This window comes from Opisthocomus hoazin, chromosome 3 (assembly GCF_030867145.1).
Source record: "Opisthocomus hoazin isolate bOpiHoa1 chromosome 3, bOpiHoa1.hap1, whole genome shotgun sequence".
Taxonomy (NCBI): Eukaryota; Metazoa; Chordata; class Aves; order Opisthocomiformes; family Opisthocomidae; genus Opisthocomus; species Opisthocomus hoazin.
The window spans coordinates 105550566-105620996 of record NC_134416.1 but is presented as its reverse complement, the minus strand read 5'-3'; the positions used below and the strand labels follow the sequence as shown (position 1 = coordinate 105620996).

The 70431-nt window shown below is 48.2% G+C and overlaps 1 protein-coding gene across 4 annotated transcripts; it reads left to right on the top strand.

Moving 5' to 3' along the window:
- Positions 1-21047: 21047 nt before the first annotated feature.
- RNF152 (ring finger protein 152) lies at positions 21048-63789 on the top strand. 4 transcript variants are annotated; one of them, XM_075415319.1, is made up of 3 exons: positions 21048-21191; positions 33192-33272; positions 62447-63789. In XM_075415319.1, exon 3 carries the CDS (start codon positions 62726-62728, stop codon positions 63335-63337), a length of 612 nt encoding a protein of 203 aa, XP_075271434.1. In that variant the 5' UTR covers positions 21048-21191; positions 33192-33272; positions 62447-62725; the 3' UTR covers positions 63338-63789. The 4 variants fall into 4 exon arrangements, with proteins under 4 accessions (XP_075271434.1, XP_075271435.1, XP_075271436.1 ...); XM_075415320.1 differs by lacking the exon at positions 33192-33272; XM_075415321.1 differs by lacking the exons at positions 21048-21191; positions 33192-33272 and adding an exon at positions 53700-53812.
- The last annotated feature ends 6642 nt before the right edge of the window (positions 63790-70431 follow it).

Sequence of the window (70431 nt, the reverse complement as noted above, 5' to 3'; positions counted from 1 at the left end):
GTGATGACATGACTTACTGCGAATGAAAAAAATGTAAGAGAGTTGAATTTGACCCGCACATATTTGCCGATCTTTGTGCAGGTTTGCTTTTAATTCTTTCAGAGGCCATACAATGAAATCTGGCTTCCTTTTCTACCAACTAGTTTTACTTTCAAGCCCTAGGACAAAAAGGCAAATATGAAAACATTTTCCTTTATAGTGTTTCTTGGGTTTGAGAAAATAACCACAAGCATTAGGGGTATTTTTGCTTTTGTGTATATTTGTGTACACATCTGTTGTTTGTATAGAATTTGTATTTTTAAGCAAGTCTGCCCCTGTAGTGTCTCTTTCATCCTATTCAGTTAAACCTGTTTTTTTATGGATTCTTCTTGTGGTTGTACAAGTGTGTGGGGTCTGATATTTGGAAAAATGAGCCCTTTAGCTGGACACATATACTACAATTTCACGTGGCTGTGGGTAGTTCTGCCTTGACATCCTCAGTTTAAGACACTGTAAAGGAGGCTTGAATGATTTTAGGAAATGCTGAGGATTCTTCGTTTTAAAAGCAGGTCTTTTATTTAAAGAGGGGTCTGATCACACACTCGGGAACTAATAAATCCCTCACCCTGTATATCTCAAAAGCCCTGGATTTCCATCCGTGACATATGGTCGTCCATAACAACAGGCAGATAGAACCTGAGTTAATGATGTAAGAGCCAATTTAGCCTACAGATTTGTGCATTTTATTTAGATAATTGTAGGAGATGCAATATGTTCAGTAAGAAATGTGAAGACAGCTTAGATTTACAGGCATGCCTTCTGTTTGTGTAAAGGAAAATTTGGGGTATGGTGTCTAGTTTCCTGAGAACGAGCACATATTAGTCAGAAGCTGAACATCACAGTAGCCCATGAAAGATCTCAAATGCAAAAACAAATGCCCCAAGGAACAAATATCTTGTATATGTTGTCTTTTTCTTTCTTTTAAATGGAGCTTTTATTTAAACCTCTGTTTGGATCCTAGCTTGTTCTCTCAACAACTTTGAAGTGGATTTTAAATTGATACTCTTTAATGAAAATGTCTAACTTAATTTTACTCAGAGCAATCTAGGAAAAAAAATCCCTGGCATCCTTTGATGTATAAAGTGCCAGACTTTCAGGTAACGTTTTTCCCTTAGGGCAACAGAAGAACGCGAGAGCCTTTAACCAAATCCACTGTGGGAACCCCTGCACCACCAAGGCGTTTTCCTAGCATACAGTGGCTCCTGAGAGCACCTTACCCCAGCCTCTCTGAAGGGGAAGACTTTTTCAGGACCAGTAGAAAAAGGAAAGCTTGTCCCACTGCCCCCAACTCAGGGGATTTTCCCCCCGTGTGCCGGCTTCCTGGAGGGCAGTGGAATTGGGATGCTGGCTCTCCCTGGAGCGGCACCGGTGCTGGCAGCCCGCTGGCTCGCTGCGCGGAGCGTGGCTGAGCGCTGCCTTGGATGGACACCTCCCTGCGACCGCTCCTCTCCCCAGCCATCGCTCCCTGCTCTTCTCCATGTGACCCCACCGCCGCTTCGCTCCCCTCCTCCGAGGCACTGCAGGGCACCTTGGGCGATGATGATGCTCCTTCGCTCTGAGGAAGAACTTCTTCCCTCTGAGGGTGACGGAGCCCTGGAACAGGCTGCCCAGGGAGGTTGAGGAGTCTCCTTCTCTGGAGATATTCCAGACCCGCCTGGACGCGGTCCTGTGCAGCCTGCTCTGGGTGACCCTGCTTGGGCAGGGGGTTGGGCTGGGTGACCCACAGAGGTCCCTTCCAACCCTGAACGTTCTGTGATTCTGTGTGATTCCTCATGAGCTTTATGCTCTTGCATTTCAGGCTAGAGGTGAATTACTGCTATCGTCCTGATCGCCAGCGTGCGGAGGGCTGGTGGGAGGGAAGGGGCACTGGGGCCAGCCTTGCTGGCACAGCCAAGCAGGTTCCCTGCCCAGAGGACTGACCCTGCCCCAGCAGAAAGGCACATTTATTCTCGATTGACGCAGGTTACGCGTGGAAAGCCATAATATTGGTATCAGAGATACCATTTATCACCACAAAACCCGAGATGGCTACTATTACGTACTTCACCTGCCATAAAAAGCTGTTCATCTCCGTTTATCAAGGCTTATGAGTTAATGATGCTGTTGTTGGTTGCTGCTGGCACTTTGCTCCTTGTCTGCTGCGTGACTTGCAATACGTTGGCTGCACGGCCCGGGAGGTGCGTGCCAAGGACGGGGCCCCTGGTTCCCAAAAGTCACGTGTGTGTGACGTGACTGGGGAAGATGCCTGAGCCTGGACGTGTTTCAGTGTGATACGGACCATGCCTTTGCTTCTATGTGTGTATTGTAATTTGGGGCTCCGGGGCATCATGCCAGTTTTGGGGGAGCTGGTAAACCCCATGGTTCCATCGAGTCTGGGAACGTGTTTATTGCCAGCAGGAGGCAGGGACCAGACAGACAGGGACTGCGGGGTTGGGAGAGAGGGGGGGAAACAGTCCTTTACCCCACTAGTAAATTCACAGTCGGGTATCTGGCAAGCTTACATTGCTTAGTGGGGTCTCCTTTGATTTCCTGAGGTATGAGCAAGCCAGGCCAAACAGTAATAAGTATCAATAATTATTTTTGTTTTGTTTTTTTTTTTCCCAAAGAACAAAGGGGGAGGACATTCCTGTCTTGCTAAACAGGCAGAAGGGACAGTAAGTTGTACCTTTTTGTAGTACAGTCTAGACTAGACAAAACTGCTGCATATATTTTTCTGATTGTCTTATCAAGGCCCTGAGGTAATGCTGTCTCTTCTGGCAGGAATAATAATAAATAGTTTTACTGTTGCTGGGCATCTTGGCAATCTCTTCAGCAAGCTCTGACTTCTGAAGACACAATAGCAGGTTTTTGGCTTTTCTTAAAGCTTTCTCCTACCAGTTATTTAAACCCAGAGCCCTGGGTTCAGAGCATTCCAGAAGGAATCATGCGCAGAAAACGGTGCCAAATAACAGTGGAAATGCTGTCTCTTCACGCGGAATTTGTGGGTGAAGACACTATGAGAATGAGCTGAGACCCTGCCATTGGGACAAAGCGTTACGAGCCCAGGACTCATAAATACTCAGGCCTCAACAGTCTTTGGCCTTGGGCAAGGCATTTAGCCTTCTTGGCTCCTCTAAAGAGATAGCACGATAACACCTCACTTCCTCGGTGTGAGCTCATTACTTAGTGTCCATAAAACACCTTGTAGATGAAAAATGCAATTGGTAGGAAAGCCAAATTCTCTTCTCATTGATACCAGCCCAGCTGCTATTAAAGTGAATTGAGGCTGGGCCAGGGAAACCTGGAGGAAGATTTGGCTGGGGGTGTAAAGTACCGTGATGGATCTGTCTGTGCGGAGCTCCTTGAGGCAGCTCCTCCGGCAAGTTCTCCGGCGTCTGCTGGCACAGAAGCCCCACGCTTATTTTATTTCGTTGCTGCTTCTTTTTGAAATTGGCTACCGAGGAGCCAGTATTGCTCTTGCTGAAGCTGGTGGGGTTGGGCTGGAGTCAGCTGGGTGATCTGCAGGCAGAGGCAGCTCCTCGGGTTCTGTGGTGCAGCAGGCATCACTTGGGGGCAGGTGATGCAAAAGTGGCTGGGAGCTGCCTGCCTCTAGCCCAAACTCCATGGATGAACCAGCACCAGCGCGTGGAAACAAGCCCAGGAGAAGCCCTGTGAGGCTGGGGTGACCTGTGCTGGCTGCTCTAGCAGTCACCTGGTAGTGGGCCACTGTATGGGCTGAGGCATGGGTATGCTGGGTGCAATGACCAGGGCCATCCCTGTAAGGCAGCTAAGAAAGTGTGAGACCCTCTGTCAGCAGGATGAGGGGGCTTGACTTCTGAGGCTGTCCTCTCTCTGGTTTTGGGAGGGCGGCACTGGGTCAGGCAGGGTGAAGGGAAGGAGCCCCCCACCCCAGCCAGCCAGGTGGCTCTTCAGGGACCCATCAGCCAGGCCCCACCGCCACTTCTGGGGTGTTTTGGTTGTAGTGAAAGGCTGCAAGAGCTAGAGAGAGGAAAAGCTTGCTCTATGCTAAAATGACATTTGAATTGTGAAATGCTTCTAATAAATTGCTTCTCAGGGAGGGACTTCATCTGACCAGCGTGCGGCTGAGTCTGATACTGAGTGTGGTTGTGTCCTGCAACGCACCGCGTCTGAGTGTAGGCTAAACTGAACAAGCATTATTTCGTGGCTGTGCATATCCACAGTTTATTGAAGTTGGAAGGGTGGAGCCCAGGTCTTTTCGCTGCTAGAGCACCTGTGTTCTTTGACTTCCTTTACTCCCACTCCAAGTGCAGCCTGATGCTTCCTGTAACATCTTCCTTAATTGCAAGCAAGGGCTTGAAACTCGCCCGTGATCAAAGGCTGCATTTTGACAGTTCAGGTGCAATTAAATGTGAGTATCAAGTAGGGTGCTTGCAGTTTAATATTAAATCTATGCTCAAGTGTGGGCATAAAATGAGAGCCACAGCACCTTCTTGCAGATCGCATAGTTAGATATCTAAATGGGTGCACTTGCAGACAGAAAAATGTGCTCAAGTCATTGGAAGCTTGGGCAAAGCCCAGCTAACTCTGAATAGCCAGCCACTCCTATAACAATGTTTTTCGTTGGACAAAAGTCTCTTAACTTTCTAAATTGGAGCCAGGGGCAAGCATTCAACAAAAAAATGTCTTTAATTGTGGACCACATACAAGGGAGCCAGACAGCTGCTGGCTTTAAAGTGGTTTTGAATCAAGAACATTTGCAGTATCCTTGGTATTCGCACTCTAGGGCTTCTCTCAGAGCAAATATCTGCCTGAGCGTGGAAAAGCAAGATCACATTTGCCTTTGAAATCTATGTTCTGGTGGATTAGAAACAGAAATGTTTAATCCACTCAGAAAAAAAAAAAAGTAAAGAAAGAAAAAAAAGTAGAGGAACATGCCTAGTGGGATCCAGACAGGATGAATACCAGAAACCTCCTCAAACATTTGTTAAGGTAGAGGAGAAAAGTAGCTGTTCTCTAATTTCCCCAACTCCTGCAAAAAGCACTCTCAGCTTCTGTTCTTCTTTTATAAGGGATCTTTAAACACGCTCAACTACAAGAGAGAATTGATGAAAACTCCACGAACCCAGGTCATTATTTCTATGGGGTTTATAGGACATGCTTGGACACTGGAGTAACAGGTAAGGTTCCTCTGGAAGAAATATGCCATCTGCTCCATGGCTGTCCTGTCCACTGCAGTTCCTTCTTATTTCCCATCAGAAAATAATAATCTGTACTCTCTTATGAAAGTAATGGAAATCTTTCCTCTTTTGCTGCCACCTCTTTTCCTGCTGGATCGATGGGTCTTACGGATACTACTCATTTATTGTCTGAGGCTAAAACTCAATAACAAGCTCAGATTAGATTTAAGGAAATGAGTCAATAAGCAGAACAGGAAGAAAACACACCAATTTAAGCCTACAAAGCCACACAGCATAGTGTAGTGCAGGGGTTTAATAACTTTCTTTTTACTGTGAAACTGGGGGCATGAACTTTCAGGTGGAATGTCTGTGAGGGGCTGCTTCCTACTCTGTCTCAAGTGAAAACATATTAATTACGAAAAAATCAAATTGGCACAAGGCAGTTGCACTTGATGAGGAAAGCTGTTAAAACACTGCAGAAAGAAAGCCTGGTGAAAGCCAGGGAAGACAGGCGAAGGGAAGATGAAATCAGGACCGAAAGAGTGAAATGCCAGCTCCACGCAGAGACCACGTGGCTGGAGAAACACGGGAAGGGTGGAAGGGGTTTAGCCCTGCGCTGGAAGTTTCCACTTGAAGTTATAGAAAAGGGGATAGTGTGTCCTGGAAGGTTTTAAGCACGAATTCCAGCTCAGCCCATTGCCCAAGTGCTGCCTGTAAATACTGAAACATAAATTGCCCAAATGAGCTGGCTGAAGTGCTGCTGCCCGAGTACCGTGAGCGATGTGTCTGTCGACGTTACTGCAGGGGAAAGCGACCCAAACTAACGACAACTGCCAAAAAAGTAGAGCAGAAAAGGCATAATTCCCGCTACGTGTCAGAGGCTGACTCTGTGGCAGGCTCTGTCGGGATGTGAAGGGAAACGTGCCCAGAGGCAGCAGAGTCCCCCAACAGGCCTTCATTTACTGCCCCTACTATTTTACCACATTTATATTTGGCCAAGCGTAGGGGGGCGTTGATAAGGATAGGTCCACTCTTCCATGGAGCAAGGAGAAAGACAGGACTGCTAGAAACATCTGTTAATTTGGATTTTGGTGTCTTCTCATGGTCCCAGAACCAGCCAGGGAAGCTGAGGGAAGCCTCACTGGGCTTCACGCCCCAGTGGTATCTTCCACGCAGGGGCAGAAGAAAGCTTAGAAGAGTATAAACAAGTTTTCAAGCGCACCAGGAGGTAGCTTTTATTCTCTCTGGTTTGCATATTGCGAAACTGGAGCACTGAAAAGTTGATTTTCACAGTTCCCTCCTGCTCGACACCTGCATGGAAGGTCAGCGTTTCAGCAGCACTTTGAGTGCTCGGGAGGAACCAAGGGCAACTGCTCTTTCTCGTAACTTTGAGTAGCAGCCACTTCTTTGCTAAATTTGCTAGCATGCAAATGCTGGTGAAAGTCAGTGCTGAAGTTGACTGCAGCAGAGTTTCGAATCTGTTCTCCCAGCATCTGATAATGCCTCTCGTTATCGCTGTGGTTTTACCCTCCCTAATGACTACTGCACGAGGAGTAGGTCAGCGACATGCAAACTGGCACGTTTCTTGGCAAGCACAATCATCCGTGAAATTTGTGTCACTTCTCTCCTCCTGCCCAGCCTGCCGACTTAGCAGCGTTCCTCTTTCCCTGGGAAACAGATCCTTAATTGGCACGGTCGTTTACAGTACTGGCAAATGACTTGAAAGCAGCATTATGGACAGAGATGTCTCAGAAGGCCAGTTTCATCCCCTGGTCTGTGAATCACAGAATCACAGAATGGTAGGGGTTGGAAGGGACCTCTGTGGGTCATCTAGTCCAACCCTCCTGGCGAAGCAGGGTCACCTACAGTAGGTTGTAGAGGACCTTGTCCAGGCGGGGCTTGAATGTCTCCAGAGAAGGAGACTCCACAACCTCCCTGGGCAGCCTGGGCCAGGGCTCCGTCACCCTCAGAGTGAAGAAGTTCTTCCTTGTGTTCAGCTGGAACTTCCTCTGCTTCAGTTTGTGCCCATTGCCCCTTGTCCTGTTGCTGGGCACCACCGAAAAGAGCTTGGCCCCATCCTCCTGACACCCACCCTGCAGATATTTGTAAGCATTTATAAGGTCTCCTCTCAGCCTTCTCTTCTCCAGGCTGAACAAGTTGCTCAGACCGATGTTTTGTCTCATGATGGCTCTGGGCTGGGACAAAGCAGTGCTGCTTTGATCCGTGACCATGCTATCATCATCCCAGGTAGAAGTGATGAGCTGGAGCCACAGTCCCTGAAAAGGAGCCTGTGATAGGGAATGTCACCTGACGTACCTGGTAACGTTTTAGAACCGGTGGCCCGACTTCAAGCACGCAAACTGCTGTCTACTAATTGCATAAACGTACGTAGGGCTCTCCAAATTCTGGACAGCAGCAATATGGTGTGTGCTGCTGTAGTTTCAACAGTGTTAGCTCGGTGACATTACTAATTGCACTTGAAGTGCTGAAAATGATACAGACATATACGTAGCTGCTGTGTGTACTTCATAAACGAGATGGTGTCACCATCAACTGTGAGAATATTGCAGCTGTATAAAATTAGCAATGAACGCACATCGGCCTGCAGTTCCACTAGGGCAAGCCAATGCTAGTACCAAACTATTCCCTCAAAAATGTGGGCGATTAAACCCGCGTGACAGGGAGGCAACCGCTTAGTGTGCCCTTTGTTTATGTGCAGACTACAGCACTGTTTTGTTGTGTTGGTTGGTTTTTTTCTTCCATTTAGATTCTTGGATTCTGCTAGGAATGGGAGTTTTAGCTACTGCTGTTTCTGTTATGCTGGTTGCCCGCCAAGTTAGGTGCAGGGCTTGGCTTCAGTTTTGGAGAAAATCACCCATTCTGGCCCACCACCAGATGCTGTGGTCGGGAAGCTCCTAATTGCAGGGCTGGTGAGAAACGGGGCAAAGCAGAGTGTGGCAGTGGGGAGCGTTTGTCTTCACTGAGCTGCTCCCCACTTCTGTGGCCAAAGAAAACCCTCAGCGTAGCAGCTCCTCACCATCACCATCTGGATGGGGCCAGACTCTTTTCGGTGGTGCCCAGCGACAGGACAAGGGGCAACGGGCACAAACTGAAGCAGAGGAAGCTCCAGCTGAACATGAGGAAGAACTTCTTCCCTCTGAGGGTGATGGAGCCCTGGAACAGGCTGCCCAGGGAGGTTGTGGAGTCTCCTTCTCTGGAGATATTCAAGACCTGCCTGGACAAGGTCCTGTGCAGCCTGCTCTGGGTGACCCTCCTTCGGCAGGGGGTTGGACTGGGTGACCCCCAGAGGTCCCTTCCAACCCCCACCATGCTGGGATTCTGTGATTCTGTGATCACAGGGCATCTACATGCAGCTCCTTGGGGACACAGTCTGGGCAAACCAAGGACAAGCTAGAACAAGGTGCCAAAGACCTAGGCCATGAAGAGTTGAGAGCGGAAAGACAAGGGACAGGATTACAGTCAAATGACACCCAGATAAGGAGACAAAGGACCGGGAGTGAATCCCAGTGACTCACGGAGGCGGGAGACCATGGGGAGACAAAGATTGTGTGATTGTTATCAGCTCCTAGAGGGAGCATCCCAGCCACATCCCGGGCTATCACATGGTTGCCCTGAGGGAAGAGGCTAGGCGAGATGCCCAGGACTGGTTAGCGAACGAAACTTGTCCTGCTCATGGAGAAACCCAGCCAGACTGCTGGCACATCACCTGGAGAAGACAATGGTGATGAAAGCATATGAAATCGGTTTTGTTTTAAAATAATCTGCAGCTGCTATGGGGTTGCAACATGAAAGACGAAGGCTCAGAAGCAGTGAAGTCTCTGGCTGGTGTGACTGTGCTGCTGGCTGGATGTTTCCCGAACAGGACGCGCTTGGGATAAGGGTAGTTAAGCCATCAGCAGATAAAGCGAGATTTGTCAGCTTCCAGGTCCTAAGCAATCTCTGAGGGCGTGGGTGCATCGCTGGGGACTGACTGCCACTGTTTATCGATCTCCAGAAGTATACAGAAACCTCTGCTGATAAAGAGCAGCCATGGCTCTTTACCTCCAGGGCCATAAACTGAGACTCTCCCTCTGATATCACTCAACAAAAAAACCTCCCTGCATCATAGAAGTGGTTAGCAGTGTGTGAGAGACCTGGAGAAAATACTGGTGGGTCCGTATAGAGAGCCCTGTGCCACAGCACGCTTTTCTTACCTAAGGAGGTGTAGGTGGCCGAGTGAAATGAGACGGTGCGCTACATGTAGCAGAAAAACACCGCACCTCACGGACAGCCAGAATAACCTCACTCTTTAAATATTCACTATTTTTACTTTCATTTTTCACGTTGTGGCAACTCCATTGCACACCTCCCCCCCCATGCCTTAAAACATAGCATCAGCAAGAACCAACCCGCTGATGAGGCTGTGATGGTCCTTCAGCTGCAGACATGACTACATAGCAGCAGCTCCAGAGAAGAGGTTTGTCATGCTGCCATCAGCACTTTCTTGTTGTATGGGATGTCTGGGCAGGTAGGAGAAATATTAGGCTCTGGCAGGCAGCAACTTGCAACTGCAGCTGTTTTCACAGCTCAGAAATAATCCAGTGCAAAGCAAGGACTGGCTGCACTGAGAGCAGCGGGAGCAAGGGACCAGAGGCGGGCTCCCTCCTCACCTCAGATTTACAGCTTGGCCCTCCTGGTTCAGCTGAGCATTTCCCCCGAAGCCGCCTGGCAGTCTCCTGGAGCCACTGTCACACGTCAGACAAGTTTTCCTCATAAAATAAAGGGTAGAGCAAGGTGGCTGGGGATGGATCTGGCTGGAGCAGGGGGCTGTATTTCCAACATGTCAGAGATGAGGAAGGTGGTTACAAGAGTTCAGGCCAAATAATATACTTCATAGCAGTAGGGAAGGAATTATGGGGCATGGGGTGAAAAGAAAAAAAAAATCCCATCATCAAGAAAGATGCTGCTTGGTCTGGCTTCGATAAAGCCACAAAGAACAGGATCAAAACTACCTGGGCCAGCGAGTCTCCCATGGAGAGCGGCCCAGCTTGCTTAAGACAGCTACAACGGGTAGGAAAGGTGAAACCTCAAGCAGGTTCAGTGAAGTTGATCTCTCTTTTGTGGTCAGGTTTGGGCATTTGCCTAAAAGATGCTGATCCTGAGTTCAGAGCCTGCAGACAGCTGGATTTTTCCACTCCTGCTATAGTCTGTGATGTGGAGTAGAAAATCTGTCATTTGTCACTAGCAACACAAAAAATCAGTGTAAAAACACATTCAAAGAAGGAAAAACCCTTCTGACTTTAAGATGCAGTTGGGCTCTGCCACACATAGGTGAATCCTGCTTCGCAAAGCTCTACCTATAAGTATTTTCTTCATGTTCATTCACCATATTTTTCTGTAGGCACCAGCATCGTGTAATTTGAAAGAGTCCGCAGCCTACAGCCAAACTCAGCCCTTTAGCAATGAATTTCCTCGTGTGTGTTGACTGCTGTAGTTGTAACTTACCCAGTGACATCCTTGTTCACGATGAGGTTTGGGCAAATGTGATCTAAGCAGGGAGGTATGTGGCTGTTGCTTCTCCCATAGGGGACCTTTCCCTGTGTGGCTCCGTGTCTCCTTAGCTGCGTTCCTGCCCTTGGGTAGGTGGCAAGCGGCTGGGGAGGGACTTCCAGAAGAGGGTAGCTGCACCTCGGCCATATGAGCATAAGCAATGGTTTGCAGTCAAAGGCTTTTCTTTCTTAAAAGTGGGGAAGACGACAGTGAAAGAAAACATCTGCAGAGAAAAGAAGAAGATAAAATAGGTCTGCAAAGTATTGTGGATTGGGCATCAGAATGTTGTTAAAAGAAGACTGAAAGAGAGAAATGAGTAGGAAATTAAGCAGTGGAGGGGAAAGACATGCAAATAAAGTGAAAACAGCAGCGTAGGATTTAAAGGGAGAGAGACAGGGAGAGAACAACCCATGAGAAAAACTAAAAAAATGGACAAGGTGATACAGAATATGGGGAGAACACATGAGGACACCATGGGAAAGAGACAATGAGAGGGCACAGGATGCTGCTTTTCAAAGAAAAAAATGAGGAAAGAAATATCAAGAAGAAAAAATAGTAAAAGAAACACGGAAAATGATAGAGGCTGGCAGAGGAACGGAAACTGGTTGGAAGAGAATTAAAACCTTAGAGGGAGAGCGTGAAGAAAGCCGTGTAATATTAGGACTAGCAAAATGTATTTTATTTATTCATGTTCCTTCTGGATTATTTTTCCCTGGCAGCTGCCGAGGGTCCAATTGCCGTGCACTCCCCTCTCTCCGTGGAAGGCAGCCAAGCCCTCCTCTTTGAGGATGATGAATGCGCAAAACAGTCTTGAACGCCTCAACTTCGAACAAAGTGCTCTCCAAAGCCCCCTTCTGCCTTGGGCAGCTTCCCCCCCAGCCTCCCTGGTGGAAACCTGGCAGCTTGCTTACAACCCACATGTAGGCTCCCATGAGCTCCTTTTGCGGGTTGGTCTATTATTAATGCCAGGACACAGATATTGGGATGAAATAACGGAGAATCAGGCTACCCTTCCTTGCGAAGAGGAGAGACCTTGTCTGCTCCCTCCTACGCGTCTCTGTACCGTTGGCGTGCAAGGGTGCGTGCGTGCTCCTTGCAGACAGGGTCAGCTCTAACCAGTATTTCACAACTTCTCTGTGGGACCATCCAGATCCTGTTGTAGTCCTTGGAAAGTCCTCCACTGGTTTTAACGGGAATTGGTGTGGCGCTGCAAGGCTCACGCCCCGTGAGGTTCACGCCCCGTCGTACCCTTTGGCCTCCTCAGAGGATTTGATTTGCTGAGCAATTTAATCAGTGGGAAAGTTGAGAAGTTGAGAAAGGCAAGATAAGGCCTTTAATCCTTTTCTTGCTTCCCCTGAGCAAGGTGAGGCTTTTTCCAAGCCTAAAAAAGGTGTTTAAAAGCAAAGCTTTTCCCACAGGTAATTTTTATCAGTCCAGACAGTGAGACAGTAAATTTTTCAAAAGCTTCCTAGTGATTTAAGGGTGTGAGTCCCATCAGACTTCAGAAATGGGGTTTGGGCAATTTTTGCCCTTCAGCCACACCTTCCTGCTCTTCAGGCAGATCTCTAAGAAGGTCTGCACTCCTGTGAGGGCGATGTGAATACGGGGGTTTAAACAACTCTTTTTCACTCAGAGGCATGTGTGAGAGCTGACATGTCACAGGACTGACATCAGACACGTGGGTCAGGCAAGTCTTGCAGCCCAGAGGTCTGAACTCAGAACCTCCGTACACATTTTCCAGCAGCAATCTTAAATGTGATATAAGTGGCAGTGTGCTAGAAAGCTCACTTGACTGGAGCTCTGGGAGAGCGAGTATTATGAGATGGATCTATCAGCTTAATGAGAAGCTTATTCCATTTTGGACCATAAGCAGGTGGTTTGGAAAAACACGTGTTAATTGAGTGAGGCTGGGAAAAGACAGCATTTTTGAGAGCTCTCCCACCGCCGCGGTAGAGCCGTGTTAGTTGGGGCCACAGGGGTAGGACCCCTACCAACAAGGGTGTCTGCAGCACCGCAATGGCTTTCTAGCTGCAATGGCTTTCTAGCCAGCGAGGTCCCAAATGCTCTCAGCATCATCTTGTTTTCGGCAGGGCAGGAGGTGGAAAGCCCATAAGGACTTACAGCAGGGGTTTGGATGCCCTTGCCTTGGCAGGGCTGGTCCGGAAGATGTTTGCTTGCACGAACAGTCTTCAAATTAGACGCTGCTGAAATAATCTCCCCACATTTCTTCCAGAGGTGGGAGGACTGCAGGATGAGGCCCTGAATGACAGACTGCTTGCCTCAGCCAGGGCAGTCCGATCAGGCATCGCTCGCAGGGACAGCACTATTTTTGATGTACTTCCCGGCCACCAGCAATGCCATCCCCTCTGCTGAGGTGTGGACAGGGTGCTCTCATTTTCAGAAGCCCCAATAAAAAACAATATTTGCTTTGTGTTCATGGACTTGACTATCCATTCTGTCTATCCCAGAAAATCCATGCGATTTCCTAAAGAGCTTTGTCACTTGATTAATTTTAAATGGTGGTGAATCTGCAGCTGTAGTGTTAATTATAAATGATGTCATTTTCAGGAAGCGTCAGGATGAAGCTGCCATACTAGCACTAAGCAAATAAACACCCCAGTGTTCTTGCTTTTCCACGCGTGCTTCGGATTTGACGCTGAAATTCCCACCCTTGGTCCTAATCCTGTTACCACTTAACTACGTGAGCCAAGTTCCTCCGCTGAGGATGCTTCGGCGCAGCTTCTCGTGCAGGTAAGGGCTGGCCAGACCAGCCAGTGGTTTGCAAATGTGTAGTATAAACAAGTCAAGCAAAGAAGTCTGCATAAACAGAGACTTCCATGCCTCGCTTTATTTCCTCTGCGAAAGTACATGGCAGGACCTGTCTTCAGTTATTGGACACGGGCCGGGCGTCCTGCCTGTGGTAACCCTACATTTTATAACACCAATCAAGGGATGTGAAACACCCTGAACCGGCTGGGTTGTTCGGTCCTAATGAACAACGTTTGGAGTGTTTACACAGCGCGATTTCATCTTCTCAAGGCCTGTAACATGAACTGTGGACTCATACCACCCTAAGGGCAATATATGTGGTACTTGTGCTAGGCCAGAGAAAAGAACCTTTCTCTTATTCAGTTCACTTTAATTAATGTCAGAGTTGAGTTGCACCACTTTTTTTGCATATTCTGTAACTTGTCGAAACCTTAACCTTTTGGGCTAACATTTTCTGTGCCAGATGACTACTCAGCCTGATTCTGGAGGGATGTTTCTGGCTCTTCACCTCTTTCTAGGAAATTTTTTTCCTTTTCTTGCAGGAGATGTAGCGCCATTGAACTTTAGAAAGGGAAACCGTGATCAGGCAGTGATAATGTTATGTGGAAAATCTAGTTTTATGCGTGCGTCTTTCGTGGCTCCTGTGAAAAACACCCAGATTCGGCCAAGTTATAAGCCCTTGGAAAATCGCAGTTTGCACGCACCCGGTATAGGCTGGTAAGTTTGGCAGCTGAAGTCTTTGATGTTTCTGTCTGCAGAGAGCGTGCTCTGGTCTATGGCTGCAGGGACTCTGAGCAGGAGGTTTCTGGCAAGGCTCTTCTTGGTGCCTCCTGGCACAGCCACGGAGATTTGCGCTCTGCGTCATTTCCCTCCTGGACCCCAGATGGTGAGGAGGAAGGGTCCTGGCCTTTGTTTGTGGACGTGGCATAAATAGGTGGACTGAAGCAGCCTAGAGAGAAAGACTGGGGCCGGGGACTTGGACCTCGCTGTAAGAAACCTGGTCTGGGAGCAGGCTTGGAAAACCACGGGTGGAAACTACTGGGGTGAAATGTGGCCAACAGCCTGGCACAGAAAACTGGAGAGATTGTGCGGAAGAGTAGGAAGAGGCCCACCAGGGCTGAGGGCACAGGGAGCCTGGGACACAGAGCTGCAGTGGTGGCACAGGGGGAGATGACAGGGAAGGTTCGAGATGACAGGGTTGTGCTGACAAGATCCCACGCAGCTGAACAGGAGCCCAGGATGCTGTGAAAACCCACGTGCGTTCATGTAATTGAAAAGTATGATTATGTCAGGAGGGACTTGCACAATCAAGCCCTAATTTGGGCGTTTTCTAATTTTGAATGCTTGCATTTGCAACCTCAACTTTCTTTTTAATGGAGCTTTTTGTCAGCCATGGGGCTATCTGTAGTTATTCTGCAGTGAGCTGGTGCCAAAGGGCGGTTGTGATGCTCCAGTATGCAAGTCCAGAAGAGTGAATGAAGTAGTTGTTGCACTTAGTAAATCAAGATGAAATAGCTCCATGTCATTTATTTGTGTTGTGTTTGTGTATGAGGACTGTAATTCTGTTAAACCCCAGATACTTCAGAGGAGGAGAGTGAATTAACGTGGATGAATGAGGGGCTGTCTAACTAATGGACTTGCAATATAATTAATGCCCAGCAACAAATTCAACGTTGCTTTGGATAACAGAAGAGTTGGATTTTTTTAAATAATCAAGTTTTGGTAATTGAAATTCACTGACGTGACAACATTTTTCACATAGATGTTCACTCTTTTGTGTAATATACTGTGCACTGTTAATTATTGAGAGGATACAGGTATGACCGTGCTGATGTATGGTAAAAAACAACGGATCCAGATTTGATTTATCAGTGTATTTTTCTAAACGTCGCCTTGTAATGGGGCAAGGGGAGATAAGCGTGCAGCTCTGCAGATAATTGCCAGAGCTCATAAGTGCTTTTTTTTTCCCTCTTTCATTTCTTGACAACTGCAGCAGCAGAGACGATGTCCAGGACTGTACTGACAGTAACCGCTGTGGCAGCACCCCTGGTGTGTTTATCCAGCACCCCGCACCAGCAGCAAACGCTCAAAACTGAGCAGGAGATGGCCCTCAGCACCCTGCCGTTGCTGACCCTGCTTTGAGCATGGGGAACTGGGCAGGAGGATCTCCAGAGGTCCCTTCCCACCTCAGCCATGCCATGCCAAAACGGGCTGGTGGCCTGGGGGCAGCTCGCCCGGTGTGCCGGGTTGGCACATCTCGGGCACATCCACGCAGGCTGCCCAGGGGCTGGTGGTGAGGCAGCCCCGTAGGTGGGACCTCGGTTGGTGGGACACAGCGTTTGCGGCTCCTCCGAGGTGGCTCCCTGAGTTGGGTTTCGGTTGGGCCACCACTGTGAGGGAGGCAAAGGGATGTCTCAGCACGCCCAGGTGCTCTCCTGGACTGGGAGCCTCAGGCGGCTGTTCGCACTGCCTATCTTTGGGCACTAAACTTCCATGCAGGAAGCTTTTTCTCCTTATCTTGTCTGTGGAGCGAGATTAGCCCAGGCAGAAGGTGACTCGCAGTATCTGAGCTGGAGTCCTGCTCTGAATCACCTCCTGGGGCAGCCCCGCTTTGGTTGTAAAGGGAGGTGGCTGATACCAAAGGAGCAACTTCCCCACGTTTTGGACCTAAAGATGTCAATGCGCCTTCATTTTTAAGGTTATAATTAATAAATGAGCATTTAAAAACTATCAAAGGGGAATATTATTGGTCAAATTTCTGCACCTAACCCAAGGACAAAGAGCAGGCTGAATGGCGTACAGGTGAATACAGATTTGTTGCTCCTCTCTGGTAAGCACGTTGATCATCTTCTGCTTGCAGCCTTTAATGTTAGCACAGGGGTGAAGGCTGTCCTCTAGAGACTTTTGTGTTTTTTTGAGAGGCAGAGACTAGGTGTCTGAAGCAATTTATTAAACTGAGTTACCGCAAATATGCGGCCTTTTTACGTGCCCATTTTCAGGTTAGCTATCTGTAAAAATACTCACTCTGCTGAATATTTTAAAGCGTGCAATAAAACAGTGTTTTATGGAAGAGAACAAGGGAATGTGTACGAGCTGTCAGATTTTGATGAGCCAAAATGTTCATCGCAATTTTATCACACGGGTATCAACATAGGGAGTGACAATTACCTGTGAACAGTGGGGCTTGAACCTGTTTCCACCGATGCCTTTTGAATCTCTGCGGGCTGTCCTTTCGCCTCGCAGTTTTAGGCAACAGCCTTCAGCAAAGCTTTTGTGCAAGGCGCGAGGTCTGACGGGGCCAATTCAGCAGAGATTTTAATGGTTGATGTAGTTTTTATCCCATTAGACCCAGAGGCCTGAGACCGTAGAAGTCTTCATTTTTTTTTTTCCGTTGAAAGTCGTTACGTGAGCAGGGCATATTACGAAGTTTGGTTAGGTGCTGCCGCCTCACGCACACGTGCTCGCTGGCTGCAGGCTGGATGGAGAACCCCTGAGCTCTCCCTGCCTCTTGCTTGGCGGGGGTCTCAAGGAAGTTTCTTTCTTCTGCCACGTAAGTGATTTAAAAAAGGAAATTAAAAAAAGTAGGGACACTCCTGTCCCTGATTTCTCCTCCTCTGACAGCTCGGCCAACGGTTTCAAACGCTGCTGAAGGAAAACAGGAAGGCAGGAAGATACACAGACAGCCTGATGATGTAAACTTTGTTTCTCTAGGAAACTAGGCTAAAAAGGGTTCCTAGGCCTCTTAGTAACAGAATAAACCGTGGGAATGGGATTTAAGTCTCCGCTGTAGGCTCAGAAATTAAAAGGAATGGATCCCCCAAGTGCTGATTATTTTTAAAACGCTCACAAGCTCCGGTTCAGTTTTATGATTATTTGGTGACTCACTCCCGGAGCTGAAAGTTTGGCACTGAGGTCTTGCAAACCTATTGGAGATCCCTCAGGTCATCACAACGGAGAAACTAGGTGGTAGTTACCTTTGTTACTGAGGGTGATGGAGCCTTGGCACAGGCTGCCCAGGGAGGTTGTGGAGTCTCCTTCTCTGGAGATGTTCAAGACCCACCTGGACAAGGTCCTGTGCAGCCTGCTCTGGGTGACCCTGCTTCGGCAGGGGGTTGGACTGGGTGACCCACAGAGGTCCCTTCCAACCCTGACCATTCTGTGATTCTGTGATTCCTGCACTTGCAGGGATTACTCCTGTTATCCCGGTGAATGGTGTTGCCTCAGGACCCCGCCTCCCTGGTATGAGCTACGCTTGAGTGAAGCCATCCAACAGCAGTTTGCTCTCTTGGACTATTGAGTACGATGTCCTTATAAAAATTGTTAGAAACGTCTAGGTGGAAAAAGAAAGGTCGCTCGATCCAACCAAAGTGGTGAGCGAGTAGCCCAGGGCAGCAGAGCACAGCCGCCTCCGCAGAGCAGAGCGCGGGGCTGTCCTTCTGCCTGTCCCTGCACGCCCCTGGCGCTGGGTGAGCCTTTTTACGCCATTTTTATCAGATAGGCGCTGAGAAGGGCCGTGCCAAACAACCTGCTGCCGCTTACAAATCCGCACCCCGCTGAAAAGAGTGTTATCGAAATAAACCGAGTGGGGCAATCTGAAGCTGAACTCTATTTCCCTCTGTCCTTTTTCTCCAGCCTGTTGCTGGGAACTTTTCCAGATTTCTTCCCTGGAGATTTAAAGGCTCTTCTTCTCATAACGGGTGCAGCCCGGGGGACGGCGGCGACAGCAACATATGAATCCTCCTGGATCACGCTCCTTTTCCCCTTCCCCGTGCCGGCTGCGGCTCTCCGGCAGCGTTCCTGCCAGGAGAACACGTTGACTTGAATCCTTTCAGCAGAGGGAGTCAGATGCTAAAATCTAAGCAGGATCCTCTGGGATCGGGACCTCGCGTTCCAGGAGAGCGACTGAATTCTTTGCTGCCCGCTTCACCCGGGCTGGGGTGTATGGAGGTGTCTTGGCCTCAGAGCTGAGCTGCCTACACTCTGCTGCGATGATGAAACCACAGCAGCAACAATAGGGATATAATTAATAAAGTCAGCGTGCCAACGCTGTGCAGCGCTGCCTTGCGGGACCCGTCTCGGCGAGCGGGTTGTCTTCCTCTGCATCGGGGTCATCCCTGGCCTCTTTGGCAGACAGCATTTGCAGCAGCGCAGGCCGGCACTTTCTCAGAGGGGACGTTTGTTCCCATTTTGTAATGAGTTTTCTTCTCCTGTGTCCACAGAGATCTGGTTCCGTGGCACTGCTTGTGGGCATCGGCTGCTGCTTGCGTTCTTACAGAATCACAGCATGGTAGGGGTTGGAAGGGACCTCTGTGGGTCATCTAGTCCAACCCCCCTGCCCAAGCAGGGTCACCCAGAGCAGGCTGCACAGGACCTTGTCCAGGCAGGTCTGGAATATCTCCAGAGAAGGAGACTCCACAACCTCCCTGGGCAGCCTGGGCCAGGGCTTCGTCACCCTCAGAGTGAAGAAGTTCTTTGTCATGTTCAGCTGGAACTTCCTCGGCTTCAGTTCTTGGGGGGATCTGGTGTAGGGAACGGTAGGGACTTGGCACCCGGAGGCGTGCTGGGAGCTGTGCCTCCCAAACTTGGCACGCCTCTTCGAAAAACAGGATGTTACACAAATACCCGATGCGAATTTGGCGTGAGGATCTCCTCCAATTAAAAAAAAAAACCCACAACCGTGCACCCTTCCTCCTTGGCATCTCCAAGGCTTCTTCTGCACAAAGCCCAGGGGACCTGGAGTGGCCGGTGTGGGTGGCGGTGGGTGCCGCAGGGGATGGTCTGTCCCCGACAGCAGGGGGGAAGGCAGCCCCCAGACCCCTGCCCAGCTCAGGGGAGGCTGGGGAGAAGCCCCTGGTGTGTTTGGGAAGAAGCCCCTGGTGTGGTTTGGGGAGAAGCCCCTGGTGTGTTTGGGGAGAAGCCCCTGGTGTGTTTTGGGAGAAGCCCCTGGTGTGGTTTGGGGAGAAGCCCCTGGTGTGTTTGGGGAGAAGCCCCTGGTGTGTCTGGGGAGAAGCCCCTGGTGTGGTTTGGGGAGAAGCCCCTGGTGTGTCTGGGGAGAAGCCCCTGGTGTGGTTTGGGGAGAAGCCACTGGTGTGGTTTGGGGAGAAGCCCCTGGTGTGTCTGGGGAGAAGCCCCTGGTGTGGTTTGGGGAGAAGCCCCTGGTGTGTTTGGGGAGAAGCCCCTGGTGTGGTTTGGGGAGAAGCCCCTGGTGTGGTTTGGGGAGAAGCCCCTGGTGTGGTCTGGGGAGAAGCCCCTGGTGTGTCTGGGGAGAAGCCCCTGGTGTGTCTGGGGAGAAGCCCCTGGTGTGTTTGGGGAGAAGCCCCTGGTGTGTTTGGGGAGAAGCCCCTGGTGTGTCTGGGGAGAAGCCCCTGGTGTGGTTTGGGGAGAAGCCCCTGGTGTGTCTGGGGAGAAGCCCCTGGTGTGTTTGGGGAGAAGCCCCTGGTGTGTCTGGGGAGAAGCCCCTGGTGTGGTTTGGGGAGAAGCCCCTGGTGTGTCTGGGGAGAAGCCACTGGTGTGGTTTGGGGAGAAGCCCCTGGTGTGTCTGGGGAGAAGCCCCTGGTGTGGTTTGGGGAGAAGCCCCTGGTGTGTTTGGGGAGAAGCCCCTGGTGTCTTTGCTCTTCGGATGGGTCAGCCGGGCGGTGGGGGGGAAGGGGAGCAGTGAAATCTTTCGCGCCGTCCTTCTAGCCTCTCGGTGGAGAAGCGAAAGCCAGCTGCATGTGCTAAAATGATGTCTGAGGTGTAAAACACGCCTGGAGAGGTCAGGGATGGTGATGACCAACGCTGTGGAGGCAGGCGTGAGGGGGGAACCAGACCCAGACTGGTGGCTGGGTTTGGCCCGTTCGTCTGCTCCTGCCTTACCTCGGTTGTTTGACTGGGAAGGTTTGAACCGAGGAACATCAGGGGATGTGAAAATCTGCTTTGAACGTTCGTTCCGAGAGTGGTAATGGAGTTTGAAATATTTATGGTAGGGCCTGGAGTTGTACGCGCTGTAGCATCTCCCCGGGGGCAAACCAGGCTTGCTGGAGACCCTGCTCCGCGATTCACCCCATGGCAAAGGAGAGGGGGAGCAGCCAAGGGGAGGAAACCAAGCGGGCTTCGGTGAAAATCATTTCTTTTGCCGATTACGGAGGTTTTACTCTGGAGGAGCCGGGGAGGAGAGGTTCCCCGGTCACACTGCCGGCAGCCCTCCTCCCCGCACCGACCCCTGGCTCTGCAGGAAGCCGAGGGACGGGGGTCGCGGCGGGGGCCGGGGCGGCTGCGGGGCTCCCCGCCGCCTCAGCCCCGCCGCCTCCCCTCAGCCTCAGCCCCGCCGCCTCCCCTCAGCCCCGCCGCCTCAGCCTCAGCCCCGCCGCTTCAGCCTCAGCCCCGCCGCCTCCCCTCAGCCTCAGCCCCGCCGCCTCAGCCCCGCCTCGCCCGCGCATCCCGGCGGAGGGGGGGGGGCGGGGCCGGGCCGGCGGGACGCGGGCTGCGGCGGATGGCGGCAAGGTCAGCGGGGCTCCCCGGGGCGGGGGGTGGCGGTCGGTCCGGCGGCGGGGAGCGCGGATGCCCCCCCACCCCCCGCCACGCCTCCCTCTCTCCCGCCCGCGTTTCGTAACCGCCTGCCCTGCCCGGTCCCGCCGCGCACGGCTCGCTGCGGGCAGAGCCGGGGCGGCGGCGTGAGGAGAGCTCCGCTGGCGCGGCGTGAGGGAGCCGAGCCGGGTAACTCGGGGACTCGGGGGCTTGGGGGGTTGGTTTGGGGGTGGGTCTGCCCGGTTCTCGGTGACCCCCCCCTCAGGGTGCTGGGGGTTAACGGAGGAGCTGCCGTGAGGCGCCTCGCCGGGTTCTGAGGGGAGCGGCGCGGCCCCCCCCCGCCCGCTGAGGAGCCCCCGCTCCGCCCGGGACCCCCTCACGGCTTCGGGTGCCGAAACGGGATGGACGAGCGCTGCCGACATCCCTCAGGCGAGCGCTCTGTCGCGACACGGCGCGACACGCCGCCCGGCCGCCGCCGAACCGGGGGTGCGCGGTGGGGGGGTGCGCGCCGGGCTGGCTGGGGGGGGTGCGTGTGGTAGGGGTCTGGAACAACAAAAAAAATAATGGAAGAAAGCAAACAGGCGTTTGATAAGCTCCGATTAACGGCACGATAAATGCAGTAATGCCTCGCTGAAACTCTTTTCCTCCTCCTCACCAATATGGTCCATGGGTGGGTTTTTTATTTTTTTATTTTTTATTTTTTTATTTTTTTATTTTTTTATTTTTATTTTTTTATTTTTTATTTTTTTATTTTTATCTTTTGTTTTTTTATTTTTATTTTTTATTTTTATTTTTATTTTTTATTTTTTATTTTTATTTTTCATTTTTATTTTTCATTTTTTATTTTTATTTTTATTTTTATTTTTATTTTCATTTTTATTTTTTATATTTATTTTTTATTTTTTATTTTTATTTGTTATTTTTATTTTTTATTTTTTATTTTTATTTTTATTTTTTAATTTTTTATTTTTTATATTTTTCTTTTTCTTTTTTTTAATTATTTTTTTTATTTCTTTATTTTTTTATGGTACGTGCCAGATCTCTTCTGTTGCTGCGGGTTTGGTTCGGTCTTGGCTCTGATTGAGGCCGCTGTTGGAAAAGATTTGCAACCTCCCGACTTCCAACGTGTGTGTGTACATCCGAAGGTCCTGTACCCTTTACGTACACCTTCTGGACCCAGGCTGGGGTCACGGGCCTTGCTGCGATGCCCGCTGAATTTGAACTACCACAGGGCTCGTGGGACAATAATAACAGCAATTTAGGGAAAAAACCCCTCTGCTGGCATCGCTGTTCTTGGCTACGTAACGGTGAGCGTCCGGCTTTCGGCTTCTTGTTAATGGCGTGAAAGGCCAACGCGCAAGTAGCCCTGGCCGAGGGCTGCGGGGCTGGGACCTCGTGCCCTTGCTGTCGGTGGCACCGGTGGCACTGGTGTGTCCGTGGCTGTCGGGACGGGGCGGTCTGGAACATTCCCGCCACGCACGCGCTCCTGTTGGCAGCGTGCTTGGGAAGCCCGGAGCTCTGGATCAAACCCGTGAGGTCTGTTGGGGGGTTCGGACAGCTTGCTGGGTATGTGAAGATGGATGATGAAGAGATTTGTTTTCTGCTGCTTGACTGCGGGGGGCAAATTTGTTTGCACCACGCCCGGTGGAAGTTTTATACGCGTGTTGTGAAGTCTTCTTGGGAGCACTGGAATATCCAGATTAGAAATGCCAGCAGGGAAATAAATATTATTTCGGCTTTCGTGTAGTGTTGTTTAAATTATACATGCAGATGCGATAACTTGGGGTGAGCCGCTCGTCCAAGGATACGCTACGGCTTAGCGGAGGGCGCTGGGAACGGGCGGGTAGGTGCTTCTGGGCGCTGGCCACCTTTCCCCAAGTGACTCAGCTTGGGCCTCCAGCTTTGCCAAAATCCCTGGGCATGTTTTCCTCGTACCTGTTTCTGGCTCCAGCTCAGGCTTCTCACCTTGACCCCTCGATGAACTGGAGCAGGAGCTCCATCAGCCACAGTCTGACAGAGGCTTCAGCGCAGCTTGAACTTTAGTCACGCGTGTTGTCCCGGTGAAATTAGAGAGGGATACACGCAAGCAAGCTTGCACGCGAGGGTTTTCAGCTCAGGGCTGCCTCTCGTAAGCTTTCCAGGGGGTGAACTGCACGCCTTTTTTACTTGCACGGTGGAGAACAGATGTGGTATCGTGTTTGGGCTCAGTATGGAAGAGCTGACGTGACTCGGGACTGGTGCCTGCAGAGCAGGGGCAGTGGTGCTTCTCTGCTGGAGTTTTGCAGAGGATTACTTTGCGCTTGGGACCCGAAGTCTTGCTGGAAGCCAGTGGAGCTTCTGCTCTTAAATGCCGAAGCCGTCCTTTCGAGCGGAATTTAGTTTTCTAAATCAGTGAAATGTTTTCCAAACTGTGACCCCGATCAGTTGATGGTACCTGGAGGATACGGGGCTAAAGTGAGGCATGTGACCGACGCGATGCCCCGATCGGTTGGCGTGACCCTGCCAAGGACCCGGTGATTTGCGGTTTTGACCGTGCGGGCATTGACTTTGGCACCGGCCTTTTAAAGAGGGTGGTCTCGCGTCCTGCGTACCTGTATTTATTTGTCAGCCGGTTCTGCAGCCCTGCCGTGCATCGAGTAGCAGTTACTCAGGCAAGTAGTTCCACTGGCTTCAGCCTGGTTATTCAGCTGAGTAAAGGATGTGCAATCTGAGTTCAAGGCGGAAGATTTTGGGCGTGAGCGCTCTCTTTTTGCGGAGAATGTGGGAAACTAATTCCCAGAGCTTGGGATCCTGGCATGCCTTAAATTCTCTCCTGTTCTTATGCTTTGCCTCTGCCCGGTGGGTGGGGGGGTGGGCTGGAAATGGGATGGGAGGCTGGACTTTTGCTAAGCAGCTCTTCCAGAGAAATTCCACAGCTGCTTCTGAGTCTGTCCAGAGTTGCCTGCTTGCTTCGCCAGTGCTGTTTTCTACACAGATAGGTTTTCTGCTGCTGTGCTGGGCTCTGTGAGGGGAGCAGAGGAGCCCTTGGAACCGATGAAGCTCTGTAGCACAGTCTGTCAAACCGAACGGCTTCGGAGGAAGCCCTTCCAGCCCTCGGTCGATGCAAGCTGATGGTGGAGCAGCTCCCGAAACCCTGGGCTGGCAGGGGCTCAGCGGTCGGCGGTCCGACCGCAGCAGAGTGGACTCAAAGGCAACCCCCTGGTGCGGGTGGCCGAGCGGCACGGGCTGCGAGGTGATGAGGAGAGAGATGCTGAAATCTCTTGAGATGGGATCACCTCCAGGGCTGGGGCTTGCGAAGGGGGGGGAGAGGAGCCCCAGCAGCTTCCGCTCTGAGAGCTGAGTAATAGCGCTTCAGCGTTGCACCCCTTTCAGATGCGAATGCCTTTGCCCCCTGCCTGTCTTCCCGCTGCAGAAATTACCCCTTCAGAATGACCTGCAGGTGTGAAGGAGTTTGGTTTGCCCCCTCCCGCTCCAGATGCGCGGAAGCTGGGCAGCTGCAGAGCTGAGCTGCAGTCTGTGCTGTGCAGCTCGCCGGCTTGCTTGAGCAGCACGTCGTTTCCTGGGACGGAGCAGAACGAGGAAACGCCGCTGATCAAACAAACCGTAGGTTGCATTTGGTTTTTATTTTATTTAGTTTCGACTTAGTTTCCCCAGGAAACGAGCGCTGTCCGTCTCCTGCCCTTTGCGTTTGGCTGGTTTCGGCCAGCTTGCACCAATGGTTGGCGGTCTTGAAGACCATTAATTTCCCCCTTGTTTTCATTAAGATTAGTGGCTGACTGGGCAATTGTTGAAGCAGCGCTCTCTCTGAGGAGCAGCAGACTGTTTTCAGCTATTCTTCATTCTGCCTGGCAGCAGCTGCCTGGCCAGGCATTGCACGTGTGGTGGTCGAACATGCGGCACCTTCGTAGCCCTGGCCATGTCGCGAGGCGTGCATGGTCTCCAGGGCAGCGGTTGGTGCGAGGTGACGTTGGAAGGAACTGCAGTGGCTGCAATGGAGGGGCAGGAGGGCAGAGGACATGTATCTCCAGCAGACGGGGCCTGTTCGTGGTGCCTCCTCGTGGCACGGCTACCCTTTTTTTTTTTGTCAGGCTAAAGCCACTTGGGATTTAGGGACGGCTGGCAGGCTGACAGCCGCAGCTTGGAGCCTGCTTTCCTTGACCTCCAGGGCACCTTGGGCTGAACGGAGGTGACCGTCGGAGCAGATGGGAACGTGCAGCCTGGACAGGACTTAAGCAGAGGCGTGCTTGCGCGTGGCAGCGTGATGATCTGCGTGTTCCCGGTGTCATCCCGCTGAATTCAGTGGTAATTTGACAGTGATGAAAAGATGACATTCAGCACCGTACGTCTCACCCCGAATGGTTTCCGTGAGCAAATGCAGTCTCTGTACAGTTTCAGTACAGCTTTTCAGTACAGCTGTGCTGGATGCGGCGGGCACATTTCTTCCAGACCTGGACGGGAGGAAAAGACGGGCGTCTGTTCAGACAGCGACATGAGAAACGGGAGCGTCGGGGTGTCAAGGAGCATGTGTGGGATGCACGTGCAATCCCTCAGCCACTGCGTGTTTTGCCACTCGCTCCGTTGATGCTGGCATGAAGACAATACATGCCTGTTGTCCTGGGGCCCAGAGTGGCTCCTCAGAGATTGCCAGCATCACACTCTGATGTCAAAATATTAATTGTCACCCCAGAGGGCAGAGCTGAATCTCAGACACCCGTGTGTCGCTCTTTTCAGACGGCCTGAGATGCAGCTAAGCTCAGATCCGTCTGCCAAGGTGAGATGAAGGGGGGAGCCGCGTGGCTGGCTCCCCATCATGGGTTACAGATGATGTGGAGCACTGAGCCACGCCAGCAGGGCAAAGGGGGATGCTGGTCCCTCTCCCCCTGCACTAACCTTGCCCACTGGAGACGGGGCTGGGCATCTCTGGCATCCGAGCAAAAGTCTCTACGCTGTTAGAAATGTGGTACTTGGTGAAGGAGAACGCCTCTTGCTTCTTTGCCCTCCACGGGCACCAAGTCGTACCATGGGCAGTGTGGCACGGCAGATGACTGCGGTAGCTAAGAACAGGCTCTGGGGCTCGGGCCAGACATCCCGTGCAGGTCCCTGCCAACGGTGCCGGCCACCAGCGCAAGAAATCCTGAAACAGGCAGCCGTGGGGTAACATCTTGCTGCAGTAACCTTTCTGCCTGTGCGTGTTGACTGTGTGGTGCTGCCCAGATGCGTTCAGTGATGGTGTAGTGCTTTCTCTGTTAGGTTTTAAACCAAACTGAGGGTGCTGAGAGGGAAGGGCTGCAATGCTTCCACCACCGTAATGGATTTTCCACGGTGAAGCTCTTTTCCAGAAGATGTGCGCTGGAGAGAGGAGGTGAGGCCTGGAGTGCCGGGGACGCTGCAGGCTCTGACCGGCTGCACCCCAGGACTTAATAGCTCTGGGTTTTGCAGGCTCTGTTCTCTGAGAATGGGGAAAGATGGAAGCAAAGCTTGCTTTGTTAGGAACAAAAGAGCGTGTAAAGCTTGTGGTAGTAGCTGCTGGCACCCATTAGACAAGGTAAAAATACTACTTAAAAGAAAGGGGGGGGGGTGTTTACAATTGGGGTCATAAAAAGACAAATAAGACTTTTTAAAAAGCATGAAGCTTGCGTAGCGCGCATGCTGTCACACACTGCCTCTTGCCAGCTAATATAATCTGCAAATAAAACAAGTTAGGTTGTTGCTATTGCAGCTGCTTTCCTTCATGAAGCAGCATGAGCCAGACTCATCTGACTCGGAGAAACGTGTTGGCATTTGCCTGAAGTCCGAGGCACACAAGGTAATTTATTTAAAAAACCCAATATAACAGTTGTTATCCAGGATGAACACAGACAGCTATAACGTTTGCTTGCAGTTGTATTTTCTGTGACACGCTCTCAGAAGTTGCTTGTTGGCTGCATTCACCAGCAAACGCAGCCTGGAGGCGATTGGCTTCTTCCCTGACCTGCAGTTAACAGCAATAATTATACTTAAACAAGTTTTAATGCGGGAGGGAGGAGGGATTCCGTGGCTTAGGCAGGAGTCTGTCAGTGGGGTCATTTGGGATCCAGGCCTTGGGAGCTTTCCCTCTGACCTTGGGCAAGGCACATCGGCTGCTCAGTGTCTCCGCTCTTTCAGTCTGATCCGTTAGGATTCGTTTCAGAGCCATTGATTGATGCTGGTCTTGGTTTCCTGCTCTGAAACAACCCCAAAATCCTCAAATGTTTGTGCACGGAATGGAAGTTTAAATACAAAGTCTCCCTCTCTCCTCCCCGCTCTTTACCTCGGATAAAGGTGGAAGAAAAAGAATCGTTCACAGCCATCTGCTGGAGGCATCAATCATGCTGGGAGCAGAGTCTGCCGGTCGTTCCACACGTTATTAATGATGAAAAGATATAAACATATGAGCTCATAATTATGTTGTGTTTAAATTACTTACAAAATAATGACATTAGGAGAACAGTGGGGTTACAAAATCAGGCGGACAAAAGCAAGGAAGTGCCAGGACTAACGCTGCGTAGCTCCCCTTTGCATCTGCAGTATGATATAATCTTTAATTTTATAATTGCATCATTTTTTCCTTTTCACAGAGTCCCTCTTCCAGTGGATGGGTAATTACTGCATAATTCATTTTCTCTTCCTCACATTTACTTTCTGCATGTGTCTCTACATCTGTTTATTTTACACCCCACCCAAACCTTGACCTGAGCAGCATTGCTACTTCCTTCCCGGGGGCTTCGCAGGCAGGGAAGTTCTTATTCTTGCAACATCTCAGGTGCAGGCACTGTCTTCATTTTCATAGCTGAGGAGTGGAGGCAGAGAGCAAATAAGGCCCAAATGATTGAAACGCCTTCAATTTCGGTTACTTCAAAGAGATACTTAGGTATGGTTTTATTTTCTTTATTTTTATGTATGTATGTATTTATTTTATTTTCATGCCAGAATACCTGGTATGATGTAGCAGTTCATCTGATTGATAGAAGCCCAAGGAAGGTTGACCTCAGCTGTGAGTCTCAGCGCTCTTGCAGGTTAACCCTAGATGTCTTGGATTTGCAGAGGGTGGGGACTGGCCCATCGGGGGTCACCAGAAGAAAAATTGATTTCGGGGACTTGCTGAGCGTCTTGCAAAGACTGTGGAGCTGAAAAAGGGGTAATTCCCACCTGCAGGTGGTATGTCCAGCTTCCTCGAGCAAGATGGTTGTCTCTTTTTCTCACTGCATTGCCTCGTTCGCTAATCTTCTTAACCTCCACTGAGTGAGGCAGAGTCTGAGAGACAGCTGTCCCGTTGATCACACAACCCTATCTTTTTCACAAAGCGGTTGATTTCCAGTACCCAAATGATTTGTGATCATTGAATTAGAGACAGAATTGGTGCAGATGCATGCAGGAGCTGGATGGAGGTTATACAAACAGTCTTCATTAAGGTACCTCTTAACTTTGGACTGCTCAAGTTTTTAGTCTGTGCATTGAAAAATTAACATAGCTGGTTTTAATGTAATTTTCTAACTGTATGAAGAGAAAAGGGAGAGAAAAATAATAATTAATCTTGTCAAGTGAATCTGCAGTGACCCCAGTCATCCAGAGGGTGTAGAGCTTTGGACTGTAGCGTTAACTTCTATCCCATGGGATAACGGCCTGCTTAGGAGCACTGTTTGGCTGTGGATGGTGGTCGTTGCCAGAGCGGGGTGACATGCTCAGCAGGTCATCTGCTGCTGTACCTGGGGGGTTTCGCAGCCCAGAGCCGGGATACCCTCAGATTCTGTTTAAGGGTGGGATGGACTGAGCTCTGGTGCGTCCTGACTCCTCTCTGACTTACCTGTGTCCATGCTGCTCTTCCCTCTGTGGCAGCCTCGTTCCTCATCCCCTTAAACTTGCCCTTCTCAGCTCCCCCTCCTTCCCCTCTGTGCCTGTGCATCGCTAACAAATGCCACTGGCTTCTCCCCTTGCTTTCTGGTACCACTGATCCAGCCTGTGCCCACCTTTTGTTGCTACAGGTGCCACCTATAATTTTCCAGAGGTTCCAGATCTAGATACCCTGGTAGGGTTGTGTGCAATCTTGGTTCCAGTTTAGATCCGTAATTTTTGCATGTTTAAACTGTAGGTAAAGGCCAGCCCAGTACCTTTGAGTGAAGCATTTCAGAGGATTCATCTTCCTTACTTTTAGTTTAGAGCCATTACTATGAGCATCCTCTGAAATCAGGCAATGGGTAAGCGTTTCTCAGTGTTTCGGATTATGCAGCCTTGCTTGATCCCACCTACCTTCTACAATTAAGCCTAAGCCTAGGTGGATGTGCCGTTTTATGGGGTGGGATATGAGATTCAAGTTACATCAGTTCATAGAAGAGTGATTGTCCTTTTTGGTTTGCTGGGAAAGAAGAGAGACATGACAGCACGAGCAAGAGCCTGCAGGTTCTAGAGGCTGGGCTTCCAGCTGAAATGCAAGTTGCTGCAACTCGGCCGCTTCCTGGAGAAGCAATGTCAGTAGTTCTAGCAAGCCACTAGATGCTTCTGGCCTGCATGTCAGTCTTCTGACCAATTTACAGTGAGTTTCTTCCTACAGCTTTGTTCAGTCAGTATAAACCTCACGCTGCAGTAAGAGAGGAGAAAGCGGAAATTTCTGATTATGCTCAAATGAGCACAACAATTGGCTTTCTTTAGGTACTCTGGGCTTTTTTTAGTTTCATTAAAGTAGATGGGGAAAAGTGGATGATACCAGCAAAGACAATACAGTTGCCAACAAGATCTGGTCTTGGATCAGACCAGGCTGACCTGCAATGAAGCAGTCGGGATGAGAATGATTTTAAAGTCAGGCTTGTGTTCTTGGGAGTTTGTGATATAAATCATGGCCATGATAGATATAAACCATTTCAAACTAGGTTCTTAAAATAATGACAGAACAGTGTGTCTTAAAAAGTTCTGGATGACTCAACAGCTTGTAGACCTTTGCAAAATAATTAATAAGCCAGACGCTAAAAACTTGCACCAACCAATTCTCCCTGCATTAGCACTGTGTGTGAATAAATCCAAGAGCTAGTATTTGAGTACCAAACTCAATGTATTTGGGGAGAACTACTAAAGGGAGCGTGGGACTAGTTTTCAGCTTTGGTCTGCAGGTATTTGGGGCCAAGGACGTTGCCTCATCTGTGAAAGGTAACTGAGAGGCATGGCTTGTATCAATGGAGAGATGTACACAAAAAAAAAAAAAAAAAAAAAGGTTTTGCAAATAAAAAAAAAAGATTGGACATCACTGACTGTCTCCAGCCTGGAAGGTGTCAGTGAGCCTGCGTGCCTAGGATTTGGTCTGAGTTTGGGGTAGGGGTTGTGTGTTGACTTCAGTTAATCCCCGACACAACCTTGTTCTCCATGATTTGTGTGTGTTTTCCTTTTGAGGTAAGTGTATTTGGGCAGACCCTCAGGCACTGTAAGTTGCCGTAGCTCCCTGGGGACAGATGCAGCTCCTCTGTGGGGTGGCCCCTGTGCTGGGTGTGCCCCGCTGGCCTCTTCCCACTCCCTGTTCTGCCTCCCTCTCTCCTCTTCCTCACAGCGTCTGTGGTCGGGTGCTGAGAGGCAGGGACAGGGCTTCAAAAGAGCTGGCTCAGCAGAAGAGGTGGAGAGCCAGCTGATGCCAGTATTAATATTCTTTCAAAACTGATGGATGAGACGATTATAAAATTGCAGAGGGAAGTGAAACTTAACAGAATTCATGTTTTAATTGCATTCTGGATTTTTTTCAGCAGCCAGCTTCTGAGGTGCAGGACAGATCAAGCGTTTTTTGTGTGGATGTTGATGCAGACCACACAGTGTATTGGTTTTTGCAGAAGGAAAAAGAAACAGCTTGGGCCAATCTGTTTTCCACACTCTGGTGCTCTCGGTCTTCTTCAGCTGCACCGCGTGGCAGTGTGCTGTGTCTAGGCAGTAAATCAGATCTGAAATACTGTCCCGATGAAGCTAGAGAAATGGAGTATATTGCAAGCAGCTCCAGATTCACCTGTAGTGTCGAGGTGCCCAGGCCTGGGAGAGGTACCTGGGTGCTGGAGCTGTAATGTCCCCTTGGCACCCTTCACCCCTGCAGAGAGGAGTGAGGACGGTGGAGATGTCTGGCTTGCGGTGGCTGGCCACACAGGTTTGTGTTTCCTTCCGGCACTGACGCCTGCTTGCCTCTAACCTGGGGAAGATCCTTTTTCAACTGGCGAAGCCCCCTGCTCAGTCTGCGAGTAGCACTCCTAAATGGGTGGCCTGCCTTGCAATGGGAGCTGTCTTGCGCTTCGGTTTAGACCCTGCCTTCTCGTTTTCCTTGTTATTATTCTTGTCTCTGCTGGGAGGAATGCCTTCCTGGCCCCAGGGAGCGTCTGCGCTGAACCTCAGGTGCAGACACGCGTCCGTTCACGAGCAGAGGTGGAGGCTGCACGTGTGCTTGCACCCGTCGGGGCCTCTTCTGCCCCGCTTGGAGCTGTTGCTGGGCTGCGGTCACCAGTACAGCTCCCTTTGCCTCATGGGTCTGCCTTTCGAGCCCTGCAGTGTGTGGTGAAGGTCCAGCAGGTTGTGGTGAAGTGTGCTTGTAGGCTCTTCGGGAGGCAGCCGTTCGTTCATTTTCATGGCTTTTCCCAAATGTTATTTCCCAAATAATTTTGGTAGGCTGGCTTGCATGGCTAGAGTGCTTTTGTGCAGTCCTGATAGCCACTGGGGTCAAACGCTTTCCTCTAAGCAGAAGCAGTGCATTTAGGTGGTCTGCAAAGAAGAAGGGAAGGCTTTGACAGCAGGAAAAGAACGGTCACGATTTTAGGTGTAATGGATGTTGCTGAACCGGAGGCAGTGGATAGCTAAGTTGTAACGAGCGCCGTCTTGAAAATACGGACTGATGTTTGTGTGCTGCGTGAGGTTTTTTCATGGACAGGCATTTTCCTGGAGTGTGTTCCATCGAGGATTGGACCAAAGCACTCTCCATCTGTTTTTTTCTTCAGGCTTTAACAAAAACACTGTTTTCTTTGTAGTATTTTTCCCTAGCCTTTCTTTGCTCTGGGACTGAGAACTTCTCTCCACAGACTCCTTAAACCAAACATGACTTGCCCTAACTGGGCATATTTTGAAAAAGTACACGTGTAGGTGGTTTGGTTAAGAGGAGAAAGCATCAGCCTTGTCTCTTGCCTCCTTCTGCTTTCTCCCAAGTCAGAGCGGAGAAGGGGACACCTTGCAAGGTGTTCCTGCTCAGGAGTGGGCTCTTAATTAAAGTCCCAGTCTTACAAAGTCCTGGCATCTTCAGGAGTTGAGTCTTTTGCAGAAGAGGGGGCATGCTCAGGGGCATGAAGGGCGGCTCTGTTTCCAAAAGTGAGTAACTTGGGCTGGAGAAGGTCTTCTGCCGGCATGCTTTAGCTTGCCTATTTTCTCCACCTCTCCTATGCTTCCAGAAGGATTTCTAGGGTCCGATCGGGCTTTGAGGAGCTCCCCCATTTTCCCCTGCTTATCTCCCTGGGGCAGCGGCTGCCGTTCCAGTGGTGAAGTTTAGAAATTAGTTCCCCTGGCCGTGTTTCCTGCTCTGGTGTTGGTTGGTGTTTTAATGGCTTCAAGCTAACATTAGGGCGGGTAGTGCACCAAAGAGCCAGACTACTGTAAGAGGAAAAGTTCCTTCCGTTCTCAAAGCTGGTGTCCTCGCAGGCACTAAAACGGGCTCGTGAGGTGTGGTTGCAATCCCCATGAGCTACAGAGACGCCTTAGCTGAGCAGGAGGTAGGTAATGAAGGTGAGCAGCAGAGCACGATGGCCTTCTGACATCCGGAAGGACCTGGAATCTTTGTGTTATTTACTCTGAAAATATTCTGTCTGCCTTTCCAGAAGTGTGCTGTTTACACACGTGCAAACATTGAGATTTTGCAGCCTGCGTGCTGGTGGTTGCTGTGCTTTAGGCACAGCTGGTAGTGCTGATAGGAGGATTTCTACTGTGCTTAGAAGGTAGAAATTTGCTGAGAGTGGCACTGGAAGCCCAGCGAGTCTCCCTGCAGCGAGGAAGGGAACTGCCGGCGGCTGAGCTGCGCTGGGCGATGCGCGCGTGCGTGGTCACCGCAGGACCCGGGGTGCTGAAGTGCTGACGTTGTCATTTGGAATATTTAAATTCCTTAAGCTTTTTTCCCTAGCCATACTTTCCAAATATAATTACTTAAAAGTAAACCTGAATTATGCTGTTTTGCAGATGCTTGGGAGCCCGTTTTCTTCCTTCTGCTACGGCAGATCTGTTAGCACCAGTGACTACGGCTACAAGTTGCTCGTCCAGGTATAGCCTGTCTTTGCTTTTGTGGGAGCAAGGCCTGTTTGGTATTTTTTGACTTCATTCTCGCAGGCTTTCCTTTTGTTTGCTGCACTGTTCTGTATGCCACTTTCCCTGTAAGTGTTGTGAGAACTGGCAATATGGGCCTGATGCCAAGGGTAAGGGGCTAATGAGGATGCTTTTCTTTTTATTTTGGAAGCTCTCGCGATCCACACTTCTCAGGCAGTGTGGTAATGATGTTTCCCAGAAGAATGCCTTTCTCATATTTTGATTTCAAAGTGCTCTAACGGGGTCGATTGACAGCCCCAGGCAAGTGGTGCAGCAGGGCCAGGGTCCATCCAGCAGCAGGAGACGGAGACAGAGACGGGGCTGGGGACATGGCTGCAAGCGTGAGCCCGAGATCCATCCAGGGACAGGGCTGGAGAACAGCACTGCTGCGGCATCCCTGGAGCAGGGAGTGATGGCCTGGGGGGACTAAAATGAGGTCCTGTTTCTATTTTTAAGTGCCAGTCCAGTGCTGTAGCCATTCTGCTGTGCTGCTTTTTCAGCATTCCGTTTTTCAGCGTTCCCCAGGGGTCAGTACTGGGCCCAGTCTTGTTTAACTTCTTCATCAATGACCTGGATGAAGAGTTAGAATGTACCCTCAGCAAGTTTGCTGACGACACCAAACTGGGAGGAGTGGTGGATACACTGGCAGGCTGTGCTGCCATTCAGCGAGACCTGGACAGGCTGGAGAGCTGGGTGCAGAGGACCCTGATGGAGTTCAACAAGGGCAAGGGCAGGGTCCTGCATCTGTAGGGGAACAACCCCAGGCACCAGTACAGGCTGGGGCTGACCTGCTGGAGAGCAGCTCTGTGGAGAGGGACCTGGGAGTGCTGGTGGACGACAGGTTGACCATGAGCCAGCAGTGTGCCCTGGCTGCCAAGAAGGCCAATGGGATCCTGGGGTGCATTAAGAGGAGTGTGGGCAGCAGGTCGAGGGAGGTTCTCCTTCCCCTCTACTCTGCCCTGGTGAGGCCCCATCTGGAGCACTGTGTCCAGTTCTGGGCTCCCCAGTTCAAGAAAGATGAGGAGCTACTGGAGAGAGTCCAGCGGAGGGCTACAAGGATGGTGAGGGGACTGGGGCATCTCTCCTGCGAGGAGAGGCTGAGGGAGCTGGGCTTGTTCAGCCTGGGGAAGAGAAGGCTGCGAGGGGACCTAATAAATGCTGATAAATATCTGCAGGGTGGGTGTCAGGAGGACGGGGCCAGACTCTTTTCAGTGGTGCCCAGTGACAGGACAAGGGGCAACGGGCACAAACTGAAGCAGAGGAAGTTCCGTCTGAACATGAGGAAGAACTTCTTCCCTCTGAGGGTGACGGAGCCCTGGCCCAGGCTGCCCAGGGAGGTTGTGGAGTCTCCTTCTCTGGAGATATTCCAGACCCGCCTGGACAAGGTCCTGTGCAGCCTGCTCTGGGTGACCCTGCTTGGGCAGGGGGTTGGGCTGGGTGACCCACAGAGGTCCCTTCCAACCCTGAACATTCTGTGATTCTGTGATTTAGGAGGCCTGAAGGTATGTTGCTGTAGCTGCACAACGCCTCCTCCGTGACATCCCTGCCTTTGCAATATCTGGCCGTTTCGTGTGTGCTGAGCTGGGGACGGGTGCTCGTGAGCCCTTACAGTGGCTGAGGGATTGCTTGGGCTCCCGATGCGTGGCTGTGCTCAGCAGGCTGCTGCCTGCTGCTGCGACGTGTGACATACGTAGCATTGTCACACCGAGGTTATTTCAGAGGGACCTGGCAGCTTTTACACACAGGGCTGTGCGATCTAATGGCATGTTGTTTAAGCCGGAGAGACACTTGATGAGAGGCCAAGATGGTTATTTGCATTACTGATGAGATGATTAGTAGACAGTGTTCGTGGTTCTCAGACACCTGTGGAAGATTGGGATCAAACAGGAACGATTTGTGTGTGTGATTTACAAGGCTTGCTGCTCAAACCTCCATTAATACTCTTTATTTGTTGCCTTCCACATTGGCAGTGGAGAAGGGAAGCTGGAAAATGCTAATTGTGTCGTGCATTCTCTAAAGGAAACGAAGGCAGCCGTTGCACGCTTTCCACCGAGGCTCCTGGGTGCTGGTGTCACGGTGGATCAGCAGTGTTCTGCGGGGCCAGCGTAGGCAGAGTGCAGAGGGATCTGATTTTCATAGCCTCTGAATGTCGGTTTGGAACTGACCGTTGGCTTCTTTTGTATAGCAATAGCCTTATGTGTATACGTGAAATCAAAGGGCCAGACAGTTTGGTCCAAAACTATTTGTTCTCGGTGTTTGTCGCATTTTCAGCTGACTGAATTTGTTCAAACGGAAAATGCCTTTTCCGAAACCTCGAAAACTTACAGAAGAAAATGTATTATTTTAGCCATTTTTTCGTTTAAAAGCAAAATACAAAAAGACTCCTCTTGTCTGCTCCCCTCTTTCACCTTCTTTCTTCTATGTTTCTCTTAGTCGCAAAATGAGAAAAGTAAAAGGTTGAAGAAAGAGTTTTTTATGGACACTCATACATGTATATATGGAGGAAAAAGTGAAATATATGGGGAGGAAAAAATGAAATATATGGATATTTTTTACTTACAAAAAAAATTGCTAGTGAAAACAAATAGTTTATGAAATTTGCTTGTAGGAAAAAGATGCATTTAGCAGGTTGCCGTAGCTTTGCAAATTACTCTGCCTTGTATTCTGGTGGTCCATAAACGTGGGCTCGAGTCCCTGCCTTCTTGCCCTTACTTCGAATTTTCTAACTACAGCACAGTTGTATTGCTTTAAAACTAGCTTAGGGCACTGAGTAGCCATGCCCAATTATTTTTCTGTCAGTTCAATACCTTTTATTTTCATCTGAGTTAGTACTACAGGTGGTGGCAGCTCCTAGCTCCGGAGCGTGCCAAGCACTTCTTTGGGTGGCCTGGCCTGCCTGCAGCTTAGCTGTCCCTGCATCACAGTTTGGAGCCTCTCTTCTCCATTTTGTTCATGACACATGGGTCTGAGAAAAAGCCACCGATGGCTTTCAGAGGGTCTGAAGTCGCTGGTGTGATGTGCTGCGTACTCTTGAGATGCATCAGCTTCTCCCTTTCGCAAATCAAATCGAAGAGGGTAACATGCAGATCCGGTTTTATTTCAGCACGGCTTGCTTGTGCAGTGGAGAGGACACGAGATATGCATGCAGTCATCTAGGTGGGTGAAACTGTCTTTGAATGCTTCCGTAATGTCCCACATGGCAGAAATGCTGAGCATCTGTGTTCAGTAAATGCGTCTCTTCCAAGAGAGGAGAATCCTTGACAGCACTTTTAAAAGCTGTTGGGAAGTTGTGGGTTAAATAACTCCCTCTCTTGACCACACTGACATTTTATTTTCTGTTCTTGCCACTTTTCCGGTTTTGCCACTGATGTGCAGGCAAGAAGAAAAAAAAAAAAAAGATGAGAGAAGGGAGTGGTTAGTTTGTTTGTGGTTTTGTTTGTTTTGTTTCTTTAAGTGTGTCTTTCTTGCCTGAATTTGACTCCTGGCAGTGCTTTGTGACCCTCAGTGAATGCTGTCAGTACTCTCCGTTTGGGCAGAGCACCGAAAGCATGGAACTGCCTGAAAGGAGCAGCATCTTTCATCAGCTCTTCCTCCTTTCTCCCATGTTGGTGAACACCGGGAGAATTGTTTAAACCAGCTGAGCTTTACTGAAAAAAGCAAAAAAAACCCTAAACCAAACCTTCGATGTTTGGAGATGGTCACAAAGAGGACTGAGCAGTACTGCTCCTCAGGACACTCCCGCATTCATTGCTGGCCTTACTTTCATACATTTTTAGAGTTGTTGAGTATCAGCTTAATCTGCAAACAGTACTGTGATTTGGTTGTGGTGCGTGTGGGGAGTGGGTGTTATTCTTGTGCATCGGGATACGTGTGTTCAGAGTCTCGGGAGCTTGAAGTGAAAACTGGGAGTCACCTAGGCATTAGCTGAATAAGGAAACATCTTAGGCCACCACAAAAATCACAAGCAGAAGAAATACAAGTTGCAGTTCTTCAGTGCTACGTAAAAGGAAACTGCTAAACATGTTTCCTTGGTAAGGAAACAAGTTTGTGAACTGTATTGTATTAATTCTTTTGTAAATTTCCCCATTTCATCAGCTCCTGTTCTATGACAGCTTGCTGGCACCTTACCTTCTGCAAGCAAAAAGCTAGAAGAAAGAGGTTTGTAGGAGTAGCAATTTCAGGAGATTGCTTGGAGTCTCAACCTGCTTATTAAGTTTCCTTGAATTATCGGGTGATGTATTTGGTACCTGACATTTTGTTTCAGAAGTACCTAATGTAAATAAATTTGATTAGAATAGTGCTCATACATTTTCGTCAGTCTTTTGGCTGGATTTTCTACCTTGGTAAAGCAGAAAACTGGCAAACTCTTTTCCTGTGAATGCCTGTCCTGTGAAGAGCTGGTGCAAGATGGTTCTGTTCTAGCATGGGGAAAGTCTGGGGGGTGTGGTGCTCCTCCCAAGTCCATGCAGGCCTGTGTGCCACTTTGAGGATGCATGGACGTGACGTAGCTATCCCTGCATCACATCCCAGGAGTCGCAATTGTGTGGGCCGCTTACGGATCTCCCACCAGTAGAGGAAGGCAAACGTCGCATCCACCTGCCCTTACTTGTTCAGAAAGGGTGCTGGGCATCCGGGAGGCACAGACACCATCTTGCAGCCTTTGGTTTCCCGGGAAGGCTGGTGCAATCAGCAGGAGCTGGAGAAGCAGGGTCCCCCCGTCCACACATTGTCGTTGGCTTCCTAGGTCTTAAGAGTGCGGAGGATGTCTGGAATGAAAACAGATGGCCGTGTGCGCAATGCAAGGAATTATTAACTCCACTGCATTTATTTTTATAGTGAAATTACATTTTCACATCTCCATGAGAGATACTTTAATGGGATATAAACCCAGCAAAGCATTTCTTTCTGTGGACATAGTGACTTTGGCACAGATGTGATGAAACTTGCTGCTCTCTTGATGAAGACACACTGAGCTGGTAGTACTGCAGTTTTGCATCCTCTCTAAGGAAATCTGCTGATGCAGCTATGGTGGATGGAGGCCGCGTTTCTTCACGCTTCAGATTGGCGTTGCTGTGCAGGAAAAGGTAGGTTGGACAGCGTAGCTTCAGCGAAGTTAAGTGACCCTGATCTCAGTGAAACACAGGATTAATAACTACCTAGAAAATAGTTTTGTTTGTTGGAGATTTGAGTTCGCTTTTTAGTGACTCAGGAGCGTGAACGCTTAAGATTTGAGTCATGTCTTTTAAAGGTGTTTTAACAGGACTTTCAAAGTTATGGGTACATTTAATTGCATTCAAATTAATATGCATGTAAAAGCTTGAGAGCACTAGGTCTGTGCTTGTGAATTGGGCAGTTACCGGCTTAGCCACCTACGTTTTGTGTTCGCATGCAATATAATTTGCATTAGCAGTAGAGCATTCTATGTGCATATAGCACATGTTATAACTGATCTGCATGCAAACAAAGTAGGTCTGGGAAATGTTGCTGTAGGAGGTCATCTAGGTAAGAGTGGATACTTACTGGAGGTCCCTAGATTGTGTCTTGTCTTAAAAAGAGAAGGGGAAGAAAAAGGCAGAGCAGAGAGGGTGGGGGTTACCTGGTTGTTGTAGTTGGGATCTAGTCCACTTCAATCAGTGCAGCGCACTGTTAATGTTAGAGAATTACACAGGGCTCTGTTTCAACTGGTCTCCAGAATGACTCAGTGTAAGAACTGACAGTGAGCTCATGCACTTTTTTTTTTTAAAGGACCTGTTGGACTAATTAGGCTCCGTTATGTGGCTTAGTATTAGTTAAGCATGCCCAGAATTACTGGTAGTTCAACCTTTAATTTTATGCTGGAAGCAACATCCCTTCAAGATTCAGAGATGTACAGCGTTGTCACTGGAGATCGTAACATATTAAACCCCAAAGCGCTGAAGAAATTATGAGGGAAGGAAAGAAGCCGCCGAAAGTAGGAGGGGAATTAATTGTATGACGAGAGCCACGCTGAACAAGCGGACGGCTTAGCCCTCGGTGTCGCAGGGAGAAGACTGGCTGTATCAGTGTTTGTTAACTACTTTCACTGAGTCTGTTCATGTGCATGAAATATATATATATATATTTATATATAAAAATTAGTGACTGCTGTGATTACGTATAATGGCTTATTATGTAGTTGTTTGAACAAGGCAACAGAGAAAGTAAGACTTCCAGACTCTTATTTCTTTTGCTTATTACAAATGTTCCGTTCCTCCCTCTCCGCCTCTGGGCACTGCAAACATTGCTCACACGTTATCTGTGTTCGCCCTTGCTTCCTGCTCGCTCTCTGGCCCTCGCCGCTGTTTCCTCCTGTTCCTGCCCTGGCCGCCAGCTCCTGCAGGGAGTCCGGTGTCTTCTCCTGCTGCTTTCTGCGTCCTCTCCATACCCTCTCTAATCTTCGGTAACAAAGATGTAAATCAGGCGCATTTTTAGTTCCTCCTTGATTTCTGTAGCATATGTAAGTTAGAAAGAATGTTTTTATAATTAAAAAAAGGTCTTTGTCCAGTATTCATTTCCAGATAATGTAAACGATGGCTGGAGACTTTGGAAAAAGAGTGTTTATTTCTAGTAGGAAACTCTCTCGTTATAACTCTTGCCAGACTTTATATGGCTGAAAAAATCTTCATCTCTTGACCCGTTATTCCAGAGGGGGTCATTTTACCGAGGTTCAGACTCTCAGGTTTTATATTGTAGAAAGTTTGTGTCCACTAAGGAAAGGCCTGCATCTCTCGTACACTGTTGGCTGTTCAAAGTCCAGAGGAAAAATTCGGGTCTGGAAGTGTGAGGCTGTGTGCCTGTGGGAGGGCTCTGTCTATCAAAACCGGGTCTTTCTACCGCCAGACCATGGGGCAATGTGATCAGATTAGCCAGGACATGCAGGGGAGTGTTTTTAGTGACTTTTGCCGATTGCAGGAAGGCGGAGGGCTACCTGACTAAACACAAAGTCTGCTGGGCAAATGCGTTCAGCCAGCGAAAAGAGTTTGAAACAAGGCTGTGTTGTGTGCCTGTGGTACCTATGAATGGGCGTTGGGTGCCTCAAGACCAGCTTTGCTTCCTTGTGACAGGGTGGCTCTGTTGCTGGCAGAGGTTCCAGGGTGGCATTGCGAAGTCCGTCCCAGCAAAAAAACATTCAGCTTGGTGTTCTTCTGCCAGTACAAGACTGGCTTGTTTTTCTGGTTGGGTTTTAATCCAGAAAAGGTAAACCCCATCCTAAGTGAGCCACTGGGTGGTTATAACGCGTGTGTTGTACACGACATGTCCCGAGAGCGCGGCATGCCCTGCTTAGCAGGGCTGTGGCCAGCGCTGAGTCCAGAGCAGTTCTGTCCCTTTGAGCCGTGCCTGGTGTTGGCACGGCTTCAGCTAAACTTAAGCCTCCTGGATACTGGTTTAGGTAACTTGTTGGTCTTTGGGACTATTCAGCCTTCCCAGTCCAGGCAAACGTCATTTTATTCCCCTTCTCCAAAGGCTGTTGCTACTTGCTGCTTTCTTCTTTTCTTCACCCCGCCAACCCCGACTAACAGCTCTCCGTGGCACCTCCAGTAATGTTTCATTGCCATGTGAAAGGAGGAGAGCACTTTGTCAGCAGCCTACTTCAGGCAGAGAAATTTATATCGGTGAGAAGCATGTGTACGGAACAGCAATTACTCAGATCATCAATATTTATACAGCAGATAATAGTCGTCGTGGACAAGATGAATATTGTCACAACAGCAATAGCTGCTTGGGGGGGGAATGCAAAATATAATTATATAATTATCCCACTTAAAGAAATAAGATTTCTTTAAGTGGGATAATTATTGAACTTTCAAGCAATTGGTGAAAATAGAGTCTGAATTAAACACTCAGTGGGAGTTCCCCTGCTTCTAGAAAGTAAAGGAAATGTCCCTCCTGTCTACCCTCATGTCACATAGTGAGAGCTGCCTGGGACGTTGTCCCTTACATGTGGCTTTTGCTGAAGGCAATGCTGATGCTGGTCACTTAATGAGGAATCATAAAAAATCACCAAAAAAACCCCCCAAAATCGAGCGGCTTGTTTTGAAAATACATTTTTGTTACGTCCACTGTGGACGGACGCATGTTTGTGTTTGAGATGGAGGCATGGTCGCACATGCTTGGATGTTAAAAGCCGTACCCCAGTGTCCGGTGGAAGGTGGCCATCCCGAGGGCAGGTTTTTTACCAGAGCTTTCCAGCGTCCCGTGTGCTGGCTGATGCAAGGCCGGTGGCCTTGGCGGTGTGCGGCCGCAGAGGCAGCGCAGTGAGTCCCGGTCCCGGCTCCTGCTCGGCAGCCGGCCGGAGGGACAGTGCGGGTGGTGGCTTCCTCTTTGTACAGGAGATGCTGCTCCTGACTTCTACAGGGACACCGGCTCCTTCCACCCACCCTTTTTAACCTTTGTATGGCAGTGTGATGATTCGGAGTGCTTACCTTCGCTGGCAAGAAATCTGCTAGGTTGCCCTGTTTCTGAAAAGTATTAAATCAAGAAGTACCTGCACGCAGGCTGTCTGCTACAGGTAATTTACTTGCTAACTTTTTTTCTTCTGCTTGTGGAATGCCTCTGAACAGCTCCATTTTTGCTTTATGCTGACTGACTCTCTGGTCGTGACTGCGTATTTGAACCCCTGCACCCCCTCGATTTCTTGCAGTTGAGGGGGCACAGTGGCCGGAGCATGCAGCACTTGGTGTTCAGTGCCTAGCTCAGCTGGGTCGGCTATCATTTGCAACGTCAATCACACAGCTCAAAGTTTTTGAAACGCCAGAGCAACTCAAGAACATTTTCAACAGACTAGATCCACAAAAGACCTTAAGTAGTGCGGCATCAAACTTCCAGGCACCCTATACTGTGAAATGCAGATAACAAAGTTCCTCGTGCAATGCTGGGAGAGAAGCTGGCCCAAGAGTGGGATGTGCAAAAGCCGGTGTCCCAAATAAGGAGGCACGTACGCTGGCTACAACAAGGGAGAATCAAGAGGAGGTCTTTTAAGCTGGCAGCCCTCTTTCTGTTCCAGGAAAACATGCTGAACTGCTCCTTTTTATTCCTTGCTGGAGTTAGGTGCCTTCTGCTGAGATGTAAGCAGTGGAGGAGCTAGTGGTTGCTCTCTCCGAGTTAGGTCCGATACTCAGCCCGAAGGAAGCTAAGACTGAGCTCCTGCCTTTGGCGGCATTTGATTATGGATCTTTTTCTCTTTGTAGGTAAGCCCATTAGACTGCCTGGATTCTAGCCCTTCTCCAAATGAATTTTTAATATAAAATAATTAAACATTCATTGGAGCAGGGACAGGAAGCCAGGTCTCTGCCTTCCCCTCATACTCACTCTTCCTTTCTGACCTGAATATTGAATTAGGCACTTCAAAGTGAGTGGGTTCAGCAGGAGGCATTGGTGGAGCTCTGCTGAGCTACTGAAACTGCTGGTACTTAAAACTTTCATATGGGAGAAGGGAAAAGAATATTATTGTTTTGTCAGATTCGCCCTGAGTGAATGAACGTTTCCTTCTGTGACGAGCATCCCCAGGGTCACGGAGTCTGAGCCTCTGGCATGTGGCTTGGGGCAGTCTCGACCCTGTTGCATGAAGATGAATTTGGGTGGAAAGCTTGTTTGAAGCTAGATTTATGGCAGCTTAGATCTTCCTGATGCAGGTAAAGCCAAGATGTCCAATGATGGCAGCATTAATCCTTCAGATGCTTGTCCCCGGTGCATAACTCTTAATACAAATGCTTTGTAAATTGCAGATTACAGATCCAGTATTGCAACTTTGTGTCTTTAAACTTTTTCTTAAGTAGTACCCCCTAATTTTTTTACTGGTGGTGGTGTAATCTTCACTCAGAACTTAAGCTGGCAGTCAACAGACATAATCGCTTCGTTACCTTCCCCAGATCCCTTTGAGGCAGTCACTTCATGCAGAGATCTTTGCTGTCCAGTCTCTGTTCGGGTATTATCTGCAAAGGTGTTAAAGGTGTTAATCCAAACTTTTCTGCCTGAGGTTCTGCCTTGAGGAATGTAAGCACTAGCCACCTCTTGGAGAGAAACGGTTGTAGCGAGGTGGGTGTTGGTCTCTTCTCCCAAGTAACAAGGGATAGGATGAGAGGAAATGGCCTCAAGCTGCCTCAGGGGAGGTTTGAAATGGAACATTGGAACAGGCTGCCCAGGGAAGTGGTGGAGTCCCCATCCCTGGAGGTGTTAAAAAAATGTGTAGATGTGGCACTTCAGGGCATGGTTTAGCAGGCATAGTGATGTTGGGGTGACGGTTGGACCTGATGATCTTAGAGGTCTTTTCCGACCTTAGTGATTCTATGAATTCATAAGCCAGTCCCTGACGTAGTCAGGCCAGCCCTGTGACAGACCCATGCTCTAGATGTTCCTTGCTTCTTCAGTTGTATTGCAGCTCAGAATTGCTTTTTTTCAGAGTAAGGAGAAGAACAGGGGGCCATTGAATAGAGCAGGTAATCAGCACTACTTATACTCCAGATTATTGAATTCTGTTGAAATAATGAGTTTTTTCATCAGGCTGGATCGTTTGTACCCAATTCTCTGAATCTTTTTTTTTTGTTGCAGTAACTTTCACATGGATCTGGAGATTATGAAAGGGATTGCTTCCCTGCACGTTTAATGGAGTGTTGTGTTTTGGCTGTCTTGTCCCATTGCTAAGCCCAGACCCACTGACATTCTAATTTGAGGACGAGGTGTTAGCAGCCTGAGGAAATGGGGTGCTTACAGCATCCAGAAGCCGTGAGCCCCTTCTAATTCCATTTCACTTCAGTGCCAAATGCTGGGGGCACCACTATGAAGATCGTAGATCAAGGTCTTTCTGTCACACTGGTGCAACCTAGCTAAAGTTTTGATGAAAAAGTGTTTAAAGATCCAGCCCTGTATAGCAGTTTTTTTAAAAATTAAAAATGGGAAGAATTGTGTGGTGAAGGATGGAGTCAGGGATGTGTTGCTACGAGCCTCAGGAATGTTCCAGGAGCAGAAATCTCTCCTCCTTAGCTTCTGAGCAGTAAAAGGGTGAAGCTGTTTACCTCTTCAGTTGATTTTACAGCAGATTTGAAGATTTGTCCTACATTGCCTTCTGGAAGTTTTTTTTGCATCTTAATTTTGTCAAAGTTCATGAATTTATTTTATGAAGAAGAAAAAACGCCCAAATCTCCTTCCACTGAAAAAACGGGACTGAAGGGTTAGGAATTCAGGAATGCTAGCACCATCTCCTATGGGAGCTGTAATTAGCATGCTTTGTTTTCCCATTCTTCCCTCGGGGCTTGGCTTTATGGCTGGCTTCCATCTCCTCTTTTCATGTTAAGTTGCCGTTGTGGTTATGGGAGATGTAATCTAGCTGGGAAACCCAGTCCGTGCTGGAGAGTGGGAACACGGATCATCCCGCATGCAGGTACCTCGAGCGGGTGTAAAAGCAGCATTTCACAGTACTGAAAATGGGTGACCAGATTTCCCGTGTTTAGTAGAAAGGCAACACTTCCCTTAGTACCAGTGACACAGCAGTTCGTTTCACTTCGCTTATAAGGTGTTAATCTGAACCCCCAAATTTCCATTAAAACTCACATTTCTCTACTTTTATTTTAAACCAGCATTTTGGCTTAATTTGCAAGCACAAAATACCATTTTTTCAGGGGCTTGCCGTGCAGTAAGAAGTGTGATACTAGGATACTGGAATTTGTTGTAAGTTCAAAGTACAGCAAGTGGGAGATGGTGATTTGATTTGTCTAAGGTGATTTCTCTTGCTGGTCTGGCATAAATATTTCTGAAGTGCGAATGAAGCTAGACTGGGAACAGGAATGAAGTACTCCTCAGACTTCAGAGTTTATTTCTGAAGTAGATTCCCTTCTTAAAATAGAAATAAACAGAAACACTGAGGTTGAGTTGGTTGAACAGATGGATGTGTAGTCAGTTTGTGGAGTAGAAAGTGTGTCAGTGTATGAAGTTTAAGCACGTCTAGAAGGCAGAAGCTGGTCAGTGATAGCAAATCGGTGAGAATTCAGTGAAGCTGTATTGCTCCCAAATTTGCTTTTAATAAGCAGTGAGTTATTTTTACAAGGACACTGTTACTACTGTTACGGCTGGCTAATTAGCAACCCCCTTTCAGAAAAAAACCCCTCACTCTCCTGAAAGTCTTGAAGTGTTCTTTTTATTCTCTCCATTTCATGGTGTCATCTGTCTTTCAGCTTCCAACGTCTTGCAAGCTGCCACTCTCCCTGTTTATGCGACTTCCACAGAAAACACAAGTAATAGCAGTTGAAAGGGAATTTTAAAATAGATCAGGAAATGTAGGGCATGTCAGGATGATTTTGAGGTGGTCTTAAAAACCCAGTGGTTGCCTTTTTTGAAAGCTTTTGCTGAATGTTTTGAGATTTAGCCTCCGACGTCTTTATCTAAAGGTCAGGAAGAGTGAGACTTGCCTCTCAAACAGAGCATGTCACGTACTTTGGCATCTGGGGGAAGGAGGGCTGGTTGTGGGATGACCTGTTCTCCACTGGAAGGGTTTCTGGACAAGTCTGGCCCAAATCTGCTCTTGAGAACAGTCATTGTGAAAGAGTGGATCTCTTTGGAACTGCTTTGTATGGAGGGGTCACTGGCACAAAGAAATACTGGCAGCATTGGACCTAGGCTGGATTTCACAGATTTAGAGAAATGAGGCTTTAAAGAAATTGCCTATCCAGCTGCAAAATCCTTGTAATTTTTTTTTTTACTCTTATATAAATTTATAAGTATTTTCATACGTAAAATAAATGAATTCGTGCTATCGTACTGGTGCTCCTGGACATCCTTGCAAAAGGGCAAGGTGAGCTGTGAAAAGGATTTTAGTAAGGTGATGTGCATCTTAAGAGGGTGTTATGCCCATGTTAAAAAATGGCTTAGGGAAAAATCCTCACACTTGGACTCCTGATCTATCTACACTCCAGGTCCTCTCGCTTCTGATGCAGCCACATCCCTGACGCAAGCAGGTGTGAGCTAGAGGGCTAGTTAGCATTACCTTGGTAATGAAGAGTTATTCAAAGAAGGGTCACAATCTGGTGACATGTTTGCTTTCTTCCTTACGTCCACTCGTTTGGAGTCAGCATGACCCAAAAATGAGTGGTGGTGGTTGGTGAAAGGCAATGGAAACATGACCCCACCACTACAGGAACTGTACTGTTGTAGCCCTTGGAGGGGCTACAGCAAAAAGCCCTTCGTATTTTGAGGAACCTGACGATTTTTTTCCAGTGTTACAGGGTTACATTCCTACTCCTTCCTCTGCTGCCTAAAACTCCTCTGTGTGGTCCATTGGAGAAACTCTTATCTTTTTATGTTAATGGGTGGTTATGAAACAAGAACACAAGAATTAAAGATCATGCACTGGCAATGTAATGAAGTGATAAGAATCTACAACTTTGTCCTTTAATAAGATTATAAAGCTGTTGCTTTTTCAAATGAAGAGAGACACAGGTGGCCGTAACCTGTACACGTGCAGCTTTAAATCAGGATATCATGCTGGGTTGGATTTTTTCAATTCACTCCCTTAAAGGTCACATTTTCTAGCACTTGTGCTCATTTCTTTTGTGTAATTTTAAACAGTATACAATAGCATTTTTCCATCAGCAAAGACCTGTGCCATATCAGTGACCTTTACTGCTTTCTTTAGAGGGTCAGACATAAGGGAATGAAAACATTTAATGATTTTTTTTTTTTCTTAAAAAAGGGCTTATGTCTGTATTCTATCAGTTGTACTACTCACATTTGAGCACCTGTGTTTTGCACCTGCACTCTTATTTTGAGGAGCCTGAAAGTCTACTTGCAAGTTCTGAACTCATTTGTGAAAAATCAAGCTAAAAAAAGAATATAGATGGGTAGAATGATTGTGTTTAAAGCAAGAAGCTTTCATTCTAACGTTTCTTTCCTCTTTGGTCCCCCACCTCCATTAAATATGTAATATTTTCTTCTAAATTTTAATTCAGAACTTATGAAGGGATTGATCCTTTTCATATCTATTGACTAGTCAGCACCAGATGATTTTGCGTGCCTTCCTGAACCTGTTTACGATGCACTTGCCTACATTTTGCTGCTGGAGAACATTAAAGCTCCCAAGAGTCCACACCAAATGCAGTCTCCTCTGGCAAGAAGGGTTGCTCATTAGAGAAGGCAGTTTGTTGTACTGAATAGTGAGGAGAATACCGAAGCCTGGGCACCCATTAGTTCTGCTTCTCAGTGAGGTGGGTGGAATATCAGGGAGACGACGCGTCTGTTCTGGGAGGTCCATGGAAATAGGAGACCTGAAGAAGTCTGTACAGCAACAACTGTGCAGCTTGCTAACTTGGAAACATTTCTGATGTCTCATGATAATCACCAGACAGTTACATGCTTCATTGCTGCTCAGAATTAAGATTGGTATGGGTTACAGTTATGCTTCATGACTGACTTTTCCACATGTGAATATTTTATGAACCAGATCCACACTGGGATAGCAGCTAGGAAGGCAGAGTAAGCAAGAACAGTAGCCCCATTCCTCTTTCCGTGCCATCAGCCCATCTTTGTGTGTTAAAAGATACTTGCTCTAAAAATACATATTGAGCAAACTTTTGTGCAGTGCATGTAGTACATAAACCTTGAGCTGAATCGTGCCTATTCTTGTGGGTGATGTTAGTGAATCGTCAAGAAAAAAGATACGTGTTTATTGCTTGTGAGGGAATGAGTTTGGAATTCTAGATATAAATTAATTCCCTAAAACATAATTGATATCATGTGGCGTTGAGTGTGGACTCCCTTAAGCAAGAAGTGCACATTCTTTTGCCTGGTTTTCTTTGTTTTTTGTGTTGTGCATATCCACAGAGATGACCTTAAACTTTTCCAGTTTGGTGTCTATTTATATTTGGGGTCAGTCTGGGGGGGGAGAAAATGCCAGCGATCCACTGACATACACAGGAGGGGAAAGCAAATTACTTTGTGACAGATCTTTTCTGCTATTTCCACATGAGCAGATGGATCCCATGGTACAGGTTTGCCTTTCAGGGAAGTTAAAGCAGTAAATACTTCTGGTTTTTGCAAGAGGGCTGGTTATTTTCTGTATTTGTATAGCTTTTAGGTAATTCATAAAGACTTCTGATATAAATGCAGGCTTTTTTCCCCACCCAGTTTTATGACTTTCAGTGTTTTAAACTCTAAACTTTGTCCAGGGGAGAATGATGTGGGAATTGCATCTTTGGCAGCTGAGCCAGTTCATTACCTCTCTAAATGTTGACTCCTACTCTTGATGCCTAGAGTTGGACAAAACAACTGGCTTGTACATTTTTTCTTTAGAATTTCATTTTCTAAGAGAATAGCACAATCTTCCTAGGTTTAAGGGTACCTCTTCCTACCTCCCCCAATTTGCACAGTGTTTTAAAGGGCCTGATTCTGAAGACTGAAGGATTGGGAGGGTTTCCAGCAGGAGCAAAACTAGCAATTGCTCTTACGGTTGAGGTGGATTCATGTCTTCTGACTGATGAGACTACGAGACAGAGGCTTTCCTGGCAGGCAGTGTTGGACTGGAAGACGTGCCGCTTTGGCTGAGTTTGTTGAGGGAGCAGCTCGAGCGCTGGGGCGAGGCAGAAGGCTCAGAGGAGGGTGGGAGCCTTCACGGCGCCTCGAGGAACCATCTGCAGTGACGCTTCCCAACCGTGCCGGTGAACCCTGTAGCTGTTACATATGCGTAAGGCACAGCTAAAAATAAACAGATGGGAAACTGGTTTCCTCATCGTTAGGGTGTGTTTTTTGTTGTTGCTGCTGTCTTAAAGCAATAAAAGCCAGCATTATTTCAGCTGTATCCCAGCTTGCTGCTTGTTCGGAAGAGTCTAGGAGAGGGGTGAGAGGCTGTAAAACGCTGCCATCTCTCCGTGCACGACGTGGGAAAGCAGCTCTGCCTGCCCGGCGGGAGCCCTCTACTCAGTGAGTGGTGAGCTCAGCACTTTGGGTGTGCTGGTACCCTACCCTCTTTCAGAAATGACCGCTCAAGGTGCATCTCACCTTGCTGATGCCACCCACCTGGCACCAGGATGATCTTCTGGTGCTAGAAGATTGGACTGGCAGCTGTTTGGGAGCAGGAAAGTGGAGATGGTCATCCTAAACCTAAGCCAAAGCAAACCTCCTGAAGGGTGCGAAAGCAAGCTGGTGGGACAGCCAAGCGGAGCTGGCTTTCTTGGGCCTGCAAGCCCTGGTGCTTAATGCTTCGTATTCTGGAGTGCCACCTGCTGGCACTTGCTCTCTGTGCTCTTTCGTTTCTAGAGGCAGCTGCCCTAGAAGATCACAGAATCAGAATCACAGAATGGTCGGGGTTGGAAGGGACCTCTGTGGGTCACCCAGTCCAACCCCCTGCCGAAGCAGGGTCACCCAGAGCAGGCTGCACAGGACCTTGTCCAGGGGGGGCTTGAATATCTCCAGAGAAGGAGACTCCACAACCTCCCTGGGCAAAGATGAGAGCCTAGACCAAAGACCGTGGATGTTGGTAATAATAAGAGTACTAATTATTTGTATTGATCATTATATTATTTTTTTGATGGTCTTTAAGTGCTATGACACTGTTTATTGGCCAAGACCTCACTCTGGCAGGTGTTCTGCAAAGTCAGTGTGAAAGAAACTGGCAGAGGCTTCACTGCTTCAAAAATACAGAGCACGATATGAAGGAGTGGTTTAAAGTATAGAGAAGGATTGTAGTAATCCATGCTGTTATTTGGCAAAATATGAAGTATTTTTTTCTTTCTGTCTTGATTTAGTGAAATACTTTGATCATTTCTGTGGTTGGCAAAAAGCCAGAATGACTTTTCATACAAAAGAGAGTGTGTTTGTTTGCTTTTTAAAGAGGTGATGGTTACAGTCAAAGACACCTGACAGTGAAGGAAAACACTGACCTGACTTTAAAAAGTAACAATGATGTCAGTAAAATAAATACTTCTGAAAACCATTTGGTTGGAAAGCAAGGGATGTTGTAGTTTGTGGCACAATGCAAATTTGCGTCCAGAGCTGAAATTTTTTTTTCATCCTAGTTGAGAACTTGTTTTGGCAGTAGAAAAGAGGCATCTTTTTGAATCTGCTCTGTGACATTGATTTTCTGTCTGTGGGCCAAATTCTCAACGGGCAGGGGTCAGTGCGGTTCCTCGGCATCGGTTTGGCTCTGTGCGTTGATGTTTCCTGTGCTCAGTGCACCGCTGCGAGGCACACAGATACAATACCATAACGAAAATGGAATAAAGACCTCCACTGAGTGGAATCTGGTCAAATCCTGCGTAGATGCATAAAAGAGTGTGCGTGCACACGGTGTCTTCTTTGATCATCTCTTTCAATGCAACACTTTCTAGAGTGGCAACACAGATTTTTGGCCTTTTCCCCTTTCTTTAGCAGCCCCACCTCTTTGGTTCCTAACTTTTATTTGTGTGATGCTACATGGAATACATGTTGGAAATAAGTGGTGAAGCTTATCTGTTGTAAGTCTTCAAAAGTGATGAATGACTTTAAGTCCTTAGCAAGAAACACCTGTAGAAACCAGCAATCCGATCAGCCACGTAGTCCTCTTCAGGCTTTGCTCACACCACGAAACGGGACTCGTCTGTTGAAAATGCCCCACGTTGTGACTGGTTTTTTTAAGCCAACAACCAATAAAAGCTGAATAACAGTCTTTGTGAACATGCTTCTGTGAAACTATTGCGAAGTGTTGGAGTGTGTTTATCTCATTTGCTTTTGTTAGACTGGGGAAGAAGAAGAAATCATGATGTATTGCTAGACTTAAGCGTTCCACATTCAGCAGTAGAGCAGTGTGAGTAAGAGATACTTCCGTGACTGACCACATCAGAAGAAAAATTGTTGCAGAGTCAGTACAGAAAGCTTTGTTTGCCCTTTGCACTCCCTTTTTATAAATTTCTTCTCCTGAAAGAAAATAGTCAAATTGAAATGAATGTTGAAATGAGATGACATTTTAATGGAAATGGCCATTTTTGCCTAAGGAGAAAGTATTTGCTTAATTTGATCTGAAACTGCCAGTGAATTTGTTCACCTCAAAACTACATTTCTTTAGTTAGCTCTAACTCAGATGCAGAAATCATGACGCTGGGGTTCTACCTAACTGGGATTTGGGGCTTCTGAAATTCAAATTTTCAGGCTTTTCTTCAGAAAAATGGGGCTAGCAGCTTTCTTTTTACCGAGCACTGAATTGTCCATAATCTTGTGAGCCTAGGACTCACCGTGGCTGTACGCTATCAGGATTGTGATGAGGTCTTGAGCATTAGCAATATTATGCTACTTACCTTGTCTAAGTTTGTCCTGCTGTTACATTGCAAGGACTGCAGAACTAGGCCCAAAATTAAGAGGTAAAGCAATTTGCTTCATTTTGATGGTTTTGCTCTAATGTAGCATAACGTGGTCCTTTCTTAGGGTTTGCACTCCTTCATGCAGCAAAAATGCCGTGTACTGTTAGTTGAGTGCTGCCAGATGGAGGGTATTTTCCCACCAGGATGTTTCAAAAGCAGCCAGACTTTGACTGACAGAAGTATAATGGGTGATGTCTGGCCCGAACTTCGAAACTCGCTGTAAAGAATGGAATACAACCTGACAAAGCTTGGCAGGTCTGATAAACTTCGTGCAGCTACAGAAGGTGAGTGGCTCTTGGAATTGAATACCTTCTCTGTGAAGGAAAGCAGCAGTAGATTTCACATAACATGGGCAAGAACAGTTTATCTTCCTGTGCCTGAGCATTTGAGCAGCCGATTGCCGGTCCCCATCACAGCGTGGCTGCCAGAGCAGAGAGGGTAGCAGCTCTGCAGCTTTGGGCTCAGTTTCCCAGAGCTGTAATTTATCTCGGCCCACCGGAGAGGGTTGTGGTGGTGCTAACCTGAGCTGCTAACCCGAGTTACGGTTGTTGCCCTCGAGAACACCGCGTTGCTTAGCTGTGAGACTGCTTTTGTCTGCAAATGATGCTGGTTCCTACAAGGGAGAGATGCAAATCCCCTCACTCTGTTCTAGGCTTCATCCTAGCAGTCCATCCATGGGAGTCTTCTCGTTTTTCTCATGGGCATGTCCATGTTGATGGGCACGAAGGAGAGAGCTGAGAGCCTTTCTGGTGTCAGTTTGTTGTCTCACCACTAAGTCTGAAGTTTTCCATAGTGGTACCAGGGGTTTGAGTCGTGATGTGGAGCTGGTCAGGTTAGCTGAGGTGCAACCAGTTGGTTTAGTTGCAGCTGTTTTGGGTAGGTTGTGTTGTGTTTCCTCAGGTTGCGTGTCTTCAGGGAGGAGCAGGGGAAGTGAAGGCATCTGCACGGGGAGATTACCTTGATCTGCCTGCAGCTGCTGACACTGAGTGCTGTATTGGTTGTGTTGGTGGATAGTGTGTGAAGTATGTAAATGTTCAACTGACCTCAAGAGCATGTGTCATCCCATTAACTTCTGTGGCTCATGTCAGGCCAAGAGCTTCATCACTTGTCTGAACTGGAGTTTGTGGAGTGTTTATGGTCACGGGTAGGAACACGTGCTTGGGAGAAGTGCTGGGAGAAATTATTTATCCAGTATAGCCTGCTAAATCTCTGTTGGAGTATTTTACTGGTGTAAAGGCAGAGAGATAAATCACGAAATAGGAAATCATCAATATGTATGCAGTTCGGGCTCGGTCTAACTCTGCTTGTGATCCATATTTGCACTGAGAGCTGGACCGTTCCCAGAATTCAGGAGGTGAGGGTGGTATTAGTGTTACTGGCGGACAGAGAGTTACAGGGTGAATGATTAGTTGCCAATAAGAAAGGAGCTTTTGGATCGGTTCCAGTTCCTTTCGGTGTCCTTTGCAAACCAGAATGACCAGTGCCGTGACCTGGAGTAGCTGTAGCGCTTATCAGAGATCAGAAACGCGTGAAGATCACGATTTGTCTGCATTAGGAAATGACATAGCAGTTGACCTTGAGGAGGCGTGTTAGTTGGCTTCCACTCTCTTGTCAAGATATGCTCTTGGAAGTGGTTCTTCTGTGTTAGGACCTCTGTTGCACCTTTTCTCTTTTTAAACAGAGGGCTTTAGTCTCTTGTGCTGCCCACTTAGCAGATTTCAGGAGAAAGGTAAAAAGATGAAAAAAGCTCCCCTGCCCTGTCTCATCTCCTTCAAACCTGATTCTGCATCTTTATGGTCTATGAAAGAAGAGAATTTCCTTACTTATTGTTGTGTGGCTTCTAATAAAATGTTTTCTAATTTATTAATCCCATCTATTTCAATGTAAAAGGATGTATTATTTTGATTCCCCTAGGTCTGTTGCACTTTCTTTTCCCCCTTTTTCTGAAGCAAAAAGAGAAACAACCCCTTCCCACGCCCAAACAAAAGAAACCCCAAACCACCCCAGCCCTGGAGAGCAGCCGCGTGGAGGTGGCTGCTCCGTGGCGTGGGGCACGGAATCAGAGAGCGCAGAGCGTGCCAGACAGGCGGGCTGTACCGGGCGGGAGCGCGCAGCGCAGTTGCAAGAATTAATACTGCTATTTGAAGGACTTTCATGTTTCCTGAGGTAAGTGTGAAATGGAGTTCTCAGTTTTTGGATTGCATAGGCGGTGTATGAGCGTGTGGGTATCGATTCCTTTCGTTGCTCCTGTTTGGGCCCACAGGCAGGGAGGTTTTGACCTTCTTTTATCAAAACCCACTCAGTGACCTCAGAGAGCTGTAGCACTCTCCTGTAATTACAGACCGGTGTCTTAATACACTAATTCAAGCAGATTCCCACCCCATCACCCACTGACCTGTATCAGTGAGAAACGTCTGCATTTGAACTGTATTTAAAATTGCTTTTTTTTTTTTTTTTTTAATTTTGGATGATGTATTTTATAAGTGTAATACCAGATCCTCAGGGGAGGGAGGGAAGAATCTTTTAATTAAGGTTCCCTTCAGGTATCAGGCATATTCTATCAATGGCAGATGAAGCATAAAGCTATAATGGGAGAGCAAAATTTGTCATTTAAGTGATCAGGTGGTTCATGCCCCTATCTCTCTCAGCATTTTGAATGCCACAGAATTCTGTCATGTTGCCGTAAATGAAAATCTCTTAGAAAGAAGATGCTGCATTGCATTTAAAAGCTGTTACTGAGGGTGAGTTGCTCCTCCTGTAAGGCTGTGGGATTTTGGCCTTAATGACTTAACTTGTGACCTCACTTGAAGTTAGGGAAGCAACTTCTAAATCTGTCTTTGCCAACCACCTAACTTATGTTCTGATCATAAATAACTACTGGTGCTGCTTTTATTCAGGGGGTGAGGGGTAGACTTCTTTTCACACCACTTCCCCCCCCCCCCCCCCCCCCCCCCCCCCCCCCCGTTCCTCTTGATGCTAGTTTGAATGGCAAATGGGTCTCTCACCTAGTAGTGGAAAAACCTGGCTTTTAATTCCTCTCACCCTGGGGTTTAGGAGTGAGTCAGGCATAATTAAGAGGAGCCAGCAAAAGAGGTGATAATGGCCCTGCAAGTGTTGTGCTCAGAGTGGGCTGCAGAAATGAGGAGCATCCCTTGGGATGCTTTGAGTGCTGGAGATTTCATTTGCAGATCGGGAAGAACCTTTTAATATCCTGTGCTGGCATGTCTTAGGACCACAGTCAGGTCTCTCATCCATCCAGTTAATGCATCCCTCATGCAGGCAGAGAAACGCTGGGACTTGTGGACAGCAGAAGTGGCAAGGAGGACCTTCACCCTCCTTCTAGCAGGGCAGAGGTGGACCTGGGGGTCCCCTGTGCTCTGCCAGCCTGGAGAGGAGCCTGGGAGATTTGGGGAACCGTAGCTCTGGAGCAGCTTGACAAGTGACCTTGTCAAAAACCTGCAGACATGTCAAGAGTTGGAGTGGTGAGGAGCAGGTCAGGCTCACACCGCCTGGGCTCCAGGACCTCCAGGCTGCCGAGGAGCTAGGTGGGCAGGAAAGCTGTCTGCTTTCTGTCTCTGCCTGTCTGAAACAGGCGCATTTCTGTGGAATATTTTGGTTTCAAGTAGTGTTTCTCACTGGTAAAACACCTCGTGTGAAGCTGTGTGATGAGCGTAGCTGTGTTGTTTTGACTCAGCCGTAAGGAACTGTACCCGTCGTTTGCTGAGCTGGCATGTTGCAGGTGATTAGCAGTGTTTGCTGCTGGAACAAAGTGCAGCTTTTCCTGGTCATATTTGACCAGAATAAGGTCTTTGGAGCCAGAGAACGTGGACGAGTCAGAGTTTCCAGATAAAAGGAAGGAGCAGCTGAGCTGGCAACATGAGATGGAACAACAAGCAGCGTGTGAGTCTCTCTCTGTTTTCTATAAACACCAGAGGTTGGTGTTTTCGCCTGATCTGTTTTTGCTCCAAAACCATAAACTTCTGCATCTAGTTACATTCCTCTGGGTGACCTTTCTGCCTCTGTCTCCTGTTTCTAGGGCTGGCTGGTGACAGTTTTTGAGGTAAATGCTGTGGGACGGTACCTTGCAACTAGGCTCCTTTTTTGTGGTCCACCTCCGATCGCTCAGCTGCTAGAGGGGCAGGACAGCGGCTGTCCTGTTGGATCTGTGCCATTGAGATCATCCAGAGCAGATTCTGTCTCCATCAGGATGGATCCTCTGGCGCTGGTTCACGGGACGTGGTAGGCTCATGTAACTCAGTTTCACTCAGCTTTATTTTTTGTGGCTTTGTGCATCCAGGAGTGTGTAGATCTGGTTCTCATCTTGGCAAGGGCAGGACTAAAGCTAAAGGAACAGTGCTAGCTTGCAATGGTGAAGGATTTGGCCAAATTGAAATGCTTTTGTTCTGCAATATTTCTGTGCAACTGTGAATAACTACATGGAAAAGATGGTGGGTATAGGCTGCCTAGCTTAGAGGAAGGTGCCTGGTAAATAGTTAATTCTGGAGAGAAGAATGGATTAACTTTCTTGTCTTGTTAGATTTATGTCCCTCAAAATGCGTATAGTCTCTCTGTTATAATCTACATTACATGGTGGATGAACTGTCTCTGTGGAGATACTTTGACTTCTGGATCACAGGCTCTCCTGATTTTCGTGGCCTGTGGAAAATCTGATACATTCAAAGAAAGCCACAAAAATATCTCAGGCGTACCACAGAGGTGCAGCCAGCTGGAAGAGATGGGGAGAAGCAGGTGGCTTTCTGAGCTTTGTGGGTTAGGTGTTCAGAAAACATGTACAGGTGTTCAAAAAATGGGTAGCTATGGCACTGCAGGACATGGTTTAACAGGCATGGTGGTGTTGGGGTGATGGCTGGACTTGATGATCTTAGAGGTCTTTTCTAACCGTAATGATTCTGTGATTCTGTGTTGCAAAAAAGGATCTGTCACCTCTGCCTGGTGGCTCATGAGGTGAAAAGTGGAGGTGTGATAAAGTTGTCCAGGAGCTTTGAGGCAATCTGGGTGGTGCTTGCATGACCTTGGACCAACTGCTTCTTTTCTTAGATGATGAAAGGATATAATGATGATAATACCTCTCTCTTAACAAGGGTGTTGTGATGAATAAATTAATTAATCATTGTGCTGTTCTCTGTTACTATGGTAATTAGTGCTACAGAACAGCCTAAAAATAAATAGTATCATTTAGTGAAGGATACTCGGGGGAAATCAGGTAGTACGTCCTGGTCCTGGGCATTTGCAGCAGCCTCAATGTGTTTTTTTTGTCCAAAAACATGTTGCAAACATACATGGATGCTAATTTTTATAGCAAAAATGCTTCCAAATATTAAATATATTCCTTCTTCCTCACTACCAGTTTGAAGCAAGTCTAGCACACATTTCCTTCCATATCTGTGGGCGGATGATTCTTGCAGTTCCCCTATTGAGAACAGTACTCCTCCCTCACCCACATCTCCTTTGCAGCCTAAGGGCAACTGGAAGGAATGGATCTTTCTTCATCATAAATCATACATGCTAAGTAATACTGTCAAAGAATTCTTAATGTGTTTGGGGAGTTTATGTAATCAACCTTCCTTGAGAGAGGTGAAGTATCGTCAGTGCCCTGCCTTGCTGAAAGCCTGTTGTTAACCTTGCTGTACAAAGTCGAGCATGCCTAATTATGTGCATGAGTCTGTGCAAAGTTCTTGAGAAGTTTTTTCAGTGATCAGCTAACTACATCAGCATGCCCCGAAGCCAGTCTTTAAAAAATGTAATATGATGTCTAATCTTCTGTGAATTGTATTAGATTCCACAGGCATCATTAAAGTATTTTTTTGGGGCTTTTAAGTTGATGTAATTTGGTTCCCTAACAACTTAGGAAGTATGTGTGAAGATAGTTCTGAGTTCTCCAGTGGAGGCAGCATCCCTTCAAGGCTGTGGTTTCCATTGCTTAGTATCGCTGGAGCTGTCCTGACACAGGAAAAATATGTCAATAGGCAAGCATTTGCCTTTACTCTGTTCTCTGACTTGTCCAACTCCCATCGTGGATGTTCGATGTCTTTCTTTGCACTGGGTTCCAAAAATAGCTGTCTTTTCTGACCTGTCCAGTTGGGGACCACTTTATATGTAGGGTTTGTGTAGAGCTTTCTCTGCCGCAAACCTGTGCTTTCTTCTTCCTCTCGCTGTCTGGAGCTGTGCTGTAGTAGCTGCAGCAACCTTCATCTGTTCACCTCCTGCAGCACCTCCCTACACTGCACTGGGAAGCTATGAATTGCAAGAGAGCAACAGATGCCCCTTCCTCCTCCTCCTCCTCAGGGAGTAGAAAGCTGGTGCCTTGGCATTCCTGGCTTCCTGCTCACCCAGAAACACCAGAGCTTGGGCCTCTGCTGTGGCCTCCGACAAGGTACTGGCAGACCAGATAGCGTGACTGACAAACAGCTGAAATATCTGTTTTATTCTCCAGCCCTTTATTGCTCTTGAGTCACACGGTCATTTCTCAAATCTTAAAAACTCTTGGCTCATGCAGAAGGAAGCTGCACCTTTGTGCCGTGCTCTCAGCCACCCAGCTGTACTTCGATCTTTGGCTGCAGGGATCATCGGCTTCGCAGGTTCCTCCTTGGGTTTCTGTAACTGCTGCCAATCTCTGGTCTCGCCGGCCGGGGGAAGAGGGTGCGGGGCAGGCAGAGAGGTCTCCCGAAGCTTCTTTGCAAGGCCTATCTCTTCTTGCTTCCTTTGCTCCTGCTGCGCTTTTCTGACACTTGAGTTTTGGAGCTTGTGGATTTTCATACCCAGTTAGTTTTCATTTGTGTTGCCAGTTAGATCTCAGCCCTGAAGAGCTTCCAGTTGCTGTCAGATTTGTGCCAGGCAGAGTTGCTACTCGCAGTTGCAGTTGCTTCTGTCTGTGTGTGTGGTTCCACTGTCGTAGTCCCCAGCCCTTCCTTCCACGTGTGTGCCCCTGTCCACACATATGTATACACTGTCTCCCTTGCAGAGATCTACAGATACTCCTGACAGTCTTTTCTGACTGTTTTCCCCCTGTTTTCCCATCAACAGTCCCCTTGCCCCCCTTGGGCGTCACAGGGTGACAAGAGCAAATAATGACAAAACAATGTTTTTGGCCAAGGCTGATGTCAGCCATGCCCTCATGTGCACCTGGCTGCTTCTTGGTCTTTGTGCTTGAAGTGCTGAGGAGAGTCCGGTCTCAGTAAGCTTTGAGCAAAGTGTTCACCTGTGACAGCTTAGTACCTCCAGCTGGTGTGGGGGTGCGTTGGGCACAAACCAGAGAGTTCAATCCCCTGTCCAAGGGGAGGTCTGCTGCAGTATCACATCTTGGCATAGTTATTAAGGTGGTAGAAGAGTACTGGAGAGCTCCTGTGGCCTTCTCCTTCCTAACTACATATTGTGAAATGAATCAAGTAGATATTATGCAGTTTAATTCTGACTGTAGATGATGGCTTGACTTTCTTTTATCCCAAAATTGAGCTGTGGCAGAGTGCAGGAGGGTTGTGGTGCTTTTGGTATGGTTGGGAATAAAGTTACATTGCACCCATGAAGCTGCACGTCCAACCTTTGAACAAGGCGGTGTCAGCAAAGGCCAAGGGATTAGTTGGCTGTGGCTACTCTTTAACTTGTCTTTAGATACATTCTGAAGGAATCATGCTAACCTCTCTGCTTACTGCTTGCTACTACTGATCTGTCAAAATACACCACTGATCGTTATCTGAGACATTTTGGGGAAGTAAGAAGTGTCGTAATTCGGTATAGGTATATGCACAATGCAACCTTGGTACTTGAAATAATGTTTGTTTTGTTCTGGGGAGGGAAAAAGGAATGGAAAAAAGTGTAACTTCAAGACACAGAGCTGGGAGTGACCATTTCCTTGATTCAGCACCAGGTCAAAATCAGCTTGTCACTACATTTACAGCTTCTGTAAACATATCCTCACCTATCTGAACAATGTATGTCAGGTAGGTGGTAAGCCCTATCTTAACCTTTTAATTTGGCTCCATTCTTTTCCTTTTTCTGCCTATAGATTGCACTAATGCTTTAAAACTTTGGCTTCCTGGAGAAATGCTTTACAGCATTAATTAGCGTGCAAACCAGCTGAGATCATATTGTTGGGATGGATTTTCTTCTTTTTCCTTGGGGCGCTGTTGGAGGTGACTCCCATTTTATTCTTCAGTTCTGAATACCTCATCTCATTCTCTTCTAGCACCGATCTTCTGCTGTAAGGCTGTCACTGGGACAGGGATGAGGGGCTTGATAGCGCGTGAGTATATGGCTCCTAGAGAAGGATATGTGGTCAGAAATATGATCTTGATCCCAGTCACATTCACACCAATAGAAATTGGTTTACCTTTAGCGCTGTACGTGGTGAGAGGTGGTCACAGGTGACATCTAAATGAGGTCAGAGAACTTAACCAGTCAGTTCATCGACGTACAAAATGCGGAGGGCAGAGCTTCTATGCAGAGATACGGATTTACATCTGCGGGAGGAGTACTTCCACTCTGCTTTTAAACATAAACCTTACTTTCTGAATTTCCAGGCACTGTGGCTTTTTCTCATAATAATACTGAGATATTGTTGTTATACCTGGTTTTTTTTGGTAGATTTGCAGGTACAGCTGGTCAGAATTGCCTCTTGTAATGTCCGAGCTGTTCAGCCTGGAGAAGAGAAGGCTGCGAGGGGACCTAATAAATGCTGATAAATATCTGCAGGGTGGGTGTCAGGAGGATGGGGCCAGACTCTTTCCAGTGGTGCCCAGTGACAGGACAAGGGGCAACGGGCACAAACTGAAGCAGAGGAAGCTCCAGCTGAAGATGAGGAAGAACTTCTTCCCTCAGAGGGTGACGGAGCCCTGGCCCAGGCTGCCCAGGGAGGCTGTGGAGTCTCCTTCTCTGGAGATATTCCAGACCCGCCTGGACAAGGTCCTGTGCAGCCTGCTCTGGGTGACCCTGCTTCAGCAGGAGGGTTGGACTGGGTGACCCACAGAGGTCCCTTCCAACCCCGAACATTCTGTGATTCTGTGAGCTCAAGGTTGGCTTGGGCAGTGCGTAACTGTGAAGATTTTGTATGGATGCTTCTGTGCAAAATGTAAAACTGCTGGGTTGCTTGTGGCTGAAAACTGGATCTGATGGCTTCAGTGATCCCTTCCCGAGTTCCTATAACTAATTTCTAATCTGGCCTTTGTCTCTTAATATTTTTCAGCTGGGAATTGCCTAGCATTGTGGTTAGCTCTCTTCCATTTTTCTTTCTCAGCTGCACGCCATTCTTCCAGTGACCCTTTCTGAAAGTTTTCCTTTGTGCCTGCCTGTGCCGTAGGGATGTGGAGATAGTAATGGGAAAGAGAGGATAAAGAAGATAAAACCTCCCCTCCTTTCCTTCCACTGCCCCTCGGTGTGGCCTGTGTGGCAGTGCCGGGCTCCCTCAGCGCCCATGAGCCTCATGAGCCCGCGTCGGTGATACAAGTCGTTAGTGTCTGAGGAGATGGTGTGTATTTAGTTTTCTGTATTCACCTACTGGTGACTGCCGGCAGCGGGATGTGAGGTGATGTGGTCCAGAGGGCTGACCTGCACTGCAAACCTGGTGTGGTCCAGAGGGCCGTCCTGCATTGCAAACCCGACGTCTGTGCCTGCCTTCTCTGCTGGAACTGTGTTAGTTCTGTTTCACCGACGTCACCCATGATTGGAAGAGCAAGAAATAATTGTAGGGAAAGGAAACCGTCCTCTGACAGCTGTGGTCCTCAGGTGTTACCTCTCTTGGAGGGTAACACTGCAAGAAGAGAATATCAAAGGTCACTGTGCAGATATTTTGGGTTTTCTTTATTGTATTCTTTGGATGCAAATTCAAACTGATACCTCTTCAAATACAGCAAGGAAGGGAAAGCAAAAAGTTGTAAAAATGTCACCCCTCCATATTTGTCATGCGTTGGAGTGACCAAAATCAAACAAAACTGAACAGCTCACTGTGGAAGTAAACACAGCTGCCTGTTTTTGCATAGATGTAAGAAATAAGTGGGAAAATGCAAAGTATCCCTTTATAGTAAATAATTTAAAACCAGGTTAGTAAGAATTTGCCTTTAATTCAGTACATTAACAGATGATTCTCCGTGTCATTCAATGGTCCTGGGTCTGAACAGAGCCTTTTGTCTCAGGTGAAGTTTCCCCCAGTGAGAAAGTGTCTGTTTCAGAGGGATGTGTTCGCAGGCCGCTCGTGTAACCAGGAAAACAGTTAATTTGACTAAAACACGTGCCATTCCTTTTTGTTGTGCACAAATGTGTGTGAGTATACTTACCTGGTCCCTCATTCATGCACAGGCACAACTTGAGGAGCCTGTGCAAATGCATCCATTTAAACGTATTTTTCTTTCCCCCCCACCTTGCATGCAGACTTAGCGGTTGAGCCAAATAGCTAAAAATCCTCAGGGGTTTAAAGGATTAAATGAGAAGAATTGTTAAGGTGCAGGAAGGCCTGAAAAGTCCTGAAAATATGACTGGAGGCAGATGCTGAAGGACCTGATTTGCGAGCTACGGCCTCTCCTGTTATGGGTGTAAATATAACTGAGTAGTAGCAAGCTGATGGGTTGGAAGGAAAAAAAAAAAAAAAGAGGAGTGATCTGGCTGAAGGTTTGCTGCTGGGTGGTTTGGTGAAGCCAGCAGGAAGAAGCTTTCTTGCTCAGGGTCACAAATTTGTTTCTCCTTCCAGATGATGAAGTCAGCGCCAGTTTTCATTCCCCCTGAGCTGAGCTCTTTTGTTCCCACCATTTCCTGGAAGTCACCTGTTCCTTCATGTTTTTCTCTTTGCCTCAGGTGCTGAAAGGTTCAGGCCAGACGTTTTCCTGTGCTCTCCTTAGCTGCTGCCTGGCACTGCCCTGAGGAGAAGACCCTGAGAAGAAGAAGCGTCGGGAAGGCAGGCACTGCCCTGAGGAGAAGAAGGGGCGGGAAGGCAGGCGCTGCCCTGAGGAGAAGAAGGGGCGGGAAGGCAGGTGCTGCCCTGAGGAGAAGACCCTGAGGAGAAGAAGCGTTGGCTGCGGGGCACTGCGGTGAGGCTCCTTGCGAGGCCCGCCGTGCCTCCCTGCGGCGGCCGTCATGGAGACCCTGTCCCAGGACTCTCTGCTGGAGTGCCAGATTTGCTTCAACTACTACAGCCCCCGCCGGCGGCCCAAGCTGCTGGACTGCAAGCACACTTGCTGCTCGGTGTGCCTGCAGCAGATGAGGACCAGCCAGAAGGACCTGCGGTGCCCCTGGTGCCGTGGCATCACTAAGCTGCCGCCGGGGTACTCCGTCTCGCAGCTGCCCGATGACCCCGAGGTGATCGCCGTCATTGCGATCCCCCACACCTCGGAGCACACCCCAGTCTTCATCAAACTCCCCAGCAATGGGTGCTACATGCTGCCCTTGCCCCTCTCCAAGGAGCGGGCGCTGCTGCCCGGAGACATTGGCTGCCGCCTCCTGCCCGGCAGCCAGCAGAAGTCCCTGGCGATGGTGACGATCCCGACGGAGCAGCAGCCGCTGCAGGGCGGCCTCCCCAGCGAGGCGGGAGCGGAGGAGCCGGACCGGAGAGGCGTTGTGAAAAGCTCCACCTGGTCGGGGGTTTGCACTGTGATCCTGGTGGCCTGCGTCCTGGTCTTTCTCCTGGGCATCGTCCTCCACAACATGTCGTGCATTTCCAAGCGCTTCACGGTGATCTCCTGCGGCTGAGGCGGGGACAGGGGGGTGCGCTCCCCCAGGGGTTGGGTCGGGTCGGTGGTGGTGGTGGTATCGAGCGAGACAATTCACTGCAGCTTTGCCCAGTGACTGCAGGACACTGTGTGCCGGGGCAGCGGTGCGCCGGCCGTGGCCCCTGGCCGTGCGGCGTCGGGCAGCGTGCAGAGAAAATCACGTCCCGTGTCCGGCGGCAGCGGCACTGAGGAGGACTGCATGTGTCACCATAATCATTTATCAAAGGGACTGCAACTTACAGTGATTTTTTTTTTTTTTAATGGTGTTACAAGATTAAAGACCTCTATATAGCTGGTTATACTGTAAAGTATACAGTATGAGCTCTTCTCTAAACACAGTAGATTAAAATCAAACCTGCTCCATGTAGAATTAAAGGAGAACAGGCGCGCGACTGTACAAGGTGTTCAATACCAGTCCACTCATGCATTATTTTTTAATGGGGGGGAGGGAGGGAGACTTGTAAAACCGAGAAATCATTTAGCTGGTAAGGCATTTTGTATGTTTTAAACTGCACATTGATTAAACTCAGTTAGCAAGTTGTACGATAGTTTTTAAAAGGAAACGTTTTGCAAGCGATTGTTCCGTTCCGTGGTGTGTGTTTCTTGCCTCTCTGTTTCTCCCCATTTCTTTCAGCTACAGGGAAGTGGCGCTTCCAGCGTCTTTTATTTGAAGGAGCTTCTGAGCAGGGAAGCAAAGTGGGCTAGGAGGAATACCTGAAAATGCAGCCAAAATACTTCTGCTTAACCGGCTTCACGCGAAGGATGGCTCTGAATGGTAAACACTGGACGTACTGTTTTACCTCCAGTATGGCAGCAGGGCTTCCTGAGGACCTGGCCTTCATCGCTGTTAATGAAGACATGGGTGGTGAGAAGCCCTAGGACTCCTTCCTGCAAGGACGTGATAGCCAATTGTTCTTTCTTTTTGTAGAGGTTGGGTTTTCTTAATTGTTTTTAAGGAATTTAGACCTATTTTGCCTCCCTCTTTCCTAGGAGATGCAACTGTGCACCCATGGATGGTGTAACACAGGAGTTGCTCTAAGGAAGCCTCACCATCCCAGCTGAGACCGAGGACCCTTATGTGCAGTCACCTCGTAAGAGGCAGTGACGTAGCCGGGAGGAGAACCCAGCCCAGCCTAACTCTCTACTGGGTGGGCTACCCCCTCGTGCCCACCGTGACTGTCCTGGTGTCAGAATGTCTGGGTGAGCAGAACAGAGCCTATTCCCGCATTTCAGTCTTATAAATGGTGGTGTTTGGAAAAACCCACAGGAGGTGTCTTGAATGTCATGAAACCCCAGTTATTTGCAGTTCACTTCTTGGATAGAGCCAAATTCCCAAACCTTCACTGTGGTAGCGCCTTGCTCTAAGCAGTCCCATTAGCTTTAGTCGTACTGCTCGTAGGTAAAATAGTTTGGGTATTTGGCGAGTCTGAAAGATGAAATTTGTGAGATTTAGGGACTGGATCAAGGGGCACGTGACAGACCTTTAATAAGACAGAAATAAGCTATTGATTTGCACTGCTTCTTTTTGCAAGTACAAAGCATAACCTTGCTGAAGCGTGACCTCTTGTCTACCTGCTGCTCTTTCTAATAATTAATTAGAGATTGCTCAATGCCATATTGTAACACCGGAGAACATAATTTTGACTATGCAGTTGGCCCTGTAGGCATCGGTGGTTTTCTGGCTACGTCACAAAATCCAGTTGCTGGTTCACAATGAACATCCTCAGCTAGGACTTCTGTCAGGAACATACCTCTAACTTCATGCTGGATTCCTTCCCCTCCCTGTTCCCAAATCACCGTGTTTCTTCCTTGATTCCTGTTAATGGATGAGTAGCATATACGGTGCTTAATTCTTAACGGTGTGTGTTGAGTCATGGTAAGGAGAGGAACCATTGTGCTGATTTTTATCTGCTGTCATATGTATGCGTAGCACAGAAGAGAGGAACTCCTCGGGTAACACATTCAATGCCTTTTTCATGCCAAGCCCGCGTGCAGCATGCCTTGAGCCTGACTTATGAGTATGGTAATGCACAGACACCTCTCCGCAGGGAGAAGGGAACAGCCGTAGGGAGCAGCCGGAATTCCAAAACGCGTCTTGTGAACGTGCTAGTCTCTTGTCGCCGGTAGGTAGCCAGGTTTCTACTGACATCCACTCTGTGCTGCTTATTGTGTAGAGAAAAGCCAGTTCACAAAAAACAAAAATATCTTGCCTTTATAAGACTTCAGGAAGTGACCAGTTATAGGACTCAACCCTCTACTGCCTTATGCCCTGTAGCAACAGATGGGTGTACCCGGAGCGTAGAGCATAGCTGGAAGATGCTCCCAGAACAGCGCTGATGCATTTTGCACCAGCTTCTGCATTTGTCTTGAGTTGTCAGTGGCCTCACAAAACCACGAGGCAGTCAAAGGGCAGGTCACACAGAATCATAGGATGGTGGGGGTTGGAAGGGACCTCTGTGGGTCACCCAGTCCAACCCCCTGCCCAAGCAGGGTCACCCAGAGCAGGCTGCAGAGGACCTTGTCCAGGCGGGTCTGGAATATCTCCAGAGAAGGAGACTCCACAGCCTCCCTGGGCAGCCTGGGCCAGGGCTCCGTCACCCTCAGAGGGAAGAAGTTCTTCCTCATGTTCAGATGGAGATGCAGTACTGGTGACGGTAACCTTCTCCTGGCCGTGCCTGCCCGCCTGAAGCTCTTGAGGCCGAGGCTTCTCTGGCGTTGCGGAGAACGGCTGTCTTGAAGACCACCCCTCTTTTTCCCTACGTGGAGGGTGCAGTATGAAAGAAATCAGAAATTAGGTTAAAATACCAGACTGCAGAACGCGTTGTGCAACAGGCAGACCTGGAGTTTAGCCGGTATTGACGACGTCAGTGTTCCATTAGCAGAATACCGTCCCGTATTACGTGACACAGCACCTTGTTTCGTTGGTATGAATTTCCCGTGCTTTTCGCGCCTGCTGAAATGCATGTTTGACCTAATTTCTGTTCCTGACATTTGCCTGCTCACAGCCTTGTGTAAGAGCAATAAGTAAAACCTCAAGATTTTTGTCTGCGTGCACGCATGGTGTGTACATTCACTCCTTTTTATAAATAGAAGCTGGAGATGTTTTTGTTCTGGCTTTAGACCGTGACTATCATTTGAAATTTGCAGCTGCCATGTCATGTTGGATCACCTGGCTTTTTTGCTGACTTGTGTAAAAGTGAACTAAATAGTGTGTCGTAACGTACAGTGTTAAAATGTTTCTGAAGTATGTTGACAGTCATACTACTTTAAAAATGCAGTGCAGTCTGTCCCATTCCTTGGTCCAATACCTGGCATTAAAATGTGACACTGGTATATACACCTCAAACTTTTTTAATTTAATTTTTTTTTTGTTTTAAATGCCTTCTCTGTGTAATTTCTCTCTGTGGAGAAACGTATTTGGACTTGTGTCACAACCATGAAGTTCTGGGCCAGTTTTGTTCCCTGGTGTCCAGTAAGAAATCACTGCCCAGTTCCACCAAGAAAAAGAAAAAAAAACTTACCGTGACTCCAGTACTGTTTGAGCAACCAAAATTTACGCTAAAACTTGTGGGTAATTACTCAAGCACCTGCATTTTTAAAGCAAATTAACTCGGTACAAATGTGTATTTATTTGCTTGTTTAATGGGAAGAATGTGTGTGTTGGGGTCCAGCTTTGGTTTTTTTTGTGGAAGGTCCCGACTTCCGTTTTTGGCTTGTGCTTTCTTGGCAAACAGACTTTAGGGTCCACTCCGTGAAATTTTACTTAGTGAATTTTAAAAATTCAAAATATGCAATTTTGGTATGCGGGATTTTCTTAGGAAATTGTCTGTACAGTGATTGTTCATGCTTAACCAAGATGTAAAGGAGCCTGGACGTTTTGTAAACATGGAGCAATCATGAGTCCAAAGTTTCATCTTTATTAATGAAGCTCAGTCTGAATAAAACATTAGCAGGAAAAGAACGAGACCGAGTGAATTATGGTACCTCTGTTACTTTGCCGTCAAATGACGAGTACAGAAGGGAATTTGGCAGAATTGGTCCGTATTTTGTGAGGGGGTGGCTGAAATTCGACTCTCAGTGTCTTAAGGCAAGGTATGAAGTGTGGGTGGTGGTAAATAGTATAAAGGTTTTTCATGTTTTAATTACTTTGGAATACAGAATTATAGCTGATGACTACTCAGCCACACAACAGATTGGTTTTTTTTTTGTTTGTTTGTTTTTTCCTGTTTGAATCAGACGACTCCAAATTTCTAGGTAAACTTTTTGCTTATGGAAGTGGGGGATTATTGGCCTTGGCTTAAGCAGGTGTCGTACGGACTGGCACGCCGGCTCCCGCTTCCCCTCATGCCCCTCTTCCCACTCCCGTTGCTGTTGTGGAAACCCTGAGCAGCCAACCTCCCCCCTGGTTTTGTTACATTCACAACAGGGCTAAGCCAAAACCACGCAACTCGTACGTGATCTGAGCTCTCCCATAGGTGTCCTGGTGTCAAGAGCTCCCGGCACCAATCTGCTGTGTAAACTGGTGCAGGACTCCCTGTTCCTTGGATCTCCTCGCAGCGATGCCACGTAGCCGAGGACGTTGCCTCCTCCCAGTCGTGGAAAGGGGCCGTTCCCACCACCCGCAGCAAAACTGCCCCTGGGGAGCGTGGGCTGCTGGCGTGAGATCTTTGCGTGTCAGGTGGACACCTCTGAAGTAAATGTTGGGGCTGAAACTCTTCCTTATCCTGGCTCCACAGAAAGCATGGCTTGGGATTTTTTTTTTCCAGACTTTCTACGGGCGGATGGAGGCGGGAGGGAGGGAAGAAGGTGCATGGCAGCAGGTGAGTCCCAGCATCATCTGGGAGGCTGTCGAAGGATCCGCTGGCCCTCAAAGGTTTTTGTGCGAGACCTTCAGCAGGACAAGGTTGCCTGGAAATGCTGCGACGGGTTTGCAGCGTGTTGGGGACCTTTCTGGTGCTGTGCTCTGTCCGTAGGCCTGACAGCTGGGGCCGTTGGGTTCTTTGTCACTTTACCTCTTGCATGCTCATGTCAACAAGCAAAGCTGCTTGCTGCATCCTCGAGCTGAACCATTTTACAGACATTTCTTAAGTTGCCCTGAGCATTTCTAATGAAAAAGTTCGGTGAAATTTAATGCGTAATAAATGTTCAGAAAATGTACTTTCCGAGCATTTCCTTATGCTTCAATACACTTTTATCTTTCTTTAAATAATCCCTGTAACTTTTTTGCTAAGCATGTTCCTGAATATCAGAGGCAATTCCAAGGCATTAGGTAAGAACCACAGCCAGAAGAAAAGATTTCCTGTCCCCCTATCCATCCCGCAGTCCCCTGCACATCTGCACAAGTCTGTTTTCACTCTCCTCATCTGTATCACCCTGAAGCACCTAAGCACGGGGGTCAAATGGGGACTTGTGGGCATGCGTGGAGCCCCCATAGATACGTGTATGAGTACAGGGATGTGCTTCCATGCTCAGGAGGGTACGCACACAGCACATGCTCACGTGTTCTAGAGAGAGACCAAGAGTATTAGTAAAAGGGCCTCAGGCTCTTTTGTCTCGGGAAGGTCATGGTGCTGGGATGATGAGGTGCTGAGATAGCTTGGTGGCATGATGCTTAGGTATTTCTACCTGGATTTCACGTGGGATGAGCTGCCACCCCTCTGAGATGACTCCTGAAAACCAGCTCCTACTGCTGTTGGGTGAGACTCGCTGCTCCACAGGTGACATCTTCTCTGGGGTTGGAGTGAGGAGCCGCATCATTGCTCCGTGCCTCCGGGCTGGGATGTCCCCCCAAAAGGGAACAGCCAGGTGTCTGGGCTTTTAGTACATTAGGAGTCTGTAACCTCAAGTGAAGGTCTTTTGAAACAGAGCTGCACAAAGTACAGCTGAAAGCTTGCAGGCAACATCCAGACTTGGCCTGAACTGGTTTGAAAGAGTGAAGAAAGGCTGCAGGAGGAGAGGGACACCTGGAAATGAGCAAACAATCAGGCAATAGCCTGGAAGTTCAGACCTGTATATGCAAAAACATCTACTGGACATGTTTTTCAGTGGCCTGCATATGTAATTTCTGTCAAATTGTATCTCGAGAGTGGCAGTGAAACTCCAAATCTTGCTTTTCCTTGAACGCCTTTGAGCTGGGAAGCTGCCTGTTTCAAAAGCGCAGTTTCCCACCTAATTGGAAAACTTTGTGTGTACGCAGGGATTTCCCAGGGTGCTGAATCGTCACTGAAGCTCAGGACTCGGGCGCAAGCCGAACAGGGATTCAGTGGGAAGAAGTGGGGATAGAAAAGAAAGCAGAGTCTTGAATTCTCAGAGTGTGCAGACGTGTCACATTGTTTACAATAAAAACTGGTTTTGTTTGCATGTGTGTTGGCTGAAGGTACAAAAGCAGGTGGCCATCTCCCAGGACAAATAATGAGGCTGACAAAGTTAAAGCTAAAGACAGGATTGATTGAAACTGTTAGATTTGAGAAGCTGAAAACAAAATACGTGGCTGTTTGGCATAGCTGTTGCGCTCAGCTTACAAGAAATAAAGCAGTAGGGTTAGAGTAGGAATCTGTAGCTTTCTGGATCGGTTCTCAAGCTGGAGCAAGTAAAAGAAATGAGAAACCTGGGTAGTTTCATGCTCAAGGTTATTTAGTTGCCTGCCTGGAGAATGATGATGTGTGTGTGCCATCACCGTGCTGAGCAGGTTCGGAAGCATTGCCCGGTAGGTCCCCGCACGCGCTGACTGGGTCTGAACCACTGGGGTTTGTGTCTGCCTGAGAGAAATCTGGGTCTGCCTCAAGAGCTGAAAAAAAACCTTCCCCTGCAAGACGGTTTGAATTCATTGTGAAACATCTGCTCTCACTTTGAAGTGTTGAAGAACGGTGGTGGATCCTGCAGCGCTTTCAAAGCAGCGTGTCATGCGGTAGAGGTGTGTGGCTGACCACGAGCATGAACAGGAGCCCAGTTCCCAAGCGTGGCCAATTTGCTGATTGAACTGCAAAGGAATCATTTCTTGCTTAAATTATTTGGAATAATGGTCACAGATGTTTCTCAAAAGATTTGCTTAAGAAATGTGTTGAAGCATTTGAG

Coding starts and splice junctions, on each gene's coding strand:
- RNF152 (XM_075415320.1), top strand. CDS start 62,726: ATGGAGACCCTGTCCCAGGACTCTCTGCTGGAGTGCCAGATTTGCTTC.